This window comes from Natrix helvetica (genome assembly GCF_964273705.1).
Source record: "Natrix helvetica genome assembly, chromosome: 1".
Lineage (NCBI taxonomy): Eukaryota > Metazoa > Chordata > Lepidosauria > Squamata > Natricidae > Natrix > Natrix helvetica.
Window position 1 is genome coordinate 192,386,722 of NC_138548.1, and position 60,948 is coordinate 192,447,669.

Sequence of the window (60,948 nt, forward strand, 5' to 3'; positions counted from 1 at the left end):
AAGATATTGGGGCGTGATCACAGAACCATCAGGCGTTTTGTTGCAAATAGTCAACAGGGTCGCAAGAAACAAGTTGAGAAAAAATATGCAAATTAACTGCCAAAGATTTGAGAAGAATGAAAGGTGAAGCTACCAGGAACCCATTATCCTCCAGTGCTGTCACATTCCAGAACTGCAACCTACCAGAAGTGCCCCGAAGTATAAGGTGCTCAGTGCTCAGAGAATGAGCATGGTAAGGGAGGCTGAAACCCGATCACCTCTGAACAAGACACATACCGCGTTTCCCTGAAAATACAACCTACCCCGAAAGTACCGTATTTTTCGCCCTATAAGACGCTCCGGAATATAAGACACACCCAATTTTAAAGGAGGAAAATCTAGAAAAAAAAGATTCTGAACCAAATACTGTAGTAAAATATTTTATATCAACTGTATAAAGTTAACAGCAGTTTAAGAACAATTTTATGTCCCACATTTTTAGATGACCCAGGCAATGTTCCCTCTAATTTTTTTTCAGTGTGAGCAGAAAAGTATAGTATTTGAGCGGCACATTTTTATGCCTGAGCAGCACCTGAATTTTTTTCACAGGTGTCACCTAAGACAACAACAAAATCAGTATTATTTAAAACTCAAAGTTATGTTTATTCAAGGTACCCGCTTAATTAAAAGTGTTATATAGTATCACTTAACAACACTCCTGCTTAGTAACCAAAATGTTGGGTCAGGAACTCTGGCATTGAAGCATGGAAGTCTTAAAGCTGTCAAGTTGCAAGACCCTTGCACCCCGGGAGCTTTGGCAGGAGCTTTGGCGGCTTCACTTCTCACTGTCAGGAAATCTGCCGCAGCATCGGGCAGCAAATGTGGTGCTGTTAGAGGAGGAGGAGGCGGCAGCAGATATTCCAGTAGTGGCAGGGGCTTTGAGGGTTTATTTTAGCCGCAGCGCCGGGCGCAAGCAGCTAGGATTGGCCGCCCACAAAGGACCTCCCCGGGCTTGCTTTGCTGAACTAGAGTCAGTCACTCCGCGCTCACCAAAACAAGTCCGGGGAGGTCCTTTGCGGGCGGCCAGTTCTAGCACCCCAGCCTCCGGCGCCTGTGACAGTACAAAACACCGCGCGGCAGTTGGAAACTGCTGCGTGGTGTTTTGTTGCCGCGCACCTTAGAGGGAACAGTGGACCCAGGTGGCTACATTCGGCTTATAAGACGCACTCAGATTTTCACCCTCTTTTTGGGAGTAAAAAAGTACATCTTATAGGGCGAAAAATACGGTAAGTCCTAGCTTGATTTTTACACGTCCGCCCAATATAAGTCTCACCCCCCAAAATAAGTCCTTATTAAGATCCCACCCATTCCAGGGTGCATAGCTATAAATTAAGCTAGACAGGAGATGGGGGGTGTTTGTGGAGCTGTCCTACTACTTACCTTCGGACAGTTGCAGCCAGGCATCGCACATCCCATCACCTGCCTTGCCGGCCCATTTCTTCTGCAGCCAGCAAGGCTGACAAGGCTTTCCTAAAGGTCTCTGCAGCCAATAACAGCTTCTGATCAATCAGGAAGGCCTTGCCAGCCACAGAAGTTCCTGAAAACTTCTGACACGAAAAGGAGGCCAGGGTGACGCATGCAAGTGAGGTGAGTCAGTGGATGACATCACCCCCACAAAAGGACCTGGTGCCTTTTTTGGTGGCAAAAAATATGACAGGGTCTTATTTTCAGGGAAACATGATAAGAGTCAGTTTTGGAAGCCATGTGCCAACATGACATCTCTAATAAAGTGGAATTTTTGAGAAATTTATTGCCTTGGAATTTTATTTCATTGTGGGTGTTTTTTGGAACCCTAACATTAAGAATAAGACTAGGCCAAGAAGTATCTGAAGATAAGTTTTTCAAAGATTTTATGGACCGATGAGATGAGAGTGACTCTTGACGGATCAGATGAATGGCCAGTGAGTGGATCAGTAATGGGCACAGAGCTCCATTTCAACTCAGATGCCAGCAAGATGGAGGTGGGGTACTGGTATGGGCTGGTATTAAAGATGAGCTGTTGGACCTTTTGGCGTTGAAGATTGCCTCAAAGTCAACTCCCAAATCTACTTCCAGTTTTTAGAAGACAATTTCTTCAAGCAGTAGTACAGGAAGAAGTCTGTATCTTTCAAGACGACCATGATTTTTAAACAGGACACTGCTCCATCGCATGATTCGAAGTACTGCCTGGCTAGCCAGTAAAGGCTTTAAAGAGGAAAGAATAATAGCATGGCCCCCTTCCTCACCTGACCTAATCCCTATTGAAAACTTGTAGGGCCTTCTTAAAAGGGTGGTTTACAGTGAAGGAAAACAATATACTTCTCTGAAGAGTGTTTGGGAGACTGTGGTTTTGCTGCACAAAAAGTTGATGGTTAACAGATCAAGAAACTGACAAACTCCCTGAATAGGCTTATGACTTATTGAAGAGAAGGGTGGTATATACGTAACTGATTTTTTTTAAAAAATGTCAGAAATGTTTATTTGTAAATTTTGAGTTGTTTTTTTTTCACTTTAACAGATGAAAATAAATGAGTGATACGGAAAAATATGTTTTATTTAAAGCCAAAAGCTTCCTTTTACTTCCTTAATTATTCAAGTTTGAGGTTTATTAACATTTTGGATTGACTGAGAGCACTGTAGTTATTCAATAATAAAATTAGTCCTCAAAAATACAACTTGCCTAATAATTGTGCACAAAGTGTAGGGAAGCTTCATAAGCAGTTTTAAACCTAACTATCAGCTCTCTGAATTGGGCATGTAAGTCTCTTGTCAATCATTAGCTTCAACACCTGGCTTACTAGTTAATCTACTAGGAGTCAAGCCATTGCAATTTATACCACCTGTTGCCTGCAAGTCATATCCAAAGACAGTAATGTTACAGCAGACCAGATCAATGGTGATTAGAGCTAAATACATTTTGATATATGCCATAACAAACTTCTTATAGAAGAGGCAGAGCTTGAGAGCAAAGTCAAGAGAGGAATCACTCTGGAGCACTTATTGTACTTCCCACATTCATCCAAATAAATTCCTACTCACCCAAAATTTCATTAACTCTTATCTAGTGCCAATTTAGTGCTGATCTTAGTTGACAAATTCTTGTTTATAGGCTTGAGCAATAAACCTTAACTAGAACAACCAGTGATCCTGATTCTTCTCACCTGACACTTTAGCATGAATTACTATATCGTATCCTTAAACCACACTTCATCGGTCAGAAAGCAGGAATAAATTCATCTATGAAACAATTCAATTTGTCAATGGGCCATGACCACTGCCACTGAGCATCTGAATCCACTATGATGATAGTTTTTTTAACTGGGAGTATTTGTCAACTTGCCCAGAACAAAGCTCATCCTACCTTTTCTCACTTCTACCTCTCTCTCTCCGCGGAATTGGCTGCCTGCCTAGAAGCTCAACTTATAAAATCAATTGACTCGGCATTTCTCCGACCAGTCTTGCTGGAAACATCGTGTCTGGTGGAAAACTGAAGGACTATGAAAGGCAGGGAAGCAGTTGGCATCATGCGTCTCTGCAAAGAGTGGCAATTCCACCGCCGGAGGAATGGAAAAACGCCCATGTGGCAGAGGAGGTCACTCGCGGGGTGCAAATTCCACTGCGATATTGAGTATGGAATTCAAACTCTTGAAAAAGTGCCACGCTAACCACGAAAGTCTAAGGGTGGCTTTCCCTCCACCTTCCCATCTCCAGTTCGGCACCCGATTCTGGAAAAGTGAGTGACATTCGAAGCCTTCAACTTACCAAGCCAGGAACGACGGAAACTGGAGAAAGCAGGCACCGGGTGATTGGCGGAGGAATGGGAGGTAGCGGGCGGATTCGTTGTGTGGATAAAGGTGTGAGGCCGGCACCGCCTCCTCCGGCGCACACCCCTTTCGCCCCGCCGGCATCTAGACCTAGAGAAAGAACTGGCAACTTGATTGGCAGCCGTTACTGCCACTCATCGACTCGGTTGCATAGCGGCGGCCAGGCGATTTTGCACGCCGTTTCTCCGCCCCCGGAAGGCCGGCTGCAGTGTCTTCCCAGGCCGGGATCGCTCGACTACAAAATAGAGTGGCCAAGGGCCGCTGAAAATCCAGGTGCTTCCGGCCTCGAAAAATAAAAATCACACGAAACCCACCCCACTGCGACAGGAAGGGCCTCAGATAAGGCCAGAACATCACTATCTGGCTCTGCTGGTCAGCAGTGTTCCTGCTTCAAAAGGCTGCGGCAGATGACTTTCAGTTTGCGGCATAAACAAAGCGTAGCTCACCATGGCTTTAGGACAGAGTTCCCAACCTTTCCGGGTTGGCGACCCGGGTGGGGGAAAGGGGGGGATGATTTTCTGGCCGCGACATCGAGCGCGAGTGGGGCCGTGAACACCGTGGTCGAGCGCACATAGGCGCGCGCACCAGCCGGACGCGGCCCAATGTTGATTAGCCCGCGGCTCTATACTGGGCCGTGGACCACAGGTTGGGGACACCTACTTTATGCTTGACCCACAACGCGGTTCACAACCTTCTCCAGGGCTGTTGAGGTGTTTGGCACGCAGAATAAACTGTACGGCAAGATTTTCGGGGGTTACATGTTGGGAAGCGCCCCACATGGAGATTTTGTGCCCATTAAGAAATCCAGGCCAATCTATTCACAAACAGAACACCTTCAGCTCCAGTTGATGGATTTAAGGAGGACAGGACATGACCTTTAAAACATAATATAATTAACCCACTACCAATCAAATAATACAAGCACACAAAGCAAACCTCAAAATTACAAAATACTGTAAACTGTATAAAAATCCTTGAACTCATCATATTAATTTGTCAGCTATTCCAGAATTGCAGGCTGTGGTTGGTTCTGCTCATCAATAAACAGTCCTTTCCAATCATCCTCCATTTTATTTCCACCACCTATTTCCCATCTTGAAACTGGATGGGATTTTTATTCCAACATGAATAATTATTCCAACTTCCTAACTCCCCACCCTCAATCCTGAACAGGTGAAATTAGATGGGAAGGATAGGATAGTGATGGGGAACCTTTTTTCCCTCAGATGCCAAAAGCTATTGCATGCATGCGTGCCCACACCCATAATTCAATCCCACCCCTGTGCATGCGCATGCACCCCCCACCCTCCCCCATGCCCCGTTCTGGGCCTAGCAGGCCTCATTGAAGCCTCCGGAGGCTGGAAACAGAAAACGCCCCCCCTCCCCCAGAGGCCCTCCGGATGGCGGAAACGGATCGTTTCTCAACTTCCAGTGAGCCCAATACAGAGGTGGGTTGCTCCCGGTTTGGCCGAACCAATACTGGAATTGTGGCAAAGTGCACGCACAGCGAACCAATACCAACTTGTATAGGAACCTACCCCTGGCCTGGTAGGCCTGTTTTTCGCCCTCCCCAGGCTCCAGAGGCTTTCTAGGAGCCTGGGGAGGGCAAAAACAGCCTCCCCTGCCCCCATGGAGTCCGAAAACACCCTCCCAGAGCCTCCGTGTGAGCCCTGTACTTCTCTGGCATCACATGGAGACTCCTGGGAAGGGAAGGGGAGCATGGGCAGAACCTGCCGAAAATCAGTTGGCCAATGCACGCATGCACGCTGGAACGAGCTAGGGCAATGGCTCGCATGCCCACAGATAAACCTACATGTGCCACTGGTTCGCCATCACAGGGATAGGAGATAGAATAGGAAAAGGAATACAGGTAATCCCCGGGTTATGAGCGTTCCCTTAGCAAATGTTTGAAGTTACGTATAAGCACCCCCTAGAGTTTGCAAACAAGTCTACAAATCCTGCAGCACCAAGGGAGCTGTTACAAACAACCAAAGAGGCTCTGCAACATTCACCCTGAACATTGTTGGCCAAAATGGAGCATCCAATGGTTGCTGATCAAGGATGATAGAATGGGAGAGGTGAACATCATTAGAGGAATATTCCAAGTAAATTCGCTACTGTTTATCATCACACTGATTTCTCTGTCAACTATACTGAATAACTCAGATCATTGTAAAGCAGAATAAATGTGAATTAAAATATAAAAACAAGACATGGCATAAGGGACAGCTAAAAAGCGTGCTTTTAAGAAGACAGGGCAATGTCATCAGCCGTGAACCACAAAAGTCCAGTAAATGTTCCAGTAAATGTCCTTCTGTCAAAAGCCCAAAACCACAAGTTTCAGCTAAAGCTCGCATAAAGACACGTAGTCAGTACCTATGGCCCAAGACAAAAGGAGAAGTAAGACCCTATCTACTTATAAGGCTTTTTCCTCAAGGTAACCAATAAGAAATGAGTTAAATGTTTCCGTGTTGCGCCGCTTTTGAGAATGTGTGCTTCAATAATGAAGGTTGTTCAGAACTTGCAATACTAGCCATGGGCTAGTTTTCTGAACCTGGCTGCCAATAAACTTCTCCTGCATCCTGAGATGTCTAAGTCTGTCATTTTCTGCAACAATTGCTATCAAACATCAAAAACATCTGCCAGACTACTTTACCTCCTTTGTATGGATGATTTGAAGTTGCATGGGAAAACACTATCAAAATAGATCCACCTTGCCAAAGCTCCATTGGGCCATCAATGGACAAAGCTTCTGATGTTTCTATTGATTCCTGTTATTTCTAGACATATGATTATCCAATCATGTGGCAGGGAGTTGAATGGCTTCCTGTAATCAATCCATGCAGTTTTCCAGAATCATCTTGTCAATTAGAAACTGGTCTTTTGTTCCTTTGCTGTTTGGGCAGTTTCCTTTCTGCTCAGGGGAAAAGAACTTATTTTTAACTAGTTGCTGTTGGACATCAGCTATCACACCAATTAGTAATTTGAAAGTTGTTGGTAAGCAGGTAATTGGCCTGTAGTTACCTGTTGCTATCTCTTTTGCTGGATTTTTCACTATCAGGTATGTTTTGCCAGATATTAGCCATTCTTCAATTTCCCCTCTTAGCAATATGTTGTTAAACAGCTTGACAAGGAGTGGTAGACCAATCAAACATTTCAACCAAAAACCACACAAGTTCATCTTTCCCTGATGCTGACCAATGCTTGATCTTCTTTGCCCTTTTCTCTACCATTTTTGCTATTATTATAAGCTCTTTCATTTCATCATTGTTTTTAATCTTGTTATTTTTCTTTGGATTGTCCCATATATTTGACCAAAGCTGCACTGTTTCTTCCTTGTCAGGTGCTGACTGATTCACTGCATTCTCTCCATTGATTGATTTGATGGAAATGTTTATGATTGAGTTGAAATTGAAAATTCTGCCTATAATTTGTAACCCAAGCTTCATATCTGCTAATCTTCTTTACTATAGCTGTTATTTAACAGAATAACAGAGTTGGAAGGGACCTTAGAAGTCTTCTACTCCAACCCCCTGTTCAAGCAGGAGACCCTATACTATTTTAGACAAATGGCTGTCCAGTCTTTTCTTAAAAGCTTCCAGTGATACAGTACTCACAATTTCTGAAACAAGCAATTCCACTGGTTAATTGTTCTCACTATCAGGAAATTTCTCCTTAGTTCTAGGTTGGTTCTCTCCTTTATTAGTTTCCATCCCTGCTTCTTGTCTTGTCTTCTGGTGCTTTGGAAAATAGGTTGACCCCCTCTTCGTTGTAGCAGCCTCTCAAATAAATTAAAGCAAATGTTTTGCTTCTTTATTATTTCCAGTGCTTCTGAGAACTTCCTTGTTTATAAGTAGCATTTCTCAATAAGGTATTCTTCGATCTTTTTGCTCTGCAGCTTCTTTTCTTTCCTTTCTTCTAACTTGCTTGCACCTGATCTCAACTTGCTGTTCTTTTTTTCCAGCCAGATTTTCCATTTTAGTAGTGCACTGTTTGGCATTTTTTCCTTCTTTGTTGATTTTGCATCAACAGTTTAGTACAGTTTTAACGGAAGCTGAACTATACATTAGTTGATTTGTTTCGTGCAGTGAGCTGGTGCTTATATTTGATATTGCAATATTGGCATCTTTTAATGTTTGTGCTAGGTGTTTTTTCTGCTTCAATGCAACCTTATTCTGATGTTTTTGTGCTGTTCTAGATACTCAGTTATTTTTGTTTCATTTTTTCCCCTAGAGGGCTTTCTTCTTTCTGAGGCAGAAGAGAGGATGCCTGGTTTCCAACTGATTTTTTTCTATCTCTCTGCTGGATTCCTCTACTGCCAACTCCCTCTTGTTTGCCTAATAATAATAATAATAATAATAATAATAATAATAATAATAATAATAATAATAATAATAATAATAATAATAATACTTTAATTTATAGACCCCGCCCTTTCCTAGAAAGGACTCGGGGCGGTGTACAGTCATATTAAAAACAATGTGGATACAAAAATATAGATATACATAGACGGAGGAGGTAGGATATACACTGTACAATAATGGATTAAAATTCGAATAAAAAATTAAAAATTACCCTTAAAAACTACCCCAAAATAAGATGTTTGCCAGGTTGAAAGTGGGACTATAAATCAGTTAGGCCAGCTAATTGGAACAGGTGGGTCTTAAGTTTCTGTCGGAAGGAGCGGAGGTCGGTAGTAGTTCTAATATCGGTGGGGAGGTCATTCCAGAGGGTTGGGCCCATCACAGAGAAGGCTCTACTCCTGGGCGCCGCCCGTTGACACTGCTTAGTGGACGGCACCCGGAGGAGTCCCTCCCTGTGGGAGCGAATTGGTCGCAGGGATGTATGAGGTGAGATGCGATCCCGCAGGTAACTAGGTCCTGTGCCATGAAGCGCTTTGAAGATGGTAACCAACACCTTGAAACGCACCCGAAAAACCACAGGCAGCCAGTGCAGCTCGCGCAGGAGTGGTGTTATATGGGAGTATCTGGTCCTCCCCATGATAGCCCGCGCGGCTGCATTCTGAACTAGCTGTAATCTTCGGGTGCATCTCAAGGGGAGCCCCATGTAGAGAGCGTTGCAGTAGTCCAGACGAGACGTCACCAGCGCATGAGTGACTGTGCGTAAGGCGTCCCGGTCCAATAGGGGGCGCAATTGGCACACCAGGCGAACCTGGTGGAACGCCCCCCTCGCCACGGCTGCCACATGGTCATCCATCGACAGCCGGGCATCAAGGAGGACGCCCAAATTGCGCGCCCGCTCCACGGGGGGCAGTTGTTCGCCCCCTATGGCCAGCGATGGAGTCCACTGGTTGAACCGGGGCGCCGGTAGCCTCTACAATCTGAGTTGCTTGTGGCAAGGCTTTGATTTCTTTTCCCCAGGTAGACCTTTATAATTCTTCTAATTCTGCTTCTGTGAATACTTTATTTCTTATTATAAATCAGTGTTCCCTCTGTTCTGTTATTTCTGATTCTGGATGTTGTTCTTTCCAGAACTGGTGCATTTGTTACAAATATCCTCTTCTTGTTGGACTTTATCTGTAATAACAGATAATTATTTCTTGTTTTCATTTAATGTATATTTGAAGTGGATAAAGACCTTTCCTTCCAGTAGTTCTGCTGCTGCTGGCTCTGGTTGTTCAATCAACAGTCCTGATTCCTGTAGCCCAATTTTCAATAGATGTCCAAGAACTCCAACACCTAGTGTTGTTGACCTAGGCAACGACCCAGCCAGTATGGGTTTCTGTAATGTACTTACCATATTTTTAATGGGAGAGACATTCTTTCTCTGACTCCTCTGATGAGACCTTCCAGTATGGTAGAACCTCTTGCATAACTCCCATCTTCCTCAGAACATATAAGCCCACAATCACATAAAATCTCACTGGGAGATTATAATTATATACATAAAGATATGAAATCACAGCTCCTAGTTATTTAGGTGTTGGCTTTCTTTATGCATCAAATATTTCCCAAGAATCTAGAATGTTGCAATTACTATCTTATATGTGCAGATCCAAGCAGTGTGACCTCTTGTAATTGACAGACGGAAATTTTGTCAATAGAGATATTCTAAGTGTAGTCCATGTTTTTTTGGTACCTAATGTGCCAATAACCACTGAGACCGTCATGGCTGGTTTATGCCATCATCTTTCAACTTCAATTTTTAGGTCTTGATATCTTGTGACCTTCTCAAATTCTTTGTCTACTATCACCTTGTATTGCCACATCAACTATCCATACTTTATTCTTTTAAAGCAAAGTTAAAATCTGGTGTTATGAGATTTGGATAATGTACAATTAGATTCATAGTTAAAGATTGGTGAAAACTTAATTAAAATCCTGACCAAGGACCTAAGAATTAGCAGAATAATTATATTTGTCTCAGTCAGCCAGGGGTATTGTTAGATATTAGCATATATCGTAGGAAGTCTCCTCTCTGGTCCGCTGCTACAGCGGGAAACAGGTATCGCTCTGATTGGTCAAGAGGCGTACCCGAGGCCTATAAAAGGGGAACCCTCCGGCCACAGAGCAAGCTGGATCACTTCTTCTACAAATAAAGAGCTGTTAAGTCACTTCGTGTCCGCAGTCTGTTCTCTCGTTGCCCAGATCTAACATTGGCGACGAGGATGGGATCGAGAGACAGATAGGACGAAGAACGCTACCTTAGAATCCCCGGATTCGATCCAGCCAGGAATTCGGCAGAAATACCGGCAGCCATCTCAGGACACCGCAGAGCGGCAATTTCAAACGAGGGAAAATGGCGATGCACACTCCTCCAGCTCCTTTCGACCCAATCGCTGATCATTGGGAATCATACATGCTCAGGTTCGAGCGTTTTCTCGAAGCAAACGAATACACAGGAATACCGGACTCTCGAAAGAAAAATATATTCCTGAGCTACTGTGGCCGAGAAGTATTCGAGACGGCCAGGGACCTCTCTGAACCAACCCCCATTCAGGCGGTGTCATGGACGGCGCTGCAACAAACGCTGCAAACCCATTACGCGCCAAAACCTTCCCGCCACGTTTGTCGCCAAGCATTCAACACGAGGAACCAGAAGGCGGGAGAATCTATCAACCAGTACGTTGCAGCTCTACGAAAAGCAGCCACACATTGCGGATTCAGAGACCTGGACGAGCAAATTCTGGATCGACTCATATGCGGGCTGAGAGACATTTCCCTACAAAAACGGCTGTTGGCCAAAACCAATTTAAGCCTGCAGATTGCACTCGACGAGGCAAGAGCTTCAGAATCAGCAGAAAGATCAGCGGAAACAATTCAATGCGGGTTCAACACAAGCCAGCCAGCGCCAAGACACACCAGAGTCCACTACGAGGACACAATTCCAGACTTCGAGGATCCCGAGCTCGAGGAAAGTCACCTGATGCGGAGCAGTCACGTGAGACCTGGGGGGAGACCCGGATTCCGTTTGCCACCCTGCGCAAGCTGCGGAGGGAATCACCCCCGGTCTACCTGTAGGTTCAGGAACGTTGTTTGTTCGCACTGCAACAAACTTGGGCACATCGCACGAGTGTGCCGGAGCGAAGTCCCTGCCTCACGGCAGCCACCCATGTACCGCCAACAGAAGCCCAACCCAGGGGCTTGGCGAAATCAAAAAGGGCGCCCAGAGAGAAATCCACAAGTGTTTACCCAGAGAGAAAATTCCCAAAGAGCTGAGCGAGCGTATTCCCAGAGAGATTACTCGCAAAGAGCTGAGAGAGCGTTCTATCAAGACGCTCAACGAGAGTATCTTCAGGATACAGATGCTGAGATAGAGTTGACCCAGAGAGAGGAATTGCGAACGTATCTCACCACAATAAGTCAGGTCCGCACCAAGCGGCCTAAAAAGCTGAAAGTCACAGTTCTCTTGGAGGACTCACCTTGCGAGCTAGAAGTTGACACAGGATCGTCCCTGACGATCATTTCATGGGCATCCATGAAACAGGCTATCCCTAGCCTCAAAAAGAGCCAACTACGTGTTCCAGACATCCTGCTTCGAGACTACCAGGGGAACCAAGTCCCCATCGTGGGCCAAGGCACATTCCAGATCCGCTTCAAGGACATCGTAGCCCAGCTGCCCGTGACCGTCGCCAGGGCACCGTTACAGAACCTTCTTGGACTAGATTGGTTTGAAGCATTGGGATTAGAAGTCACCGGAATCAACGCCGTGGAAAACAGCAGCGCTGAGCAGATATTTAAGGAGTTCGAGGATGTGTTCAGCCCCGGTCTTGGTAAGTATGTGGGTAAACCAATCTCATTTAATTTAGACCCCAAAGTGGCGCCAATCCGACTTAAGCCGAGACGAGTGCCCTTTGCACTCCGCCCAAAAATAGATAAGGAGATAGATAAGCTAGTGGAGCAAGGAATCCTTGAGCCGGTGGATCACGCGCGTTGGGAAACTCCCATTGTGACCCCCGTTAAGTCAGACGGGTCAGTCCGCATCTGCGCGGACTATAAATGCACAATTAATGTCGCACTACAACAAAGCGCATATCCTGTGCCAGTAGTACAGCACTTATTGCACTCGTTGGGGCCAGGAAAGATATTTGCTAAATTAGACATGGCACAAGCTTACCAGCAGTTGCCCGTAGATAGCGCCACAGCGGAGGCCCAAACCATAGTGATGCATAGAGGAGCATTCAAATGCAACCGGCTACAATTCGGTGTGAGCATTGCTCCAGGTTTGTTCCAGAGCGTCATGGAACGACTTTTGCAAGGGATACCGGGAGTCGTCCCCTATTTCGACGACATCTTAGTGTCCGCTGCAAACGAGGAGCAATTAAATAAAAGAGTCAGAACTGTTTTGGCCAGAATCAGAGAGAAGGGTCTCCGCCTTAAAAAAGAAAAATGCCAAATTAACGTGCCTAGCGTAGAATTCCTGGGTTATAGAATCGATGGTCAGGGAATACACCCCACTTCAAATAAAATTAAGGCGATCCAGGACGCCCCCACACCACGAAATCAGACCGAGTTGCAGGCCTTCCTCGGACTACTTAACTTCTACAGCGTGTTTCTGAGACAGAAGGCGACCGTTGCTGAGCCGCTACATCGACTACTCCAGAGGAATGCACCATGGAGATGGGGACGATCCGAAGCAGCAGCTTTTGCCGGGGTAAAGCGCCTGCTCACCACTGACTCGCTGTTAGTCCAATACAGCCAGACACTACCGCTGGTATTGACCTGCGACGCATCACCCTTTGGAGTTGGCGCAGTCCTTAGCCACAGGATGCCAGACGGAAAAGAATCACCCATCGCCTTCTACTCTAGAACTCTTTCATCGGCCGAGAGGAACTACAGCCAGATGGACAGGGAAGCGTTAGCTGCCGTAGCTGGAGTAAAACGTTTCCATGAATACCTCTACGGCCGCGATTTTGAACTAATTACAGATCACAAACCGCTGTTGGGACTTTTGGCGGGAAACCGCCCCACTCCGGTCTCCCTTTCTCCACGCATGACCAGGTGGACTGTTTTCCTGGCTGCGTACTCCTACAAGTTAATTCATCGACCGGGCTCCACTCTAGGACACGCAGACGCACTCAGCCGTTGCCCACTACCGGACCTTTTGCCAGACTCCACTCCCGAAGTACCGGTGTTGCTCATTGACTGTTTGGACTCTGGACCGGTTTCTTCCTGCGACGTTGCAAGGTTCTCCTCTAAAGACAGTTTAATAAAGCAAGTTCAAACTTGGGTTTGGAGGGGGTGGCCGAAGGGAAACGTGGGCCCGGAATTCAAAGTGTTTTGGTCGAAATGGGACGAACTCTCAGTGTTACAAGGTTGTTTATTGTGGGGGGATCGAGTTGTTATTCCTTATGCGTTACGTAGAAATGTGTTAGATGCATTACATGTTGGGCACCCGGGGATCGTTAGGATGAAGGCGTTAGCGAGAAGTTACGTTTGGTGGCCAAACATGGATAAAGAGATAGAGGAGTGGGTGGCCACTTGCGATCCATGCCAAGAATCGAGACCAGCACCCCCGGAAGCGCCCGCCACAGAATGGGAAAAGCCTAAAGCACCCTGGTCGAGAATACACATCGACTTCGCAGGGCCAGTTCAAGGTCAGACGTTCCTTATAGTTGTGAATGCATACTCCAAATGGCTAGAAGTAGTCCTAATGACTTCAACCACGGCAGAGGCAGTCATTAGGGTTCTACGGCGACTTTTCGCCACTCATGGCCTGCCCGACCTCCTGGTCTCCGATAACGGGCCCCAGCTCACGGCCATGCAATTCGAAACATACTTAGCAGGTCAGGGAATCCGGCATGCCCTCGTCACGCCATTCCATCCGGCATCAAACGGACAGGCGGAGAGAATGGTGCGATCCGCAAAAGAGGCCCTCGCTAGGATGGGTCCAGGTGATTGGCAAACACGCATTGACCATTACCTATTAATCCAACACATTACCCCCAGCGCAACGACGGGTAGGAGCCCCGCTGAGCTACTCATGGGCCGCCGTCTACGGTCTCACCTGGACCGTCTCCACCCAAATTACTCTGCCACAACACCCCCAGACTCCACAAGCAAAATTCGGAGCTTTAGCATAGGGGATTCAGTATACGCCCACAACTATGCAGGGGGAACATTGTGGATGCCGGCAAGGGTCATTGGCATCACGGGTCCACGATCGTATCTGTTAGAACTGGAAGATGGGCAGAACTGGAAAAGGCACATCGATCAACTTCGGGGTCGCCTGGCACACTCAGACCTACGAACCGAGGACGAAAGCTACCTACCAACGCAAAGTCAGCCACTCGAGAGCCCCAACACAGAGAACTACGACACCTGCGAGCCCAGGTCAGAACAAGAGGCCGAGCACGAAACGGAACAACCCCCAAGCAACATGAGCAAGCAGACCCCTGAACACCCGAGCAACGAAAGCATGCAAACCCCCGCACTTGAAACTGAGAAAGCAGCCGATCCTGCAACCACTCCTGACCAACCCGAACTGCGACGCTCCACTCGAGTAAGGCAAACTCCAACATACCTTAAGGACTACATAACCAACCGCAATGTTCCGTCTAAGAGGGGAGGGGTGTTAGATATTAGCATATATCGTAGGAAGTCTCCTCTCTGGTCCGCTGCTACAGCGGGAAACAGGTATCGCTCTGATTGGTCGAGAGGCGTACCCGAGGCCTATAAAAGGGGAACCCTCCGGCCACAGAGCAAGCTGGATCACTTCTTCTACAAATAAAGAGCTGTTAAGTCACTTCGTGTCCGCAGTCTGTTCTCTCGTTGCCCAGATCTAACAGGTATATTTATTCATCAAATTTATTTGCTGCCCACCTCATAGTTCAATCAAGGCTGGATTTGGTACTGTTATCCACTTAATGAATCACTTCCAAAGACCTGGAATAGACAGACATGGTTGTTTGATTGTGTTAAAGACATCGTAGAAGGATTTAAGCTGCTCCATGCAAAGCTACCTTTTACAATTTATTAAATATTAAAATTACGAAGCAAAGCTTTAACGGCCTTGAAAAATCATGTTATTTCCGCCAAACGAAAAAATGCGGTGGAAAGGGCATTTAGGAGAGGAGCATAAGCGAAATACCACTCGCTCCTGCAGCAAAGGAACACAACGCTTCTCTTCCTTTTTATCCCTTGCCCAAAGCATTTCCGGACGCTTTTCTAAGGGCAAGGAAGCACTTCCGCCGAAAGCTTGTTCCGGGATCTAAGATGACGGCGCCGGAGGCATCGTTGCGTATGGTAAGGTAGTGCGGAGTTGGGCGCTCATTGCGGATTGAATAACGGCCACCGGAACGACGAGACGCCCAGAGAGGGCCCGTACTCTCGTATCCTATGCCTGCGCCGTTCGGGTAAGGAGGATGAAATGGGACCTTCTTGCATTGACCTCACTAAGTGGGGTAGAGAAGACTTTGAGACAGATCTTCGCTTTGGTTACGAGGAGCATGGTTCAGCGGGGATGGGGGACGAACTGTGGGTTAGGGCAAATGGGCCCGGTGTAGACTGGGAAGAGGTCGCCGGCCTCTCCATTGGCCAAGATTGGGAGTAGGCGACTCCTGCCCCGCCCATCTCATACGCACCGTAGGCCGGGTAAACCTGATTGTTTTCCAGAGCGGGTTGTGGAGTGGGTTGAAATGGAAATTACCCGTATTAAATTTCTCCGGTTTCTTCTAAATATTCTGTTTAACCTTTCCTGGCGCCTTAATGATTAAGACACCGAAACAGATAGTTCTTCCTTCTCCTTATAAACCCCTCCAGGTAAGCACAAACAATCATTCATTCTCTCTCTCTCTCTCTCTCTCTCTCTCTCTCTCACACACACACACACACACACACACCACGTTTTGGTATAAACATCTTAAGCATTGCTGGAGGAATCATGGACTTCTCTGGTTCTTTTCTCTCCCATGTTGTGGATTTTTTAAATATCTGAACTTGTCTTGTGCAAAGATTTGCACAGACATGGTCTTTTAACTGTTAGGAACAGAAAATGAAAATTAATTACTTAAAGAAGTTGAGTGGATTATAATACCTCATTGTTTGGCCTTTATAGGTCACCTGACATTCCATAAAACCTCCTTCCTTCCTCCCCAGCCCAATTGGGTTGGACACAGAGAAGTAAATACCTGTGCAGGATTTGAGATTTGATATAGTTAGGAAGATGATTTAAATGTAAGACATATCTTCAGATATTTATATTTAATAATTATATATTGAGCTGTTATACCTCTAAAGCAGCTTTCTTAATATTTTTTGCCTTTGATTTTGTAATTCTATTTCCCCAGCAATGCACATGAAGCTTTCATCTCAACCTGTCAAAAAAGACATAGTCTCCACTTGTCTCAGTTGTTAAATGAATTCCGTGTCACCCACCTCAGTGCAGTACTTAAGCCAGGAAGAATTGCACCATACAGATGGAAGGCAGTTTTTTAATCCCAGAGCCAGCAGCCAAGGAGGGAGCTATCCAGGTCTTTTCCCCAGAAGTGCCACCTGCAGCCAGTATAGTGAACCTGATGAAGTGGACAAGATCAAGAGCAAGCTCCTTTCTACCTGGAACAATATGAAATATGGTAAGTTCCGGTTATAGAAACTGCATAGGAATGGGTAGATCCTATCACTGTTTAATACTCACAAAGATGAACCTTGAATTTGAGAAATATAGATTTTTTAAAATTCTATGTAACAGCTGTAAAGTACTTCCATCAGCTTGGCATCTTACATATTTCTCCTTTTTTATGCCATTTGAATTTTCAGTGAAATTCTTAATATACTTTGTGACTTTAAAATCAGGAGACCTGTGTTTTCTTAAGTTCTGCACTTATAAAATCAATTCATTTGTCAGGCTATATTTAAGTCCTGTTTCCTTTAGAGGCCTAATTGTTAGCCTTTAAATATGTCGGTTTAGAATTTAGTTATCTACAAAGATTGTCTTTTGCACATATCTGCCTCTAAAGATTTGTAGAAAAAAATCAAATCTCTTATAGACATTATGCTCTGTACTCTCTGAAACTATTCAAAATTAGATAGATTTTCCAGATTTTGAATTTTTAAAGGAAGAAAAAAAATGATATTTAAGCTTATCATTCTGTTTCATTACTTTGATGTCCATGAAATAGCCCCTCATCCAGAAACCTGGCCAGAAAATTTCACTTACGCTGTTTCTCTAACGCTGCCTGACAAGATTATTGTAGTACTCCCATTGAAGAAAAAATCAAAGTTGCCAACTGTAAACAATTAATGTTCACAACAACACTAAGCAATAAACCATGATTTCTAAGCCACATGAATGGCCCCACACCATGTGCTGGCACAAAACCAAAACACTAGCTTAGTGTAATTGCAGATGCACATGTATTTTGTACTTGTATTTTTCATGTAGTTTTGTGAATAAATCTGGATGGGTTGGGGAAAATCATCTGTTGAGGAGGATAAATTATGTTCCTATTTTCAGTTCCTATTTTTCCAATAAGCTATAGTAGTGAAGCTGCCTTTTTTGTAACCTCTAGCTGATAGGACATACTGCCCACCATTATTTTCTTGAACATCACTTTTGATGAAGAGTTTGTGGTCCGAGTTAGTGAAATAACCCACTAGTGAGTGAGTGAAATAAATTCATTGATATGTGTATAGATGTGTATATATTTCATTTGGCCTTCCATATACCGGTACTACTGAACTACAGTGCCTGGCATTCCTCATCCTTGCCAGCAATATTTGAAGGATAATAGTTCTTTCAAGGTGCTTTGCATTTATTCCTATGCTGAAGTTTCAAGACCATAGTTACTTTAGATATCTCCTCACATGAGCATCATAGTAGAACAACTTTTCTCTTATTCCTGTGGAGTTTTCTTCATCTTGTGAAGATGGGCATAGACTGGGGGGCGCTTGATAAGTTTGCTTATAACTCTTATCAGAACATAGAGATTAATAGAACTCTTTTTTTTAATTAAAAAATTTAATAAATTTTACAAATATTGCCACCTCACCTTCCTCCCTCCACCCTACCTCCACCCAACCTCCCTGAACAAAATACAGGGTATAAACATTTAACAATCATATGCTAACATAAGCTAACTGAATTTCACATCCTACCTCCTCTTGTGCTTTAATTCCCCTTTTGTTATACTAACTTTAGGTAAGTTGTAACATTCCTTATTCCTTCACTCATAAGCTAATTGAAATTTTTTAGTCCGATATTTATTTTGAATATAGTCAATCCATCTTTTCCATTCGAACTTGTATTTTTCATCTGAGTGGTCCTTCAAGTATGCTGTAATTTTGGCCATCTCTTCTAGATTTATTACTTTTAGCGTCCATTCTTGAATAGTAGGCAATTCTTCCCTCTCCCAGTACTGCACCACCAACAATCTTGCTGCCATCGTTAAGTTCAAAATCAAATTAGTCTCTATAACTGTACAGTCTGTAATTAGACCTAACAAAAACAACTGGGGGTGAACTTTATCCTTTTTTAAAATATATTTTGAATAACCCACCATATTTTTATCCAAAATGCTTTGACTTTTTTGCAAGTCCACCATATATGGTAATACGTAGCATCAGCACAATCAGATCTCCAACATTTAGGTTGTAAATTCGGATACATACAAGATAATTTTTGGGGATCTAAATGCCATCTATACAACATCTTATAAAAATTCTCTCTCAAATTCTGAGCTTGCATAAATTTTACATTTGTTACCCAAATCTTTTCCCATATTTCCATCATTATTGGCTCTTCGAAATTTTGTGCCCATTTTATCATGCAGTCTTTAATTAACTCTGTTTCAGAATCTATTTCTGTCAGTATATTATACAACCTTTTTATGTGCATTTGACTCTGGTCCCTAATTTGTTTTACCAGTCTATCCTCATTTTGCGTGATACCAATTGTCTGATCTTTTTTCCATCTAGCTTGTAACTGTCCATACTGGAACCAGGTTTGAGTTACCCTTTCCTCTCATAGTACATTCAAAGGCTTTAACTGTAGTACAACTCTTTCTATATTAAGAAGTTCTCTGTATGTAATTACATCCTGTTTTTGTTCTATACTTATATTCTCTATCGCGTGTCTGGGTACTACCCATGTAGGTATCTTATCATTTAACCTATATTGGTATTTTTTCCAGACACGCAATAGGGCATTCCTTAATATATGGCTTTTAAAAGTCTTATCCATCTTTTTATCATATATTAAATAGGTGTGCCAACCATATACCAAATCATATCTCTCAATATTCAGAATTCTATCCTCTGTTAAATTAATCCAATCACTAATTGTTGTTAAAACTACTGCTTCATAGTATAATTTTAAATTAGGCATTTTCAAACCTCCTCTTTCCTGTATGTCTTGCATTATTTTAAGTTTTATTTTGGTTTCTTCCCCGCCCAGACAAAGTTATTAATACCTCTCTGCCATTCTTTCAAATTTGCATCTTTTTAAATTACCGTATATACTTGAGTATAAGCCGACTCGAGTATAAGCCGAGACCCCTAATTTTACCCCAAAAAACTGGAAAAAGTTATTGACTCGACTATAAGCCGAGGCTGGGAAATGCAGCAGCTCACGGTAAATTTCAAAAATAAAAATTCAGGTAGATAACAATAAAATTGCTTTAATTGAGGCATGTGGAAAAGAGGGTCAACAAAAACAATATATTATCAGTATATTCAACAAAAACAATATATAACATTAAAGTATTAACAATAATTTTAAATGTACAAAAACCTTAACTCAATAAGCAACCAAGCTAAAACACAAGCATCAAAATCCTTCAAAACTGGATTCCTCCTCCTCATCTGTATCTCCAAACAGAGCTTCAGCTGTAGCTGGTGTGAGGTTATCATCATATACATTGTCACAGAGTTCGCAGTCATCACTATCACAGCTGTCGTCCTCATACAAAGCACTGTCTTCACTGCCATCCATAGCATTACTTATGCCACATTTCTTGAAGGCGTGCTTCACCATGTCCTCTGGAATCTCTTCCCATGCATCACGAACCCACTTTGCTATCAGTTCTATGTCAGGCTTCATCATATTTCCACCTTTTGTCAGTCGGGCTTGACCAGATGACATCCATTCGCACCACATCTTTCGCACACGGTCTTTGAAAGGTTTATTTAAACACACATCTAAGGGCTGTAATACAGATGTAAGCCCACCTGGAATAACGGCTAAAGTAACTTGAGAAGACTTTGCCAATGTTTTTATGTCATCAGATGTGTGGGCTCTGAACATATCCCAAACTAGCAATGATGGTTTTTTCTTTAAGGCTGCTCCTGGTCGTCCTTTCCAAACTTCTTCTAGCCACTTTTTTGTTCCATATTCATCCATCCAGCCTTTAACATGTGCGCGCACTGTAATTCGTGGTGGGAACTTGACCTTTTTAGGCAAGGTCTTTCTTTTAAAAATAATGACAGGCCGCAGCTTAGTTCCATTAGCCAAACATGACAGAACGACTGTAAAATGGTTTTTCTCATTACCTGTGGTTCTGAGTAAAACAGTTTTGTCTCCCAAACTTGCCACAGTTCTGTTGCTTGGAAGATCAAAGGTCATAGGTGTTTCATCCATATTCCCAATATCTCCCAGGTCATAGTTATGGATCTTTCTTTGTTTTATGATGAATGAATGGAATGACATCACTTTTTCATCAAGGTCTTTTGGCAACTTCTGTAAAATCTTTGTTCTTTGCCGCAAACATAGGCCATACCTATTCATGAAGCCAGTACACCATCCTGCTGACGCAACAAAATTTTCAATGCCTGGTGCTTTTAATTTGTCATCTTTAGCCATTTGAAGGGCACGTAAGCGAATTCCCATGCGTGTTACGCAGTAACCATTTTGACGACACTCCATAACCCATTTATGCAATTCAGTCTCTAGAGCCCCATATGGAGTTGTTAAACCACGTCGAGCTTTTTTTGCCTTTGGAATCTTTTCCAAGTCAGCTTTCATTTTCCGCCACTCCCTCACTTGTTTTTCATCAACACCAAATTCCCTACTTGCAATACTGTTATTGCTTTTTTCTGCTCTTGACACAACCTTTAGTTTGAAAGCAGCTTCGTATGACCTGCGTTTTTGTTTTGGTGCAGGATTAGAAGTACTGGGATCCATTTCTAACAGGAAAAAAAAAACTTTAAAAAAAAATGCCATACCATAAAATAAAAATATACCGTAAAATGTCATGATATGTCATGTGACACAATTAAGTTTGACATCCTTGCCTTAGACTAAACTATGAAACAAGGTGTATAATTAAGGTGACCAGACATCCCACTTTTGGAGGGACAGTCCTGATTTTTAATAATTTGTCCTGCGTCCCACAGCGTTTTAAAAACAGTCCCGACTTTTGGTAACGGGGCAAGGCAAGTAATTTGCGCTCCCTAAAGCGATGCCTTATTCTCCTGTATAAAAGTCACTATCTTTGATATCAAATTCATTTCTCTTATTCCCAAATACTTGCTCAAGGAAACTGAGTCCTCCCCTGAAAAATCCAGGCCCCAGAATAATTTATTTTATTTACTTTGGAAGTTATGATAGAAACAGTGTGCGCAGTGGCGTAGCGTGGGGGGTGCAGGGGGGGCCGGCCGGCTCACTCACTCTCTCTCACGGCAGTAATACAGATCATCAAATAAAAAGCTCTTCTCTCTTGAAGGGAGAAAGGCGGCGTGTTGAGGGATAACAAGAGGGAGACTACATTTCCCAGAATGCTTTGCCTAGGAGCTTGCTTTTGGATTGGCCGCCGCCCGGGACAATTCGGGCAGGGATAGTGGTGTGGATAACGGCTGCTAGCAGGTAGAAGGGGGGTATTGAAGGGCGCTGTTGGTAAGCCATGGCATCGCTATGGCTCTTAAGGCTGCACCTGTCTGCGGGGAGCTGCCTCCTCTTCCTCCTTTGTTTCCAGTTAGGGGGAAGCCAGAAGAAGAAGGAGGTAGATCCCTCTTCACCTGCCCCATCTTTCCTTCTTCCCCGGGAGCACCGATAAGACCGGGCAATTGTGTCCCCCACCCTTCCCTCCATGGACGCTGCTGGCGCCCTTGCTTTATTTGAGTGCATCGCTGCTGCTTTCCTTTCTTGTCCCCACTTATGCCATTCTGAGTCCTCGCTTTCCTTGCCCTGTGCGCGTTTTGTATTTTACGCCTGCCGCTGCAACGCCACCGCGTCCTCCCGCTCCGCCTGGAGCGCCCCGGGAAGCCGGCGGCGCTGCGCTCCGTCTGCCCGCCGCTGCAATGCCACCGCGTCCTCCCGCTCTGCCTGGAGCGCCCCGGGAAGCCGGCGCCTTCCCGAAGCCCCTGGTGCGCCTCCCACCCCCGCGGCACCTGCTTCCCTTCAGTCGAGGCTTTTCCCGCTGCCCTTCGAGCTCCTCCTCGGGAGGAAGGCAGGAGGCCAGCATGGAGAGGGAAAAGGCTCGACTGACGGTGGCGTTGATTACGGGTTTGGATTAAATCCTTAATTCCAGACATTTCTTCAGAGACATCTTTAAAAGCATTTGAAATCCTTTCCTGCAAGACAACGGCTTGATCCTTTAATGCCTTTTGGAGATCTTCAAGTGTCAGAGTTTTTGTTTCTACTGCGGGTAATAAAGATTGTAATCACTGTGTCTGGGCTGGGGAATTTCCAGCGCTCTTAGAAGTGCTTGGTTTTGTTTGCTTTGGAGCCATTTCAAAATATTCAAACAAACTTTTCAGCGGCCAGTTTGTCAAGTCCAAAAAGTCCACCTATTCCCCCACGTTTGTTAGCCAATACTGTCTTCTTTGATCTTAAACTCTTGAGTCTTTTAACATTGTTAACAGGCAGTTAACAAATGCTGCCCCTTTTAAGTTTCACTTTCGACACACCCTTTGTTATTCAATTGCCATCTTTGAGTCCTTTTGTCTTCACGGGGAAGTATATTACTCCAGAATTAAAGTTTGTACTTACAATTATCTTCACTCCTGTTTTGCTTTGCCTGTGTATCTTTCAAATATAAATCTAAACATTGACAGCAAGGGTGGTCGTGACATTTCGTTTCTGTAAGAGCAGAAGCGTCCCGGATGAGGAGCTATGTCGGGCTTCTGGGGAGCTCTGACCCTTCGTACCCCAGGTTCACTCCTGGGGGTCCCGGGGAGTTGTGCCCTCGCCCGTCTGCTCACCCCCCTCTTTTCCCGAGGGGGGAGTTTTCAAACCGCTAGACTGCTGATTTACGCTGTTCTAGCAGTTTATTACTCAATACGGGGCTGGTGTTCCCTAGGGAGCGTCTTCCAATGCCGACGGTGCCACCGGAAGCTCCGAGATTAATAGAATTCTTAAGACATGGAAACTGAAATTGAGAATGACTGGTAAAAATATTTCAGCTTGGTCTGCAGTCTACAAGCATTCTATTGTTGAACATTATCAGTTTTTAATGATATAAGCTCTATCAGAAGCAATAACTCCATAGTTTATATAATCTCTTGAGTTTTCTTTCCTCTGAAATAACGCCTAATAATGCCTATAGTAATGTCTAACTATTCATTCCATTTGCAATCCTGGATTTCTGTAATCTTTTGTTGAGGCACAAAAGTAGGTCATTATTTAAACCCACTTCCTCCTTGATTAGAATGGTAGAGGGGTCATAAATCGAGGACTACCTGTATTCTAAGGACAAGAGTTGAGCTATGTTTTCTTTATACATATATGTGCATTTGATGAATTTAATGTGTGTGTTGGTTAGACCCCCACACCCTATGCCCATTTGCCAATAATTGGGATGTGTTTGAAGTATTCCTGCCCTGAGACTCCTTTTGTGTCTTATTTCTCGATTGCCTCGATGACAAAAGAGATGAACAGGGAAAAGGCTGTGTTCAGAGGATTGTTCCTCTGATGCTGTCACGCATTTGTGCAAGTGAAGATTATTTATGTACTGTTGGAAAACTGGAAGTCAAGTAACACATTCCCTCAGTAACTTTTATAAGAAAAAAGGGATTGCTCAATTGCTTTAAACGGACATATCACATGATCTGAGATTGAATTTCCTGTTCCTTTTTCTTCTCAGGTTGGAGTCTCAGAATCAAAACCAATTTCAGCAAGATTTCTCCAGTCCATCTCTTTGGACGTGTCTATCACTTTGGAGAAGAGGGTTAGTAAGTTTGATGCAATAGGGTAGGATCTTCTCATCACTTAACTGAATTCTATTTGACTGCCCCTCTAAGAAACAACTCTCAAAATCTCAGCAATCTGGTGTACAGTCCAATGTTCCCTCTATTTTTTTTTTCAGTGTGAGCAGAAAAGTATAGTGTTTGAGCGGCACATTTTCATGCCTGAGCAGCACCTGATTTTTTTTCACAGGTGTCATCTAAGACAACAACGAAATCTGTATTATTTGAAACTCAAAAGTTATGTTTATTCAAGGTACCCGCTTAATTAAAAGTGTTATATAGTATCACTTAACAACGCTCCTGCTTAGCAACCAAAATGTTGGGTCAGAAACTCTGGCATTTGAAGCACGCAAGTCTTAAAGCTGTCAAGTTACAAGATCCTTGCATCCCTAACCCTTTAGGGAAAAAACCCCCAAGGGGTCTTCAAACCTGACAGCTTGAAGATTTGTGGACTTCAACTCCCAGAATTCCTCCTCCAGTCATGTTGGCTCAGGAACTCTGGCATTGAAGCATGTAAGTCTTAAAGCTGTCAAGTTGCAAGATCCTGGCACCACTAACCCTTTAGAAAAAAAAACACCCAGGGGTCTTCAAACCTGACAGCTTGAAGACTTGTGGACTTCAACTCCCAGAATTCCTCCTCCAGTCATGTTGGCTCAGGAACTCTGGCATTGAAGCATGTAAGTCTTAAAGCTGTTAAGTTGCAAGATCCTGGCACCACTAACCCTTTAGAAAAAAAAAACCAGGGGTCTTCAAACCTGACAGCTTGAAGACTTGTGGACTTCAACTCCCAGAATTCCTCCTCCAGTCATGTTTCGGCGATGTCATCTGCGTGGATCTGCTCCATCTTTGGTTTTTTTCACAGGGGGCAGGGCTGCCGCTGAAGATGCCGACGAGCCCCTGTCGCCACCAGAATAGCAGCTGCCTCCTCTTCCTCCTCCTCCTCCAACAGCACCACCACATTTGCTGCCCGGTGCTGCAGCTGAGGTGAAGCCGCCAAAGCTCCCGCTGGCGCCCGTGGCGGCGGCGCATCCCCCTCCACTTGGAGCACCTGAGCTGAGCATCGCGTTACCCCTGCTGCTCCCTCCTCCTCCGCCGTGCTTTTGAGAAGCCATGAGGCCTTTTCCCCCTGCTCCCGCCCCCTCCGCCGCCTTCCTACTGGCTCCCGTGGCCTCATGGCTCCTCAAAAGCATAGCAGAGGAGGAGGGGGCAGGGGTAATGCGGGGCCCAGCTCAGATGCTCTGAACGGAGGGGGAGGCGCCGCTGCTACGGGTGGGGGCGCCGACGGGAGCTTTGGCGGCTTCACCTCGGCCGCAGCGTTGGGCAGCAAATGTGGTGCTGTTAGGAGAGGAGGAAGCGGCAGCAGATATTCCGGTAGCGGCAGAGGCTTTGGGGGTTTACTTTAGCCGCAGCGCCGGGCGCAAGCAGCTAGGATTGGCTGCCCACAAAGGACCTCCCCGGGCTTGCTTTCCTGAACTCAGTCGCCCCGCGCTCATCAAAACAAGTCTGGGGAGGTCCTTCGCGGGCGGCCAGTTCTAGCCGCCTGCAAAGGACCTCCCCAGCCTCCGTCGCCTGTGACAGTAGAAATCACTGCGCGGCAGTTGGAAACTGCTGCGCGGTGTTTTCTTGCCACCTGCGCGGCCGTGGCAAGACGCACCTTAAAGGGAACAGTGGTACAGTCCATACATCTAAGTTAAAGAATGTTGCTATGTTTGAGAAGATTGTCAGGTCCACAAAAAAAAAGTACCTAGATTCATCAAGGTCTGAAAACTTTTTTATGTTAGCCCTTTATAACCTTCCTCTCCCTGTCTTGCCTTATACTGCAAAAGTATACACTAAGATTTCCTGCAGCTTTATTTTGTGTGAAAGTGTCTTTGGGCTTGTTTGAGGCCTGCTAAAAAAATGGTGCCTCTGCCAAAGAGGACCTCTACCTGACATAATTTTGTTTTTCGTTGAAGAGGATGTGGAGCGCTTCCAGAAAGACTTTGCCTCTCGTATCTGGCTGACTTACCGTCGAGATTTCCAGCAGCTCAAAGGCACGGCATGGACCACTGATTGTGGCTGGGGCTGTATGTTGCGCAGTGGGCAGATGCTGCTTGCGCAGGGTCTCCTTGTCCATTTTCTTAGCAAAGGTGAGTGGCAAGGCTATATGTGAGACATCTGAAAGGAACTTTATTCTTCATGCCTTTGTACATACAGGCTAAGTATCTGGAATGTATACTATTTACATTTTGTCCCATGGAGGATCTTAAAGAGTTATCTAATTCAGTAGTTTCTTAGGATTTAACATCTTCCAGAGATCATCAGAGGACATTTGCATAATAATAGAAATTGTGAGTAGCTTGTAATTTGGGATTCCAGATTCCTCCACCAACCAAAATGTGGGTCATACCTTCAGCAGGTATGGTATCCACATATACAGTTTGTTACAGGTTTTTTTTGCTATTGAGTGAATAAATGATACTTCAATTACTTTCTATGGGGTTGGGGAATTGGATGGCTTACTATCCTTTCTTAATTCTCTTGATTTTGTGTTTCACTTTTCAGACTGGACCTGGTCAGATGTCCTAATCACTACCAATTTGACAGATATGCAGCCCATGAAAGCTGCCTCTCTGCCCTGTCCCAGCATCTCCAATCTGCACCAAGCTTCATCCATCCCCACTAAGAAGACCATATGCCCCTGGGAATTGTGGGCTCATCGGCATACCTGCAGATCTGATGAACTGGAGAAGGAATGTTACCACCGTAAGATTATTTCTTGGTTTGCAGATCAGCCACAAGCACCCTTTGGGATTCATCAATTAGTTGATCTTGGGCATAATTCAGGGAAGAAAGCTGGAGATTGGTATGGCCCTTCTGTTACTGCCCACATCCTCAGGTGAGTGATAATATAGTAATATGGTATCTGAAGGAATTTATATTATAGAGATGAGGAAGAGCAGGTTTGGAGTTCATTAACATTCTCTCAGTGGGAGTCCTTATGGGTGGATATTCTGGTCTGTTTGTTTGTAGTTAAGCTGAGAGGTTTATTGTGTACAGAGCACTTTGAATTTGACCATTTTAAAATGAAAATATCCCATGGAGTTCAAAATAATTAATTCTAATTTGAAATAGCTGTTCTGCATCTGAAATAAGCTGTTTCAATTACTTTTGTTTTGAGTATTCTCAGGGTAACTGAAAGAATTTGTTACAAATTTTAAAACTGGGTGATTCAAATGGTCAACGTTGAAACATTTTGCATGCTCCTAATTATTTCAGTATTCTATTGGGTGCTTAGCTAATTATGTGAGAGTGAGGTTCTCTGCCAAGAATGCTCCATGTTCTTATTTTGGGAATTTTTTGATAGCACAACCAGGGATAATCAAACTTTGTTATCACAAAGTTTCAGAAAGGTTGACTAAAGCACTAAATGGACCTTAAAGCGCCTGCTTAGACTGCTGGAGACTTGTCTAAATTTTACTGAAAAGAGTAACAATAGTACTTGGCTGGTTTTCTTGTCCTTGATGAATTGCATCATTAATTATGAAAAAGAAGAGAAAGGCAATACATGGCAAAGCTCACATTTCTTTAGCATCTGAATCTTTCAGAAGCTGTCACCTTTCAAGCCAAATATATTCTTATTAGGAAAGGGGAACCTATGGCCTCCCAAATGCTGCTAAACTAGAATTGCTGGCATGCCATGCCCATGTTGATTCAGTTTTCTGTGAGATGTGGGTCAGCAATATCAAGAGGATAAAAGATTCTACAATTTTATGTATTGGGGCAGCAAAGGCATCTTGGAAGCTTTTCTGACTCCTACATCATACTATCCCAGAGCCCAATTTCCTTATATTGCAGCAAGGATATTTCCCATTAATAAGTTTACTGTTTGTCTACTCTCCATCCTCATTCCCATGACAATCAACTGAACTGTGAAAAATTGGCAGGGTACTGTTCCACTGAAGTGTGCTATTTTTTTCCTGTAGAAAAGCAGTGGATTGCTCCATAGAAGCAGGCAAACTGGTAATATATGTTTCTCAGGATTGCACAGGTAAGGTTTGGAGAAGGGGGGATTGGGCAGGTTTGTCCTAGGCTCAAGTCTCAGAATAGTCAAAGGGATTTAACTAGCTTTTTGTCCATATAGTTTATGACTGAATTCCCTTCTCTTGTGTCCCCATAGTGTACAAAGGGGATGTGGCAAACCTAGCCAAGGAGAATAACAGCAGGACTCTATGGGATCCTGAGGCAGAATGGAAAGCAGTCATTATCCTGGTGCCCATGCGGCTGGGTGGAGAAACTTTTAATCCTGCCTATGTGGAGTGCATCAAGGTGACTTGAGAACAGGTGCAAATAGTGATATCGGGATTCACATACGATCAATGTTGATGTCTCATTCTTTTCCAACTGATTGCATGAAAAGGACGTATTGATTGTATCTCAAAGTTGAAATATTCTGTGAGCAGAATTGTACAATGTCTGTGTAGGAGATGGTTTCTAGAATCTCCTTGTATGTATTCCCATTTGTTTAATTAAGATAAGAAAATTGCTCTTACAAAATCAGCAAATCAGGAATAACATTGTAAACTGAATTATCAGCTTTTCCAACTCTTACCACTTATATTATCTTTTCCTACATTTATCCAATGTGGTTGAAAAGTGATAGTCTCTCGTAGTCATTGTAGATGGGAGTTAAATATCACAGTGGAAAAAGAACAAAGATTTCGTGGAATTCCTGAATTCTGAACATTATCCTGCAGGAGCTGCTGAAATTAGATTTCTGCATTGGAATTATTGGAGGAAAACCAAAACATTCACTGTACTTTGTCGGATATCAAGGTAAACAATTTCACTGTGAATCTCAGAAATCTCTAATCTACTTTTTCCTCCTAATAATAGGTTGACTTAAGCTAAGTCAGCTTTTCTAACTATACTAAGCTATATAACCAGCAAATTATTACCCAAATTCTTAATCTACCGTATCCTATACCAACAATACATATAGTAAAGTACTGTATTTTTCGGAGTATAAGATGCACCTGAGTATAAGACGCAGCAAGATTTTGAAGAGGTAAAAATTTTTTAAAAAGGTTTTGCCCTCCCTGGCCCCCAGGAGCACTCTGCACTCTGGTTTTGGGGGGAAGGGCAAAAACGTGACATATGGGGGCTCGATCTTCCTAAAGGGTAAGGCTTTTATCGATCTCAAATCCACTTTTCTCTACCCCTCCCATGGCAGGGCAGGACTAAACATATCTCTCTGCACTTTATCCCCCCCCCCCCTTCCCTCTGACTGGTGATGCGGAGCTGCTTGGCCCAAAGAGCGACAGTTGGCTTGCTTTTTCTCTTCAGTGAGGAAGAAAAGACACGTGGGGACTGCTGAACGGCTGCCCCTGTGCTCGACCAGCAACGGCCCATTGGGCAAGAAGGGGTGGGGATCCCTTCCATTTGGATTAATGGTTCATTTTGGTGGCACCTGAGCGGCAAAAGGGAAGCCCAAAGAAAACAATCTGGCAAGGCTGCCTCCTTGAACAACCAGGCTTGTTCATAGTCCTCTTGGCAACCCCGCTTCCTTAGTCTCAGGCCAAAAGCAGGTGTCAGGCTGCAGGGAGATTCCTGACCTGACGCTCCTGCATTCCGAAGTTTCCATCCTGCACTTCTTCCACTAGCCAAGATCCCAACAATGCCAATAGTTTTTCCTGGAGAGAAAGTGAAGATCTAGAAAAGACTTTGTGATGAGGAGATTGTTTCTCTTCCCTTCCTCCACCCACACCCCCAATCCGCCCGGATCTGTCATGCAGCAAAGAGATACGGTAGCTGGGCACAATAGCAGCAATAGCAATAAGCAGATCCAGAGAGATTGGGGGGTAGGTGGAGGAAGGGAAGAGGAACAATCTCTCTATGAAGACTTTTCTCAGGACGCTAGATTAGGAAGTTAAAAACCTGAAATGGGGACAATCAAGCTTGATTCAAAGGCTTTGGCTCCTGATAATCCGGAGAGATTGGGGGGGGTGGAGGAAGAGAAGAGAAGAGGAACAATCTCCTTTTTATGAAAGGTTTTCTCAGAATGCTAGATTGGGAACTTAAAAATCTGGAATGGGATACAATCAAGCTTGATTCAAAAGCTTTGGCTCCTGAAATCGCTGCACTGCCACCCAGAAATGCTATTACTGCAATCTCTGCCGCCTGGAACCGCCCAAGAAGGGGCAGGTAAAGCGGGCACTGCAGAGATCGTGGTACCAGCGATTTGGTTGGCAACCCAGCAATCTCAGGAGCCAAAGCCTTTGAATGAAGCTTAATTGTCCCCATTTCAGGTTTTTAACTTCCCAATCTAGCATCTTTGAGGCACCTTTCATTTGCAGGAGGAGGAGGAGGAGGGCATCTTAAAGCAGCGCCTCCTTAAACCAAAGCCTCTGAGTAACTCGGAAAGAAAGCCGTGCTTTTCGGGAGGCAGTTTTTGGCAGGTTCCAAGCACGGCTTTCTTTCCCAGTTACTCAGAGGCTTTGGTATACTCCGCCCTCGCCCTCCTCCTCCTGCAAGCGAAAGATACCTCAGAGATTCAGCGGGCAGCTCAGGGGACCATAATGACTTCACTCCCCAGCAATTTGAGGAGCTGCTAAGCCCCTAAGCCCTCCTGGGAGCTGAGCCGAGCGGGAGTCCCAAAAGTGAAACCTCTCTCCTTTCCAGCCATCACAATCACTGCAGCGCCACGCTTTGCCTGCCTCTTTTTCAGATGACTCAGACAGCTACATTTGGAGTATGAGACACACCCTCTTTTTTGGAGTAAAAAGGTGCGTCTTATACTCTGAAAAATACGGTAGCTCTTGTTTGAGGAAAGGTCAATATAAAAAGAAGTAAAGAAGCAGGGATTTTTTATTTAATTTTTTTTTTATTAAAAGAGTTTTGTACAAACAAATTTTCCCCCTTTTCACCCCCCCTCCACACAATATAAATCTCATACAATTTATTTAATTTTTTGAAGCTGCTTATTTTTAGAAAGGAAATAACTATCTAGTTGGATCAGAATGGATCATTGTAGACAGTAGTTGTTCTCCTGTGTGCCGCTTGGAGAATCCAAGTATGGCTTTACCTTTTATCCAATAGCCTTGAGACTGAGTTTAAAAAGTCTCCCCTCCCTCCTCTAGCTGTTAGAGTCCAGTTTTTTAACTCAGTCCAGCCTTGGAAAGACATAAAAAAAATTTCTAAGCAAACTTATTTGAATTAGTGTTTTATTTCAATTATTTTCTTCTGTAATTTTCAAATTAAGTAGAAATTGATAATTACTAGTAATTGTTAACTGTGGTTGCGTGTGCTGGTTTCCCCGGTCCGCCGGCTAGAACCATCACAAATTGAGAACGATTAGTGATTTCAGTGACCAGAGGCAATTTCCTTGTAACCGGAGCATTGTCCAATCACTCGGATAAGTCTCCTGATTGCTGTGGGCTCAGCAGGCGAGGTTGTGAGAGTCAGGTACGCCACTCTCTTGCCGCCTATTATTGGAATTGATTTAGAACTAGCGCTGTGCAATTAGAGCTGAAGCACTCTCTGAGGCTTTTGAAAGATTCAAATCACGTGCCAATTGAGAGCGGCTGCTACTTCAGTGACAGGTGGCCAGTTTGGAGTTAATTTAAATGCGAGGAGTCCGTTTGAGAGCAGCCACTGTTTGAGTGACAGGCAGCCATTTTGGAGCTAATTTGCATGCGAAAAGACCATTCTATTTGGCGCCAGGAAGTTCACTTTTGGCGCCATGAACTCAATCTCACCATTGCGTGGATTTTCTTGCTTCAGTGCGGCACGATCTCACCGTCCTCTTCAGAACAGTGCGATTGCAGCTTTGCCTTGGACATTGCATTTATTTCGTGACTGTGAGGTTTGGAGTTGGGGAAAGAAACCGCAAAGACTTTGCTAGCTATGGTTCCCTTTTCCTCAGCCATCAATCACGGAGATTCAAGACTCCTGTGCGCAGGGCTTGCCGCTAATTATTTGCCCTCATTAACAGCTCAGTGTAGGAACGGTGCTTCTCCCTATCATGGCTGATCGTTCCATTTCTGAGAGCAGCATGGAGGCAGAGGTTTCCCCAGGCTCTCAAGCCCTTCCTGGCACATCTAATACCAGGGCAGCCAGAGCTACCACCAGGAGCTCTTCTACCAGGCCTAGAACCAGTAGATCTGTTTCTCTAGCTCCCACAGCAGCAGCTAATAGGGCGTCTAGAGCCAGGGCATTCCTGTAAATCCACCAGAGGATTATTTCATCCCCATCTATTTTAAGTCCTTGCTTAAAGGCCAAGACCACAGCCAACATGGGGGGTACAGCTAATCCTGCAGGATCTGCAGTGGGATTAGATTCCATGGAGCGCCTCTTCGCAGAGCAGACAGCAGAGCAAGAAGCTGTTCCAGTGCCCAAACTGTTTCTTGATGTCATTCAAAGGCAATGGGCCCATCCCAGCTCAGTGCCCCCCCCCCCAAGTAATAACGATAAGCTTTATAGTGCTAGCTCAGAATTGGAAACTTTATTGCAGGTCCCTCCAATGGATCCACCAGTTGCAGTCTTAGCTTCCCCAGCCATTGTGCGCTCCGATGTTTCAGATGGCTTAAAGGCAGAGGAGCGCAAAACGAAGATGACTCTTCGCAAGACATATCGCCTGGGTGCTGAGGGTGTCTACGGTGGTGTCATTTTTCAATAGGACATCCCTAGTCTGGCACAGCTGCAGGCCAGAGTTGCTCCTGAGGATCTCCAGCTCCACCAAGATATTAACAAGCTGGTGGCGCTGTTGAGTTTTCCTCAGATGCGACGCTCAACGCTGCTAAGTTTGCATCCAGAGCATTAGCTTCTAATGTTACATCACATCGGCTCTTATGGCTACGTCACTGGCAGGCCGACTTGCATTCCAAGTGGCGTCTTGCCTCCGCTCCGTTTAAGGGCGGACCTCTCTTTGGAGAGGCTTTTGACCGTATACTTGTGGAAAATAGAGACAAGTGCAAGGTGCTTCCCCTCGCTCACAGATGGGCGGATCGCAGGGCACAACCCTATTTTAGATCCCAGTCCTTTCGGTCAGCTGATCAGGGATTTGGAACCTCGCAATATTCTCAATATTCCTCCCAATATCATCGGTCATACAACCAGGGATTTGACAGATATCTGGACAGGTTTCAGGATAGATCAGGGTTTTGCAACAGAGGCAGGCAGCAGCAACAACCCCCTGCGAAATGGCCCTTTTGGGGGTCAAGCAACCGACCATTTCGCAGGTACAAGTGACTCCCAACCACCCCATCCCATCAGCAGACAATTTGTCCACTTCGTCAGCCAATGGGAAGTGTCCACCACAGACACCTGAGTGTTACAAACAATGAGGCTGGGCCTCACCCTGGTATTCCTCACCACCACCCCAAGACGCTTCATCAGGTGTCCCGTTCCCAGGTGCTAAATAAAAACGAATCTCATGAACACCGAGATCCAGCATCTTCTGGACATATTAGCCATAGAGTCAGTTCCATCAGGACACGAGGGCAGGGGATTCTACTCAATCCTATTCTTAGTGCCCAAAGGCTCAGGAGGTTGGTGAGCTATTCTGGACTTTAAAAAGTTAAATGTGCATTTAGCATACAAATGCTTCAAAATGCAGTCCATCAAATCCATCTTGGGCGGCATTCATCAAGGGGACTGGCTAACATCCGTAGATATCAGGGAAGCTTATCTCCACGTGCCAATATGTCCAGCTCACAGGAAGTTCCTGCAGTTCCAGTTAGCAGACCGGTGCTGCCGTTCGGACTATCCTCCGCACCCAGGACTTTCACGAAGCTGTTAGCAGCTGTCGCAGCATATCTATGGTTGTTTCCAGTAAGAATACAATGCTATCTCGACGACGTTCTTTCTTCATCCCCAGCACCAGCACATCGAGACCTACAGACCACTCTCTGGGTCCTACAGCTGCATGGCTTCTCGGTGAATCTGCCCAAGAGCTTTCTCCGTCCATTGACCAGTCTGCTGCATTTGGGAGCCGTGATCAACTCAGCCACATGCGTGGTATATTTATCTCCGGACAGACGCACCAGCCTCCACGCGTTGGTCAGTGAGGTACTGTCACAGAGGTCAGTGTCATTAGCAACTCTTTCCCAACTCCTTGGGAAGATGTTTTCATGCATAGACATTGTTCCCTGGGCACGTCTACATGCCTGCACCCTTCAGTGGTTCTTGCTCCCATTCCAGAGGAACCACACCAGCACATCCCACACCAAGGTCAGAATAATGCCAAAGGTGCTCCGATCACTGACGTGGTGGAAGTCTGGAGTGTCTGTTCAGAGAACCTGAACGCATCACAGTAACTACAGATGCCAGTCTGTTCGGGTGGGGAGCTCACACTCAGAATAGTAGCCCAGGGGTGGTGGAGCCCAGAGGCGCTTCGGAACAATATAAACTGGTTAGAGCTCTGAGCAGCCCACCTCGCCCTTTGGCACTTTCACCATCTCGTGAACAGGTGCCACGTTCTAATTCTAACTCTGGCCACCAAGGCTCATATAAATCGGCAGGGGGGCACACACTCCAGGACACTTATGCGGGAGATGGAGACCCTGCATGTCTGGACAGAGACATATTTTATCAACCAGGGGACAGCGAATGTACAAGCGGATTGGCTGAGAAGGGCCATGGTGGAGTGGCGACTCCACCTGGACCTATTCACGGAACTGACACACAGGTTCGGGATCCCAACCGTGGACCTCTTCGCCCATCCCAGCAACACGCAACTTCCAATATTCTTTGCCTGGTGCAAGGGGCAGAAGGAGTGGACACTTTGCGCAGTCCTTGGCCACCAGGTCTGCTCTACGCTTTTCCACCTCTGCCTCTCATCCAGAGAATCATTCGGAAGATACTAGCGGAAGGAGCGGAAGTACTACTCGTGGCCCCTCACTGGCCAAGGCGCCCCAGGTGCGCTGACTTGGTCATTCTCTTCATATCCAGACCATGGAGAATTCCAGATCACAGGATATCCCTCAGCCAGGGAGCTCATCTTCATCCAGAGCCCCAGTGGCTACAACTTGCCGGGTGGCACTTAAAAGGGATATCCGGATACGGGCCAACTTCTCCAGCAAGGTAATCGACACTATTCAAACTGCCAGGCGTCCATCCACAACACGTATTTATGATGCCACTGGGCGACCACTTCATAACATTGAGCCCCGGCTGGCCTCTGTGCCACAGGTGTTGGAATTTTTACAATCAGACTCGATAGGGGTCTGGCACCCAATACCCTACGCCATCAGCTGGCAACCCTTTCTACCATGATCTTTGTTAGAGGGGTTCGGAGTCTGTCACATCATTCCTGAGTCTTTTCTGAAGGGTGCGACAAATCTCAGATCACCATCAGTGCATTGTTTTCCCACTTGGGAGCTGCCTATTGTACTTCAGGCTCTCACAGGAGCTCCATTCGAACCATTATGTATCATCAGTCTGAGACTATTAACGCTCAAAACTGTCTTCTAGTGGCCATCACTTCTGCCCGAAGAGTGTCAGAGTTGGCGGCCTCTCGGTATGCCAAGATCTCTGCATTTTTCATATGGACAGAGTTGTTTTACGGCTGGATCCAGCATTCCTACCCAAAATCAACTTGTGGTTCTACAGGGCTCAGTAGATTATTCTCCCCAACTTCTGTCCGCGACCACACCATCCTTGCGAACGAAGGTGGCACCATTTAGATGTGAGAAGGGCCCTACACCAGTATGTCAAACGAACAGCAGCCTTCAGGAAGACAGAATCATTGAGGGAAACTTCCCATCCTTCACAGTCTCGTTCCAACCAACGACCATGGGCCAGAAGGTAACATCTAACACCGTGGGGTGTTGGTTGAGGGCCTGCATTTCTCAGGCTTAGAAATCCAGTCCAGACCAGTACCCAAACGGATCACGGCCCATTCCACTTGGAGTGCTGCTACCACTGCTGCCTGGGCCACAGAAACCTCAATTAAGGAGATATGCAGGGTGGCGACTTGGTCATCACTGTTGCCCTTCATAAAACATTACAAACTTGATATGTTTGCCTCTGCCAAGGTGTCCTTTGGTGACGTGTACAGCAGAGAATCATCGAGGCTCCTGAGACCACGGGCCGTTTCAGTACCTGCCCTTAGATCCATATGCTTTGGCATGTCCCATGCTTGGATTCTCCAAGCGGCACACAGGAGACAGACCGTTGGCTTACCTGAACGGTCGTTCTATGTACGCCACGGGACTATCCAACCCCGCCCTTTGGCAATTTGGTCTGGGATCTCAGGGAATAATTTACCTTTCGGTCGTATTTTTCACAACTTACCTTATTTACATCTCTCAGATCGGCTGTGCCTTCATACAAAACTGGACTCTTAACAGCTAGAGGGAGCATGGCCAAGACTTTTCTAACTCAGTCTCAAGGCTATTGGACAGAAGTTAAACCCATGCTTGGATTTTGAGAGTACAGAGAACAACTGCATGTAGGCAACTCCTGTCATTTACCTAATAAAAAGTAAAATTATCCTTGGTAAATGGGAGAAAAGCTAATAGCTATTTGTAAAAACTGTTACCAATTAAGCAGCAGACTAATTCAAAGATGAGGCATGTGAACTAATTGTTTGAAAAAGCAGCTAAGGGCATGTTGGGTGGTCCATGTCTCTTCTGACAAGTGCAGTATTTTCCAAGTAGAAGATAGTCATACTAAGATGCATTGCTTATTTCTGCCTCCTACTTCCCTTGCTGCCTAGATGACTTCTTGTTATACTTGGATCCCCACTACTGCCAGCCTTTTGTGGATACTACTAAGGAGAACTTTCCTGTAGAGGTGAGAATTTATCAATGTCTCTTTGAATTTAAGGAATCTAATACTTGAGGAAATCATGAAAGAAAGCAATTAGAGCTCTAGAAACAAACCAATATTAGGAAGAATACTCACATTGAAGAAAGTATTTTCTTGTTGCTATAGCAAATTATACATATTAATTACTGGAGGTAGGACCAAGCATAAGGAGAAGAAAAGTAGATTTTACTATGGCCAGAAATCTTTATAGTGTGGCATATTTGTAAGTCAGGCTTGGGGCTATCTTTAAATTTTACTTTCTTGAATTTATATAGATTGAGAATTAAATGAGATTTTTGGATTCAATCAGAAATTGAAAGCAGAACAAGAACATTGTAAACAATGAGTAGTAAATGAAGCCCCACTTTTTAGAAGCAGAACATGCAGTGTAAATATTGAAGCAGACCTTAAACTTAAAGTGATAGTTATATTAATATTGGATCTTAAACTTAAGATCCAATATTAATGTAATCATCATTTTGACACTGTTCTCAGCATCAGAGAAAAGCCACTGTATGAGTCAAGATATCATTATATCTTTTTTGCATTAAAATGTAAAAACCTCCTAAATCTTGATACTGCTTTCTGAAGAAAAGTGTTATCAGCTCAGGTTATCTGGCAAGTTTCAAACTAAATATGGGATGGTGGGGGAGGGGAAGGGAAGCATCAGTGTTCAGAACCACTCTAAAAAATGTCCAGTATCCATAATCTTATAACAAATAAGGAAGCCATGAAAAGAAAGAGATGTTCATGAATATATCAGAAGATGCAGAAGGGCTCAAAAATTGTGATATTTGGATGGATTTCTACCACTAGCGTGGGAGCTGCCAAAATTTTCTATGTATCCCCTTACCTTTTCCCATAAATGTTTAAAAAACCAATAAAATAAAATAAAGAAGATGCAGAAGGGCTATATTGAAGGTCACAAATTATGGGGAGCATGCAGAGAAAATTAGAAGACTTAGTAAAGAGGGAGTAAATACGGCTTGTTGGTATTATTAACACCTGATGAGATGGAAATTTATGAATGAAATACAGTATGAAAAGGAATTAATTTGTTCAAAAAACCAGACCCCAAGAAGGGATAGGTAGCATATTACACACGAATGAGCACATTTGTATAAAAATTCATGTGTCAAGGTTCCAAGTAATACATCCCATTCAATAAGTATCCGAGGCAGGCAATTTCCTCAAAGAACATTTTATTGGAACATACCAAATTGGCACATTCCTGGTGAAAAACCGGGTCTAAGTTCCCACCAGTTAAAAGTAAAACTTTGGTCACTTCTGTTAGGGTTAGGGTTCTCAAGTCACATGGTCCAAGAGTCTCAAGTCACATGATCCAATCAGCATACAGTCCAGTTGCTAGGTGACCTCAGTCTCTACCTTTTGAACACCTGTAACAACATCCTCGATTCCCACGGGAAGGAATTTCATTTAGGCTACAATACTCCAGCTATTTCTACACACACACACGCCCTGGCGCTTTCACTCCAGGCTGTGTCAGCCCAGAAGCAATGAGAAAAGAAACTCCCTAGAGCAAACTGCAAAAAGGAAAATGGCCACAGTTCAGTCAATTTCAGGGTTTACAGGCTGCTCCCCTTCAATTGAAGAAAGTTTCCTGTAAGAAACAACAAGATCACAGAGAAGTTGTGGAGGTCCTTAACCTCTCCCCCCCCCCCCAGGTAGTCCCTTTGGCTTATGGGGGTACTTATCATGAACTTGCTTGAGCAATCTATCTGCCTTTACCTTCCAACATTTCAGCTAGGAAGCTTCGGATAGGTGATACCCCTTCCAATAGACTAAGTACTGTAATTGCCTCCTGTGTACTTTAGAATCTAAAATCCTTTTTATTTCATAGTGTGCTTTCCCTTCAATCACAAATGGTTTTGGGGCTGCCCAATCTACTGGCCTGAGTTATGAGCTTGCTGCTGGCTTCAGCAAGCTACAGTGAAAGACTGGATGCACTTTCCCCAATAGCCAGGCAAGTTTCAATTGTACCGTTACAGGGTTAATTATCTTTACTATGGGGAATGGTTCTACGAACTTCAGACCCAATTTCCTAGAGGCTAATTTTAATTTTAGATATATTATGGATAGGTAGACACTCGGTCTCCTACCTAGAATTGCAGTTGGAGGGATTGGTGTTTGTCAGCTTGTCTTTTATAGGTTTTTGCCACCTCCCTCAAAGCACACTTAGTGTTTTCCCACAATCCTTTCAGGGATTCCATCCATTTATTTAATGACATGGATGAAGAGGGTTCTCTTGACAATTCAGGCATTGGGATGAATTCCATTCCAGTTGTGATTTGGAAAGGAGACAGTCCCGTGCTGCTGCCCCATTTCCATGAAAATAAGACCTCTCCAGATAATAAGCCCTCCCAGAAAATATTTAAATGCATGCATAGCCGGTCCCCGCCATTTCTTCTGGTTGCTTGCTGCGAAAACAACATGAGGTGAGGAGGTAAGGCTGGAGGGGGAGGAATGCACCCCACACCCTTACCTAACGGCCGCTCCCGCAACCCTAGCCACCCTTCTGTCATGCTAAGGGCCACTGCACAAAGAGCAGCAGGCCCAGTGACATGGAACAGGAGCAGCAGCCATGAGATGACCACGTTCGCTGCTTCCTGCACCTCAAAATTAATAAGACCACCCCAAAAATAAGGCCAAGCACTTATTTTGGGGATCAAAAGAAATATTTTCTGGGAAACACGGTATGTGACCCAGTGGACTTTATAAATTCTGCCCAGAACTTTGCCATGAATTAGACTCCCCTATCTGATATGATTCTTCAGGGTACCCCATGCAGCCTATAGATCTGTTTGATGAATAACCTAGCCAGCTTTTCTGTAAGAAAGAACAAGATCACAGAGAAGTTAGTTGGGGAAGTCCCTAATCTCTTCTACCCCATCCATCCCCAGTAGTTCCTTTGGCTTATGGGGGTACTTATCATGAAATTGCTTGAGCAATCTATCTGCCTTTACCTTCCAACTTCAGGGTTGACATCATGATACTAAGGTGAAAACCTGATTGAAAGCACCTGGGTGAATATTATTTGAAAAAGAAACATACAGGCCACTCAACCAAGCAGAAAATCTAGATAGAATCTTATCAGATGACCAAGTATCCAAGAAACATACCAGTATGCTAATGGGAGATTTTACTGAAAAATGGGAATCAAATTGAACATCCAATGTGAGATCCAACTTGTTTTTGACATTCCTTTCAGATAATTTAATTGGCCAAAAGATGAACGAAGAAATTAGTAGATCCACTACACTGAACTTAATAATTACTAACAGGGAAGAAATAGTTGAGGAAGTAGAAGTTATTGGAACTGTAGAAGAAAGTGACCAGATGATCCTAGAATTTGCCATTATTGTAGGAATATATATTTCACATTTTTATAATATATGCATTTTTCACATAGTAATAATAAAATAGCAAAATATCATATCTCTCAAACCAGAATTGTGAATCCCCAATGGGGCTGCTCCTGGCTGCCTTCGGCCTCTACCTCACCGGTGGCTGCTCTGCTACCGCCTTGCCTTCCGCCCGGCCCCCAATCCCCAGCAGCTATCCAGCAGCTTCCAGTACCTCCTGCTGGAGCTCCTCACGCACCCCATAGGTCAGGTAGAGCAACCCTCCCTTGCCTGTCTTCAGCAGGTGTCTGGCAGGTACAGGGAGGAGCTCCACTCCCCCGCCACCTGCCTCACCTCACAGCGGCGGCCCTCCGGATGGGCTGGGTGGAAGGAAAGGCGGCGGCAGAGCAACCACAGGTAAGGTAGAGGCCAAAAGTGGCCAGAGGAAGCCCATTCGAACAACCGGCAAGAGAACTGTAGCACCCATCAGGGCCAGGGCCCAGAGCACCGGGCTCAATTCATAGCCTAGCGCCTCCAGGGCTGAGTAGACATGCCTACCAGTGCTCAGCAGCCTGAAGGTGGTGGGCGAGGCAGTGTGGGTGGTAGGGCTCCACTGACAATGTCTGGTGAAGGGGCCCTGGCAGGCCGGCAACGGGGGTGCACTCCAGAAGTCCTAGATCTGGGCCGACTCACCCTGCGCCAGGCAGGAGCAACCCAGCAGGGTAGCTGAGAGCAGCACTTGCCAGAAAGGCGATGAGCCCCCATGAAGCCAGCAGAAGCACGGGCAGTCACTTGTGCCGTCACTTGTGCCAGGTGCTGCAAGCGATCGGCAAGCATGTCAAAAGCAAAACGTGGGACTCATCGGCCATCCCTTGCCCTGCGGAAGGCAGCAAAACGTAGAGAAGAGCCACCCTCCTTTCACGAAAGAGCTGGGAGGCCTTTCAATAGCAGGTGAAGCCGGTGTTATTCAGATCCCGTCCCCGGGGGGGGGGGGTGTTGGAAGGGAGAAAGAGCCTCTCTACGTTTCGCAGTGCAAGGACGGCAGGCAAATCCCACTTTTCGCTTTTGACATGCTCACCAATCGCTTGCAGGAACTGGGACCACTCCAGGAGCACGTGCAGCAGGCAGAGGCATGGGGTGCCAACTCTTGTGTCCAATAGACTTGTGGAATGATCTAAGACTTCATTTGAAGGTTGATTCTAGAGACAGGCAGTCTAAAAAATTGGAGAAACTTAATGGTGTTAACTCTTTTCCAGACTTTCCATTGTAACTACCCTCGAAAAACATCATTCACAAAGTTGGATCCCAGCTGTACTATTGGGTTCTATGTACGTCACAGAATGGAATTTGAACATCTCTGCTTGGATTTAACTCGGGTGAGAAATTATATTTTTCTGGGTTCACTTGCAAGTTATTGTCTGAATTACAGTATGTTTACTCTGGATTAAAGAGAGAATTTGACAGAAATTTTGGAAAACAAATACAAAGTGTTTATTTGCAGAATTTGAAACTGTGGAAACTTGGGATGAGAGGTTTTTAAAAAGAGGCTTGTGTTTTAAAGGAAAATACTAGCATTTTACCCACTGTATTTAAGATCTTACGATCAGACCTAGAAAACTAGAAGCTTCCATCATAAATTGTGAGTTCTGTGTAATTCTTACCAGCCATTATAAAAGGACTGCTCCTCCAGGCAGAAATGGAGCAAAATCCAAGCCTAATAAAAATTAAGCCCAAGCCTACTTGTCTGAATTTTATAGCAAGTAAATGGATTGTGCCAGTTCATTATTTTTCATTCCCACTGCAGATCCTAAACTATGCAGCTGCCAAAGAAAAATATCCCATGTTCTCGGTTGTGGAGGGCTGCGCTCAGGAATATGATTTGGAGGAGATGTGTGCCCACTTTGCCCAGCAATCCATACAACTCCAACGGCATAGTAAACGGGACAGAATACAAAAGCCCTCAGCTGAGGAATTTGTCGTCTTATGATTGCTGGTTAGCCAGACCCACCACCTCAGACTTAAGTTTTTTATTTATGTAGAGAATGTAGGCTTGAAATAGAGCTGCATTTTTTAAGTCCAAAAAAGAAATCTGAGATAAAGCAGTTGCCTTTGCTTCTCTGATCTATAGTACCTCAGCTGTTCCTTACAGGAGACATTGGAAAAAAAATTACCTTGGGTTCCCTAAACCCATATGTGGATCTATTCTCACCTTTTGTTAGGCTGCTAACAGAAAGTCATGACACTGGAATGAAGCTACTGAATGTAAAAAAAGGACATTTAGTACTGACAGCCTTGACCTTTTTTTGAGTAGAAAGTAAACAGAGGAGGATTATTAAGGCGACTATTCGTTAACTTCTGATTTGTCTTTCCTACTAACTGAGCACTAGCCTGAAAACAAGAGCTTCCTTTTCATCAGCTCTGGACTTGTTTCATAGGCCCTTAAAAAGAAGGAAAAAATGGAAAAGAACAGTATGGATTCTTTTTAAGTTGCATTCTTGTGCATATGGAGAGAAGACCCTGTGTTAATTTCAGTTTAAAGGCTGAGGATTTCTTCAAACAGCCATTCATTGAGCAACTGAATTGGGGGGAAAAGGAGAAGTATAAAATGGAGCGGCTGCTAATATCTTTGTTGGCTTGAATAAACAAAACTCTCATAACAAAAATAAAGAACTGAAGGGCTTATTTTCCTGTGTGTGATGTGGAAGGGGCTACGGGTGGGTATCAACACAGCCTGATTGATCCAGAGACTGAAGGAATTTCTTAGCCACACCTCCTCCTTCCCTTTGGCTGCCAGTTTTCCTTCAGTCTTTGGTCCAAGCAGACTCTGGTTTTTTTGGCTCCTGCTTGTACTATTAAAGTTAACTTTATTTGACTAATTTGATATTCTAAATTCTAAATTACCTGAGCTGCTGACTGTAAAGGGGCTGTTTTTCTGTTGCCACCTGGAGGGGTGAAGAGCTAGATTGGCGTTTGGAGGGCACCTGTTGGGATTACCCCCCCTCCCCCCGATTGCCTGGTCCCTGGCACTTCATGGGTGGCAGGCTCCTCTTTGCAGCTTATCGGGAGAGGCTGCTCCAGTGAAGAACGGAATTGACAAGTTTCACGCAATCAGAAGGCACACTGTGATCGTGCAACGAAGTTCCGGGCAGCGGTGGCCATCTTGTGTGGCCTCTGGCATTAAGAGGCGGCAGCTATCTTGAGTGGCCACCAGGCAAAATGAGACAGCGGCCATCTTGGGTGTCCTCAGCCACCACGAGGCGGCAGTCATTTTGTGTGGGGCGTGGAGCGCCAGAACTTTTTTTCTCCACATCGCGGCCACTATTTGAGGTCGGGAGAAGCCTCTAGTGCAGGAAGCAGTCACAGATCTCCTGCAGCCACAGCGCTTGAGGGCCTCTTCATCGGCTTTATCAACATGACACCAAACAGTGAGTAGATGGCGGCTGCCAGGGCTGCAGCTGGGTCGGACTCCCCAAGGGAGCACCAGGATTCGGGGGCAGGAGAGAGCGACCCCAGGCCCCGCACCAGGGCGGCTACCTCAAAGCTTCTGGCCACCCAGTGCCCTTCCAGGGCTGCAATTCGGGAGGCCACAGGCAGGCAACAAGAGACTCGGCCCTGCAGGGCCAGCCCATTACACAGATCCAGATCACCTGCCAGGGGCTTTAGTCCTTTCATTTCCTCTCCACGGTTCCCTTCCAGGCAGACTAGGCAGGAGGTTTCTCCGTCCCTTCTTCTTCCCCCAGGGCAGTTAGGGATGTTATGGGGGATTCCTTGGAGGACACTTCTGGATTATCTCCCCCCACTGTTTTGGCCCCCCAGGGGGCTGAGCCACAGAGGCCCACTGAGGAAGACCTGGAAGATCTGGATCTACTTTCAGAGGCTCATTGCCTCTGCCATATCTCAGGGCATCACCACAGGCCTAAGCCAACAAGAGGCCTGTTCTCAGGGCCACAGGGAACCTCGTGAGAGATCTCAGGTCAGGTGCTCTAGTGATAGGGCTTCTCACCGGGAGGCTTCCAGGTCACTCTCCCCATCTGTAGTCAGTGAAGGATCTGTCATGGGGTAGGAGGTCCAGAGTGAAGCTGAGATTTCTGAGGATGAGGATGCTCTTCCTTCTGATCCCCCGGCCTGCCCGGGCCTGTTTGTTCCTTCACATTTCAAAGCACTCCTGCATAAGGCTAGGGCCACCACCAAATTGGGAGGGGGGACTCCGGGACCCCCCAAGCCTAGGGACCCAGAACAGGCCATGTTTGCTGCTACATCTTCCGATGAGGAGGAGGTTCCGGCGCCCCCTCTTTTTTTGGAGGTTGTGAAGAAGCAGTGGGTGAGGCCTTTGGCGTTTCCCAATCCAGGGAGTAATGACCCTCGTTTCTATAATATAGATCAGACCTTTGCGCAGGCTCTTCAGGTCCCCACCATGAATGCGCCTGTGGTGGCATTGGCAACCTCCTCGACCATAGTGTCGGGTAATGCGGCGGATAAGCTTAAACCTGGGGATAGGTGGGCAGAGCTTACGTTACATAAAAATTTCCAAGTTGCCACGTGGGCCATTAAGTCATTGGCGTCCTATTTTAATCGGGCCATGGTCCTATGGTTGCGCCAGTTACGGGACCATATGCTGGTGTTTGACGAATGCCTCCTTCAAGATATAATTAAGATCATGTCCGCAACCCAGTTCTACGCTTGACTGTCAAGTATGTGTCTCGGGCCCTGTCCACATCTGTGACTGCCAGGCACCTCCTCTGGCTGTGTAATTGGCAGGTGGACAATAAGAACAAATGGAATTTGGCGGCAGCGCCTTACTCAGGCTCCTCCTTGTTCGGGGAGGCCCTGGACCCTATCCTGATAGAGAATAATGATAAGAAGAAAATGTTGCCTTCAATGCCAAATGGGCAGAGTCACGTCCGGTCCTGTATTACCGCAGGCCCTCTTATAGGGCGCCGGAGCCTGATTATCAGAGCCAGAGGTACTTCTTCCCCAGATCCGATAGGCAGAATACTCTCCCTTATTACCAGGAGAGGAACCATTTTCAGAGCCAGTCCAAGTGGCCCTTTCGCGGGGTGGGGGTGGCCGTCCCTTCCGCAAAGGGAAATGACTCGAACCCGAGTCTTCTGGCTTGCCTGGCTCTCTTTGTGGATCGTTGGGTAGAGATCACCTCTGTCCACGGTGAGGGACGGTCTGAGGCTGGAGTTTCTCTCCTCTCCCCCGAACTTCTTCAGAACCTTTTCCCCATCGAGGGACTCGGAGCGGTGTCGCCTGATGGATCTCGCTATTCACCACCTCTTGGAGATCCAGGCGATAGAGCCGGTTGCGCTGGTGAAACAGGAGTTGGGGTTCTACTCCAACCTTTTTGTTGTCCCGAAGAATTCAGGGGGGGTGGGGTGGAGGGCGATCCTCGACCTCAAATGGCTGAATGCCTATCTGGTTTACAGGCGCTTCAAGATGGCCTCCCTAAGATCCATTCTGCAAAGGATCAGGAGGAGGGATCACTTAGTGTCAGTGGACCTCACAGAAGCCTGTTTACACATCCAGATTCTCCCTTGTCATTGCAGATATCTCTGGTTTTCTCATTCGGGGCGCCACTTTCAGTACAGGGCTCTACTGTTTGGGCTGGCTTCGGCACCGTGCACCTTCACGAAAGTCCTGGCAGTATTGGCGGCTCACCTGTGGTCTATTCGGGTGAGACTTGTCTGTTACCTCAACAACATCCTAGTTCAGGTCCAGTCCCCCTCGCAGGCGCAGCACGATCTAGATCTCACAATCCGGATACTGCACACTGGGGTTTTCCGTGAACGTTGCAAAAAGTAATCTGTCACCTTCGACAAGGATTCTTCATCTCGGGATGGTTATAGACTCGCTGACAGGCTGGGTGCTGGTTTCTTAGGAACGTCGGTCGAGCCTCCGGACCTTGGTTTAGCAGGTGCGCACAAAAAGGTCCGTTTCCATCTTGGACCTGTCCCTGCAAGATGGTCTCTTGCATCGGCATCGTACTGTGGGCACAGCTGCCTGCCAGGCCTCTTCAATGGGCACTTACTCTGTACCAACGGCGACTGCTCAGCAATTCTGCAGTTCTCATAACCTTGCCGGTGGACGTGAGGCTTTCCCTCTGGTGGTGGCTTTCCCCAGCGCTAGATCGGGGAGTCGAGTTCAGGAACCAGCCCGCATCATAGTTACGACAGATACGAGCCTTTTTGACTGGGGGTCACTGACAGGCTCCCAGCTGGCGCAGGGTCGGTGGACTGTGTCAAACCTGTGTCACAATATAAATTGGCTGGAATTGAAGGCAGCTCATCTGGCGCTTCATCATTTTCATGATTTCTTGGCGGGCCAGCATGTTCTTCTGACAGACAACATCACATGTGAATCGGCAGGGGGGCACGCACTTGAGGAGCCTGTGGCTTGAAGCCCTGAAGCTCGAGTCATGGGCGGAGAGACATTTGTCACCAGGCCGACTGGCTCAGTCGTGCAACCGTGGATCACAGGGAGTGGCAGCTCCACCCCAATCTATTCCGGAGGATTTGCCAGAGATTTGTCACCCCCTGATGGACCTCTTTGCAACCCCAGCGAGCGCACAGCTTCCGCACTTCTTTTCATGATTTCCAGCGCAGGGAGCGGTGGTGACGGATGCCCTGCGGAGCAGTTGGCCGAGCAGACTACTCTATGCGTTTCCACTCCTTCCCCTGATCCCGGGGACCCTGAGGAAGGTAGAGGCAGAGAGGGCTGTCATCCTCCTCCTGGCCCCACACTGGCCCAGACAGCCGCGATTCGTAGATCTGGTCCAGATGTCAATCTCGCCCCCATGGAGAATTCCTCCTTGTTCCAGGGCGTACTGGTCCATCTGGAGCCTCAGTGGCTCCACTTAACTGCCTGGCACGTGAGCGGAGCCTCCTGAGAAATGCCAACCTCTTGTCGAGGATCATCGAGGCCGCGAGGCGTCCATCGACCACTAGGATCTACGATTCTACGTGGGCGGCATTCGTGAGGTGGTGTGCCTCCACAAACGTTCTGGCGGCTTCTGCACCCCCCCCCTCAGGTCCTGGAATTTCTGCAGGACGGATTGGACGGGGTTGTCCCATAGCACCCTCCTTCACCAGGTGGCGGCATTGTCTACGATGCTCGCCGGGGAGGGCCGCTTCATTTCCCAATTCACGATGGTCAAATGATTCCTTTGGCGGGGCGGCGAAGATTCGCCTGCCCATGACTCATAGGTTCCCCTCCTGGGATCTGTCCTTGGTTCTTTGGGCTCTGACAGGGTCGCCCTTTAAGCTCTTGAGGATGGTCCTCTCTCGGCTCGTGACCTTAAAGGTGGTGTTCCTGGTGGCAATAACATTGGCCAGATGCATCGCGGAGCTGGGGGCGCTGTCACCGAGAGGGGACCTCTGTGTGTTTCATCAGGACCAGATGGTCCTCAGGTTGGATCCATCCTTCATCCTTAAGGTGAACACCCCTTTCCACAGGGCGCAGGAGATGGTTCTCCCACATTTCTGTCCTGCCCCCTCTCACGACAGATAACGCTTGTGGCACAGATTGGATGTCCGAAGGGCTCTTCAGATATACCTCCGACTCCCAGCCTTGACCCGCAAGTCTGCGGCTTTGTTTGTGTCATTCCTACCTGCTACCTTGGGGGCTAGGGTTACCCCTTCTACCATTGGGAGGTGGATTCAGCAGGCCATTGCCATGGCCTACAAGGCCTCTGGTCAGGCCCCTCCCCCAGGGATTACGGCCCATTTCACGTGGAGCGCGGCGACCACGGCAGCGTGGTTGACCATTGCTCCGAGGACATTTGCAGGGCGGCCACACGGTCTACCCCGTCGCCATTCACTTGCCATTATCGACTAGATGCCTTCACGTCCGCTAAGGCTTCCTTTGGTCGCAGGGTTCTCCAATAGGCGATCATGACCCCAGCTTCTACATCCTAGACTTCCCTCTCTAGGGACGATAGCTTGGGTACATCCCATGCGTAGCCCCTCCCACATCACACACAGGAAAAAGGAACATTGGACCTTACCTGTGTCAGGCCTGTAGTTATGTTCCTTTTAGGATCTTTGGCCTGCCACACTTTCTATTAATTTCTTATGCTATTTCATTAGTGTAGTAGTTGGAAGGGGGGGAATAGAAAGGAGTAGAATTATGGAATGTATTGTTGTCATTCTTTTCTAGAAGTTCAAGGTCATCGTTTGTCTCCTCACCTCGACACCTGACCGGAAGCAGAGGGGTGTAGATGCCAGCGTGGAAGATGAAGATTGGACCATGTGATGGGTTATGGGTGTGGGGATAAGATCATGAACTTTCAACTGGGTGGAATCCCAGGAAACAAATCAGATTTGGGATTTCATAGTACAATGCCAACATGTCTGTCTTATTAAATTGGAACTTTAAGGAAAGTTTTGCCTTTCATTCTGATTTAATTCTGCATGATATTTGGAACGCTGACATTATCCCAAATCTCCCTTTAAAATAAAAGAGCCAGCAACCCCCCTCGCATGGAGGGGGGGCTGGAAAGGGGGGCTGAATTCCCAACGCTGACCGGGACAGCGTAAAATATCAGTGAACAATTATGAGTAAGCTTTTGGAGATAAGCTGAGATGAGACGCTTCTCTGCAAATCTTCAAAGGCAAAGGAATTTCTGCTTCAAGATTTATTGCATCTGGCAAGAGGCACAGCCTGAGGGGGATGGAACGGAGAGGGCTGGAAAGACTTTCTACTCACGACTAGAGGATGGCCAGAAGATGAAATGAATGGCGATCCCAGCCACCCTCACACAATCATCTCTGATGGGCTTCCCGGACCATTTCGGACAACTAAACATGAGTGCATGCTCCCCCTCTTTCCCCCCAGCTTAGAAGCAAGGCTTGGAAAAAAACCTGGAGTGATTTTGACTCCTTCCAAACAGCGATATATGAAATGACTTATTATTCTGCAACTGAGTTGAAGACAGATTCCCTATCAAAATGGGAATTTCAACCCAGAAAGCAAGAAGGGATTTGGCCAGCATCTTTCACTTGCCATCCACCACAAATTGGGCTGCACCTTGCAAATGAAGCACCACCAGATTGGGTTTTCTTCCCAGAGTATGGATGGATGAGATGCCACTGGGTACCTCCTGTGTCATCAACATGGGAAAATGCTCCAAGCCAGCAGAGGGCACCTACTTGGCTCATAACTCATCCAAGCCAACAGAAGGGTCCTTGGCACATAACCCCCCCTAGCCAGCCATCGTTGGTTGAACTGAAACCTGTGAATCAGGCAACCCCGGGATTTTCTTAACCCCAGGTCATGGATGGGAGGGATGCCAGTGGGCACCTGCCCTCCCTCAGCAGATGGCACCATGGCAGAAAACTGGGCAGTGGCCAACCGAGGGATTGACCTCCCCACCGTTTCCAGTCTCCCCTGCAATGCCCCAACAGGTTCTTACCCCACCTTCCTACATAGAAGCAATCTCCACAATGGAAGAAGGGTTTACCAAAGGGAGGCCTGCAGGATGGATGGCAAGACAATGTGCACCTGCAATGCCCCAAAAGGTTCTTACCCCACCTTCCTACATAGAAGCAATCTCCACAATGGAAGAAGGGTTTACCAAAGGGAGGCCTGCAGGATGGATGGCAAGACAATGTGCACCTGCAATGCCCCAAAAGGTTCTTACCCCACCTTCCTACAGAGAAGCAATCTCCACCATGGAAGAAGGGATTACCAAGGGGGACGCTGCAAGATGCTGTCCAATGTGATGAAGCAGTTCCTAAGTTTAGAGATGAAACTTGGTACCTTTCCTCGTGGGGGGCAATAAAATGCCACTGTTGCTGTCAACTTGGCCACAGAGCGTCAGAGTGCTTGGCTCCAGCCCCAATGCCACAAATGTGCGCACAAACCGCCATGGCGGTAAAGAGAAGGCCCCAGATGCCACCACAGAAGAGTCATCTGGGCCAACTACCTGTGGAAGAGGATCCCCAACTTAAGGTGACAACGAATCCTACCAAGGGGGAGGCCTCGGAGGAAGGAAATGCCAAAGAACAAACGTGTGTACCAATCGCCATGGCGGTAAAGAGAGGGCCCCAGTTGCCACCACAGAAGGGTCATCTGGGCCAACAACCTCTGGAAGAGGATCCCCAACTTAAGGTGACAAAGTGTCCTACCAAGGGGGAGGCCTCGGAAAAGGAAAAGGGCAAACAATCTCTGGAAGAGGATCCTCAATTTAAGGTGACGAAAAGTCCTATCAAGGGGGAGGCCTTGGAGGAGGAAAAGGGCCAGCCATGGATGATTGAATCCCAGAACCTGCAGCACCTGCAGCAGAGAGCCCTAACCGGCCATGGGAAGAGGTCACAATGGACTTCATCGTGGAATTCCCAGACAGCAGTGGGAATAAAGTAATCTGGACTGTTATTGATTTGGTTTCTAAGCAGGCACACTTCATTGCTTGCTCAGGATTGCCATCCGCAAAGAAATTAGCGAAAATGTTTGTAAAACACATTTACCGCCTGCACGAATAGCCCAAGAGGATCATTTCAGACCGCAAAGTCCAGTTCACAGCCAAGTTCTGGAAAGAGATCCTGAGATCCATGGGGTCCACACAAGAATTGAGCTCAGAGGTTCATCCCAGCATGAACTGCGCAGCAGAGAGAACCAATGCGGTGGTGGAACAATACATCCGGTGTTTTGTGGACTATCAGCAAGACAACTGGTCAGACTTGCTAGCCTTCGCCGAAGTGGCATACAACGATGCGGTCCACAGCAGCACAGGATTAACGGGGTTCCAGATTATCAGTGGCATGGAATTTGTTGCCATGCCTGAGTTGCCTAGAGAACCTCCCTCCTCCATGTCTTTGAATGAATGGATGGACACACTAAAGAAAGGATGGGAGAATACGAAGAAGGCTCTAGCAGTTGCGGCAGAAGCCTACAGGAAGCAAGCTGATAAACATCGCTCGCTCCAAACCCACTTTCGTGTGGGGGACAAAGTTTTTGTATCTACCAAATACATAAGATTAAGAATGCCTAGCAAGGAATTTGGTCCAAAATTTCTAGGTCCATTCCCAATAGTGAAAATAGTTAACCCAGTTACAGTTCGACTTAGTCTACCCAGAAGTCTAGGGAAAATTGACCCAGAATTTCATTGTAGCTCGTTGAAACCAGTAATTGGGTCTAACATAAGAGCATCCACCCAAGCTTCCTCTCCTCCTGTAGTGATAGAAGAGGAAACACAATCTGAGGTGGAAAAAATCGTAGACTCCAGGCTGAATAGGGGTCGCTTACTGTACTTAGTGCACTGGAAGGGTTATCCTTGGTCTGAAGCTACTTGGGTGAACAGTGGAAACCTAAAAGTGGAGAAGTTAGTAAAACAATTCCATGAGAAGTTTCCCAATAAGTCAAAGGGTCCCCCTGGGGGGAAAAGAGGTGGTTAATTGTGTTATGTTAACAAATATGTTATTCTATTTACAGGAAACGCTTTTCTTCTGAGGAGAGGCCGCCTGTCAGGCCTGTAGTTATGTTCCTTTTAGGATCTTTGGCCTGCCATACTTTCTATTAATTTCTTATGCTGTTTCATTAGTGTAGTAGTTGCGAGGGGGGAATAGAAAGGAGTAGAATTGTGGAATGTATTGTTGTCATTCTTTTCTAGAAGCTCAAGGTAATCTTTTGTCTCTGCACCTCGACACCTGACCGGAAGCAGAGGGGTGTAGATGCCAGCGTGGAAGATGAAGATTGGACCATGTGATGGATTATGGGTGTGGGGATAAGATCATGAACTTTCAACTGGGTGGAATCCCAGGAAGCAAATCAGATTTGGGATTTCATAGCACAATGCTAACATGTCTGTCTTATTAAATTGGAACTTTAAGGAAAGTTTTGCCTTTGATTCTGATTTAATTCTGCATGATATTTGGAATTCTTGGATATTGGGTTGATGTAGATCTTGAGGGCACGACATACGTCAAGAATATCCCACTTGCGCTCCCTCTCGTGACGGGGAGATGGACAGAAATCAGGTAAGTCAACTCCTGACCTCGGTGGAAACAGCTATTGACCTTCAGTATGAATGTCGGGTCCAGTCTTAAGACAACTCGGTCTGGATGGAACACGCACAATGTCAGGGGAAAAACACCCTGATGAAAAATGAGGTTTATGGACCGGGCTGATTCCCTTCAGCATATCATTGATGATGTTAAGAAAATAAAATAAAAGTCTTTGAGAAGTATATTCTAATTAATAAACAAACTTTAATTCGAAAATAATAAAAGTAAATAAAACAGAAAGTTAACTAAATTGTTACATTTTGATAATAAAAGCTCCGTCTGCCAACTTGGCAGCCGGACAAAAGAACAAAAAGGAAAGCTCTGGAATGTGTGAAGCATGCGCAATGAATCACTTTCAGATAACATTTATGACCTGCGCAATAAAGCTTTCTCAGTTTAACTCTTGAGTGACAGTTTCAGTCAGTTCATGTCTAGCAAACTTTTTAACATCGTGACACCCCTTCTTTTGCTAGTCTGGGCTGACGTCATCAAATCATCAATTAAGGCACATCTTCTTTCGCAGATACTTGTGTTGATTTACAGGAAGTGGTTTGTTCAGCATATCAGCAATCAGATCATGTGTAGAAACATATTGCAATTTAACAAAACCTTGCTTAACTAATTGCTTTGTGTTTTGATAACGAATGTCAATGTGTCTGGACCTAGAACCTGTGAAATGTGACTCAGAAATATAAACCACAGATACATTATCTTCCATCACGGTGATTGGTCGAATTGGACGCGTCCAGATATCTGTGATCAAAGCATCAAACCACGTTAGAGAATTACAAGCATCTGAAACAAGCATATTCAGCTTCAGTAGATGAACATGAAACAAAACTCTGTTTTCTCACTTGCCAGTAAACAGGACAACCATTTAGGAACATCATGTAACCAGAAGTGCTTTTGCGTGACTTCTTGTCACTCGCCCAGTCGGCGTCTGCATAACAAATTAACTGTGGATGATCAGTGTGTGTTGGTTCTAGCAATAACTTCATGTGTTTAGTGTGTTTCAGGTATTTTAACAACTTCTTAATGCATGACCAATGAAATTGTGTTGCCTTACCTACGTGTCGTGATAAAAGATTAACACTAAGTGCAATGTCAGGTCTGGTCCAACTACTGATGTATAATAGTGAACCAATGACTGAACGATAAAGTGTTTGGTCCTCGAACTCAGGACTTGGTTCATGTGTTAAGTTGTGAAAATCTGTTTGCATGGGTGTCTTTGTTGTGCTAGCATCTTTCATGTTGCAATGATGTAGAATGTGGTCAATTTTCTCCTCTTGTGAAAGACTAAACCCCTTCTGTGTCTTTTCAATTTGAACACCTAAATAAGTGCTAATGTGTCCTAAAGATTTCAGTGTGAAGTATCTCTGCAAACTTTTCGCAAAAATCTCACTCATTTTCTTATTTGGGCCAATATAAACAATATCATCAACATAAACAAGAATTATCTCATATGCATTGTTAGATCTTTTTGTGAACACGCATTCATCAGTTTCGGACTTAATAAAGCCCATTGAATTTAGTTTGTCAGTAAGACATAAATACCACATTAAACCTGACTGTTTCAGACCATAAAGACTTTTGTTCAGGAACCAGGTATCCCCTTCTTGCTTTCGGAATCCTGGAGGGCTTCTCACGTAGATCTCTTCATCTAGGTCTGCATGTAGATAAGCTGTGTCCACATCAAATTGGAAAACTTCTAAACCAAGAATAGTTGCAGTGGTTAAGGCAATTTTTACACTTTCAGTTCTGACTGTTGGTGAGTAAGTGTTTGTGTAGTCCTCAGGATAACGTTGAGCGAAACCCTGAGCTACAAGTCTGGCTTTGTATAAAGACTCACCATTCGGTTTCTTCTTGATTCTGTAGACCCATCGAGTGCCAATGACTTTCTTGTTTGCTGGAGGTTTTGCAGGTGTGAATACATTTAAGTTTCTTTAAACTGTCCATTTCATCCTGCATTGCATCATACCATTTGTCTTGCTCTGAATCAGGAAGCTGTTTGATTTGTGTGAATGTCTCAGGAGGAAGAGTAACGTTGCAAATCAAAGGTAATGGTGTTTTTGTCAGTTGCCATGAATAACGTTGTGGAGGGATTCCTTTTGTGGCCCTCTTGCAACGTCTAGGAGCAACAGACCTGTCTTCTTCTTCTTCATCCTCGTCCTCACGTTCGTCGCTAGCATCAGCATCCGCGGCTTGCGAAGACGGAACATCAGGTTGTGAAGAACTGGTAGAAGGAATATCTGCCTGTGACTTGTCATCAGGCTGCGTGGCATCTGGAACACCATCTCTAGGAAAATAAACTTCAGGATCATTGGAATGAATCCTGGACCAGTCAATATCTTCCTCAAAATTAGCAGATTGTGAAATGACAATCACATGTTTAGTATCAATGAATTTGTACCATTTTGAGTTATCATCAATACCCATAAATCTCAGTCTCTTTGCTACTGTACCTCCCTTTCTTCTTTGACTTAAGGGAGTGTTCACCATAGCATATGAACCAAAAATGTGGAGGTTCTTGAGATCAGGCTTGTAGCCATACAGCATGTAGAAAGGAGTTTGATTGATTACACTGCTCCAAGTACGGTTGACAATGTAATTTGCATATTTGATTGCTTCACCCCAGTATGTGTTACTGAGATTGGCATCTTCTAGAAGACAACGCATCATGGTTTGTAGAACCCCTTATCTTCTTTCTACGACTCCGTTATGAGCCGGTGTATATGGAGCAGATGTCTGATGAAGAATTCCATTCTTACGCATCCAGTCCTGGAAACGCTGAGACATGAATTCTGCACCACGGTCACTCTGGATTCTGGCGATGCGAACTTGGTATTGTGTAGAAACAAAAGCTGCAAAGTCTTTAAAGATCTGAAAGGTCTCAGATTTCTCTCTCATAGGATATACAAATCCATATCTAGAATGATTATCTACTATTGTTAAAAAATACTTTCTGCCACCAATTGTTGGTGGAAAAGGACCCACTATGTCAGTGTGTACCAAATCAAAAATGCGTGTTGTAGCATGTTTTGGAATTGCAGCTGCCTTGGATTTAGCCTTTTTGCAAACCGCACAATCCAAAAACACCTTACACCCCTTTAGATCCAAACCTTTTGCGAACTCCGGCATCTTTCTAAGAACACGGAAACTGGCATGTCCCAATCTTCTGTGCCACTTGTGAATACACCTGGAATGCAAAGGTTTACCAGTTAGTGAATTCTCAACATTAACAGTTTCATGAGGACCCTCAGGCTTGCTCTGAGCAACCTCTTTCTGTTTTCTCTGTTTGTTGGCTTTAGGAGCCTTTGGCACAGTAATGTTTTCTCTCTCTGGGGCAACTCTTTCTGGGTCTGCGTTGTGCCTTTTTGGAGTTTGCATACTTGCCTGTGCTTGCCCTTTAGGCTTTGGCTTTAAGTAATAAACACCACCAATCAGCATAGTTTCAGCAATAATATCTCCATCTTTAACTAACTTGCTTTTTCGAGGTGGTGAACCTGGAACTTTAAATCTCTAGACAAGTGACTTTGACTAAGCAAATTACTGGTTGCTGAAGGTATGTAATAAACATCAGGGATGTGTGTATCGAGCTCTTCAATGTAAACAGTTCCTTTTCCCATGACCTTGCAAGTGTGGTTGGTGAAGGAATACAGTTCTCGATACTCGGGCTCTGGCTCGCCCATCTCTGTGAAAAGTTCCCTTCTGTGGGTAACGTGCACAGCTGCTCCACTGTCTAAAGTCCACAAAAGACGTCTGTCGAACTTTGTATCAGGTTGTGGAACGTTGGTTATGGCCAGTGTTACAAGTGGAGCTTGTGGATCACGCCTTGGACCACGAAGACCTTGTCTTCCGCCTCTACCTCTGCCTCTGGAGTCTGTTCCTCTGGGCTGGTACGTGGCGGGAGCTGGAACTCGTTGGGGACAATCCCGGGTGTCATGTCCCACACGGTTGCAGGTGTAGCATTTTGGCATCCTTGGAGCGTAGCCTCTTCCTCGGAAGGGACGTCTGGCTGGAGCCTTTGATGCTGGGGGTCGTTGCAGATGTGGTGTAGCTAACTTGATAGCTTCCTCTTCCACTAAAAGTCTGCAAACGTGGTGCGTTGAGCAATAGGCACGTACTTAATCTTTGCAACAGCATCTTTCCATTCGTAATTCAATGAGTTAATGATGATGCTAATCATTTGGATATCATCGATTACATGGCCATTTTGTCTCAATTCACTTCTCATTCTTTTCAGTTTGGTCAAATGTCCACCAATTCGTTCACCAGGTTTCAACTTCGAACCATGGAACTCAGACATGAGCAAACATGAAGATTCAATTGAAACGGGCCTGTAGCAATCTTCCAAAATAGCCCAAATTTGTTGGGCAGTTGCATCAGGTGGAAAGATACCCTGGATCTCAATTTCCATTGACATGAGCAAAGTCGTGATTGCTCTGTTTTCCAGGTCTCTCATCGCAGGTGTCCATGGTGGAGGAGGAGGATTAAAAATCATGCAATGTGTGCCTTCTCTTCGAAGCAAGAGCGCAATTTCACTGACCCAGGCTTTATAATTCTCTCCTGACTCCTTTAATTTGGATTCACCAGTCAAGGGAGTGACTGGAAGTACCTGCTGAGGAATATGCATCGGAACAATTTGTTGAGCAGGTTGCAAAGCTGGTTGTTGAACCAGGGGTTGCTGGTGTTGCACCATTGGCCTTTGCGTGGCAACATCAAATTGACTTCCTTGCATTCGCCTTTGACTTTGCCTTTTTCCATCTAGGGAGGATTCAGCACCACCAGGGGGCGTTGAAGACTTAACCTTTGGAGGCAAAGCTTTGGCTTCTAAAGGACTCATAGCTAAATCTTTAAAACTTTGATGAAACTGCATCATCTTTTGCTCTAATAATTTTTCTCCGCCAGCAGATGGCAGTGCAGCTTCACTTCTTGGCTGCAGCCCTCTATACGTGGCCGGAAGTTCAATGGACTCAAAGGGATCACGTGATCTCGGTGATGTGTTCATATCTCTTTGTTCTGATTGACCTAAGAACTCCTCTGAGGGGTGTGTCTTACGCTGTTGTTTTGAAAAAAAGATGGCGTCCTCAGACATTTTGGGAGTGGGGGAGCTCCTCCTACTTCTCTTCATTTCGTTAAAGCATTCTCTCGCCTCCCTAGCATATTTTTCAAAACGCTCTAATTGATCAAGATAGCTTTGCATTTCTTCCTCATCATCTGGGAAGGATTCATAAACTTTGCTTTCTGCGTGGGAGTGTTTTTTTTCTGCCGGCAGTTGCCATTCATCAAGTGTTTGATAATCTCCAAGAGTCTGGGAATGGAGTGGCTTTGGCAAAGTGGGAAGTTTTGGCTTGGCCCCCAAAAATTCATAATGTCCTGGAGATATTTTAGAAGGGGGAACCACTGACCTCGTTTTGTAGATCTCGCGTCTTGTAGCTCCTTCCCCCACATCTGGCTCGGCACCTGAAGGAATTTGTTGATGATGTTAAGAAAAGAAAATAAAAGTCTTTGAGAAGTATATTCTAATTAATAAACAAACTTTAATACGAAAATAATAAAAGTAAATAAAACAGAAAGTTAACTAAATTGTTACATTTTGATAATAAAAGCTCCAAGTTGGCAGACGGACAAAAGAACAAAAAGGAAAGCTCTGGAATGTGTGAAGCATGTGCAATAAATCACTTTCAGATAACATTTATGACCTGCACAATAAAGCTTTCTCAGTTTAACTCTTGAGTGTCAGTTTCAGTCAGTTCATGTCTAGCAAACTTTTTAACATCGTGACACACAAGTCATGCCTGACTAAAAGAGCAGCCAAATCAGAAATACGTCTGGCTGAGGTTACAGCCACCAAAAACAGCGTTTTAAAGGACAACAGTTTCAAAGAAGTGGATCTCATAGGTTCAAAGGGCGCGGAAGTCAAAGCCTCTAGGACACGAGGCAAGTCCCAAATCGGATATCTATGTATGGCAGGGGGACGCAGGTTGGACGCTCCACAGAGAAATCTCCGAATCAAAGGGAGAGAAGGCAGATGTTCGAATGCCAGGCTGTCCTGTGGTTGGAACACCACAGAGCAAAAGTGCACCATGTGGCATCATAAATGCGGTTAGTAGAGCTTCTGTGTGATGTCTGAATGGTAGCAATGACGTTGAGGGAGATGTTATCGGCTGTTAAGGTTTGCTGCTCAATCGCCATGCGGTTAACTGCAGCCTTGGTGTAGAGACAGGAGAGACCGTGGGATGTGCCATGGGGTGGAGATTGACAGAGTCACTAGATCAGCATACCAAGGCCGGCGTTGCCAATTCAGCGCTAGCAGCAACAGTTCTGCTTCCTGCTCCAGCATTTTGTGAATTACCCTCTGAATGAGGGGAAAGAGGAAATGCGTACAAGAGACCCCTGGGCCACTGGCATTTGAGAACGTCTACTCCTGCCATGGGGTCCATGAACCTCGAGTAATTCCTGGGTAACTGATTGTTGTCTGTCATCGCGAACAGGTCTAGGACTGGAAGTATCAGTCGATGGAAGAGGCTCGGATGGGTGGTCCACTCCGCCTGATCTATCGTTGTCCGGCTCAGCCAGTCTGCTTGGACGTTGGAGACCCCTGAGACGTGTTCTACCCTAAGAGATGACAGGTGAGGTTCTGCCCACTTACACAACAGGTTGGATTCCTGCATCAGGGAACAGGAACGAATTCCCCCGTCTGTTTATGTGTGCCTTGGTCGTGGTATTGTCCGTGAGGGCTAATATGTGATGGGCCTGAACTCTGTTGTGGAAGTGTCTGAGGACGAGGCAAACTGCCCGCAATTCTAGCCAATTTATGCTGTTTTGGCTCTCTTCGAGGGACCACTGACCCAGAGCCACTAGGTCCTGCATGTGTGCCCCAATCCTATCAGACTTGCGTCCGTTGTAAGTGCTCTCTGAACAAGGTCCCTTGCAAAATCGCCAGGGACTGCCACCATTTGAGAGAGTGTAATATCTGTCTGGGAAGGGGGACCCTGAGAGGAGAGCTGCTCCTGTCGGTCTTTTGATGTGGAAGCATAAACCACTGAAGGCTCCTGCTGTGAAACCTGGCCCACGGGACAATCCCGAAGCACGATACCATCTTGCCCAAGACTTGGGAGAGAAGAAGGGATGCCTTGTGTAGACGTAGCACCTTCCTGACAAGTTCCCTCAGACTGAGAATGCGGTCGTTGGATAGGAACACCCTCTCTGCCATGGTGTCTATCAAGACCCCGAGGTGGAGAAGGCGAGTGCTGGGAACGAGGTGAATCTTGTTGAGATTCACCCCGAACCCATGATTCCGCAAGGTGTGAGTGGTGAGGGCGAGATCTCTTCCTGCCTGAACTGGAGACCTGGACAACAAGAGGATGTCGTCCAGGTAACAGAGAATCCGAACCGGGGATGACCTGATGTGGGCGGCTAGTGCTGTCAGTATCTTTGTGAATACCCTGGGGGCAGAGGATAGACTGAACAGAAGAGCTTGGTACTGGAAGTGCCTCCCCCCTTAGGAGAAGCGGAGATATTTTCGGTGGTCTAAGAAGATGGGGATATGAAGGTAAGCTTCGGTCAAATCTACCGATGTGAGGAAGTCACCTTTCCTGACCGCCTGGAGGATGGTGTGCAGAGAATGCATTTTGAACTGCCGCTAGACAATGTGGCGGTTCAATGTTTTTAGATCTAAAATTGCTCTCCATCCTCCGGAATTCTTCGGTACCACAAACAGGCGGGAATAAAAACCCTGCCCTTCCTGATGGGGAGGAACCGGTTGGATGGCCCGGATCTCCAACAGGTGCTGAATGGCCTGTTCCATCAGTGCCCTGTTGCGAGGACACCAAGAGACCGGGCATGGCACAAAGTGTTCCTGGGGGATGGAGAGGAATTCTAGCATAGACCAAATTTGACAGTTTTGAGTACCCATTGTCTGTTGTGGTCTCCTCCCAGCGGTGGGCAAAGAGCGCCAGGCGGTCTCCGATCGGAAGAGAGTCCAGATAGTCTTCCTACGTGAAAAATGGCGGTTGCCTCCTCCACGATAAGATTTATTGGAGGAGAAACGTTGTGTGTGTCGGGCCTGCAGCGGTTCCTTTAAGAATCTTTGGCCTGCCACACAGACTCTGTCTAGCTTCATCTTCAACTATGTAAACACTTATTCTAATTTAATAGCTTTTAATCAACTCTCTCTGGTTAGAAATACCTCAAAGGAACACCTGTTTCTTCTTATCTCTCTCTGTAAACAAGAAATAAGACCTTGAGGTACTAACCAACATAGTCCATGAAAAAAAGTAAAGGTGTTTTGTTTCCAATACAGAAAGCCTAACTTCTGCTGTGTTAGCCACAATGCCGCAAATTCTTTCTTTTTTAAAAAGAAAGTGTCTTT

General features: G+C 45.7%; 4 protein-coding genes across 10 annotated transcripts in view; 3 read left to right on the forward strand and 1 right to left on the reverse strand.

The window, feature by feature from the left end:
- The window catches only part of ILVBL (ilvB acetolactate synthase like), a 45,326-nt gene extending 41,051 nt beyond the window's left edge, over window positions 1-4,275 (reverse strand). The window contains exons 1-2 of one of the 3 annotated variants that reach the window (XM_081936907.1): window positions 4,157-4,275; window positions 3,781-3,932 (exon numbers count right to left, since the gene is read on the reverse strand). The gene's annotated coding sequence lies outside the window, so the exon portion shown is untranslated. Of the gene's footprint in view, window positions 1-3,780; window positions 3,933-4,145 lie in introns of all 3 variants that reach the window. The other 2 variants (XM_081936905.1, XM_081936906.1) reach the window with 2 other exon arrangements.
- An 11,210-nt stretch (window positions 4,276-15,485) lies between these two features.
- Window positions 15,486-43,271, forward strand: ATG4D (autophagy related 4D cysteine peptidase). 5 transcript variants are annotated; one of them, XR_014176774.1, is made up of 12 exons: window positions 15,672-16,063; window positions 16,591-16,875; window positions 24,319-24,402; window positions 26,377-26,550; window positions 26,966-27,299; window positions 28,387-28,451; window positions 28,581-28,729; window positions 29,158-29,236; window positions 37,119-37,195; window positions 39,072-39,194; window positions 41,829-41,948; window positions 42,377-42,394. XR_014176774.1 is itself a non-coding variant. In XM_081970709.1 (11 exons), exons 2-11 carry the CDS (start codon window positions 16,659-16,661, stop codon window positions 42,557-42,559), a joined length of 1,482 nt encoding a protein of 493 aa, XP_081826835.1. In that variant the 5' UTR covers window positions 15,486-15,657; window positions 16,591-16,658; the 3' UTR covers window positions 42,560-43,271. The 5 variants fall into 5 exon arrangements, 4 of the variants coding, with proteins under 4 accessions (XP_081826835.1, XP_081826836.1, XP_081826834.1 ...); XM_081970709.1 differs by lacking the exons at window positions 15,672-16,063; window positions 39,072-39,194 and adding an exon at window positions 15,486-15,657 and having other exon boundaries at window positions 42,377-43,271; XM_081970710.1 differs by lacking the exons at window positions 41,829-41,948; window positions 42,377-42,394 and adding an exon at window positions 40,208-41,813.
- LOC309401655 (uncharacterized protein) lies at window positions 32,958-37,109 on the forward strand. Its single transcript, XM_081970754.1, has 3 exons — window positions 32,958-35,482; window positions 36,011-36,205; window positions 36,713-37,109. Exons 1-3 carry the CDS (start codon window positions 35,354-35,356, stop codon window positions 36,752-36,754), a joined length of 366 nt encoding a protein of 121 aa, XP_081826880.1. The 5' UTR covers window positions 32,958-35,353; the 3' UTR covers window positions 36,755-37,109.
- Window positions 43,272-44,815: 1,544 nt separating the features above from the next.
- Window positions 44,816-60,686, forward strand: LOC309394442 (uncharacterized protein; the record flags this gene model as incomplete). The annotated part of the gene is made up of 3 exons (XM_081957608.1): window positions 44,816-45,035; window positions 45,436-52,647; window positions 58,367-60,686. 2 exons carry the CDS (start codon window positions 44,816-44,818, stop codon window positions 46,359-46,361), a joined length of 1,146 nt encoding a protein of 381 aa, XP_081813734.1. The 3' UTR covers window positions 46,362-52,647; window positions 58,367-60,686.
- Window positions 60,687-60,948: the final 262 nt, after the last annotated feature.

Excerpts from the sequence above, each read along its gene's own strand:
- ATG4D (XM_081970709.1), top strand. The coding sequence starts at position 16,659 with ATGAATTCCGTGTCACCCACCTCAGTGCAGTACTTAAGCCAGGAAGAA. Across the intron at positions 16,876-24,318 it reads CTGGAACAATATGAAATATG|GTTGGAGTCTCAGAATCAAA; the intron begins GTAAGTTCCGGT and ends TTTTCTTCTCAG. Across the intron at positions 26,551-26,965 it reads TGTCCATTTTCTTAGCAAAG|ACTGGACCTGGTCAGATGTC; the intron begins GTGAGTGGCAAG and ends TTCACTTTTCAG.
- LOC309401655 (XM_081970754.1), top strand. The coding sequence starts at position 35,354 with ATGGAGAATTCCAGATCACAGGATATCCCTCAGCCAGGGAGCTCATCT. Across the intron at positions 35,483-36,010 it reads GGGCCAACTTCTCCAGCAAG|GGCTCAGTAGATTATTCTCC; the intron begins GTAATCGACACT and ends GTGGTTCTACAG. Across the intron at positions 36,206-36,712 it reads CAACGACCATGGGCCAGAAG|ATCGGCTGTGCCTTCATACA; the intron begins GTAACATCTAAC and ends TACATCTCTCAG.